Below are 72,089 nucleotides of genomic sequence, written 5' to 3'. Positions count from 1 at the left end.
GTTGCTTAGGATTTTCTAGGATCAAAACCAAAAGCAGAATAAAATATGATATGCATGATGATCTAATGTATAACATTCCAAATTGAAAATTTGGGATGTTACACCTCGATGCCCGTGTGAGTTTTGAGATAGCTGCAAGGTCCAAAGAGCTTGTTGCGAAGCTGTCTCCCATAGAGAATGAGAAGAAGAAGAAGAAGAAGAAGAAGAAGAAGAGGCTGCACCAGCAGGAGGGCATTATGGATGGATGAAATATTTCCTCTCTTGTAAAAAAAATTATTCCCTCTCGGTGTATATTGATATAGATGGACTATTTCGATGGTGTGCATGTCTTTGGAACAGAGTAGTAGCGTGGGTCTGCTTGACTATAAGGAACTATTTATCCGCATATATAGCTTTCTCTGCTACTCCTTCCAGTGATCGGTATGCAGTGCATGTGTCCGTAGACATGACAGCTTGTGTGCATGACATGTGGGCCACCTAAAATGCGGCGAGCATCAAGTTTCTACCACAGCCACCTAGCGATTCCCACGACGCCACTCGAACCCATGAAACCACACGTCTCCCGACCTGCGGCTCACCCCTCTTGGCCCCACTGCCCCTCTGCCTAAGGGAGCATTACATGTGGACCATTCACCTATCGGGTCCACATGTTATTGACTCAAAGGTAGGTGCAATGGATCCAAAGTAGTAGAATAATACTTGTTCACGTGCTGGAAATATAAACACTCTAGTTTTGATATACATGTGTCAGCAGACATGACAGCTTGTCCATGGAAGTTGAACCACGACGACCATCACGTTTCTTGTTTCTACCACTGCCACACCCACACGCGATTCCCACGATGCCGCTCCAGCCCACGACACGACGTCCCCCGACGTGGACATGGATCCTCTGACGTGGCTATCACTGCCTTGCCCTGCCTTTCCTTTGCTGACAGGTGGGACACACGCTTATGGGTCCCACATGTCAGTGACAGAATGGTAGGATTGTTCGCGTGAGGGGATCCTCATCCCCCCGACGTACCCCTCATCCCTCTCGGCCCCACCGCTCCTCTGCCTTTGTGTGCATGACATGCGGGCCAGCTGAACTGCGGCGAGCATCAACTTTCTACCACAGACACACCCGATTGGACGCGGTTTGCCAGCTCCGCTGCTGTGCTCCGATCCGTACTCCCGCACCATCGAATTTTCATCCAGCGGCTGTGACACATTTAGTACCCGCCGGTGTGGCCATCTACGCCTCGTAACGCCCCGACGCCCAGCTGTGGCACCCTCGCCACGGCCACGCCACCACCGGTCGGTTCATCTCGAATGAGTGAGTCGCGAACAACACCACCACCATGAGAATGACATGTGGGCCAGCCGCATTTAAGGACGCATGTCATTGACTCATAGGCCGGGCACTAAAGCCACTGAAGTTCGGTCCCGTGGGCCCCGAGAGGGAAATGTAACTCCTGCAGCAGGCCTTGTGGTGCTCCTGCAGTACGAGCTCGTGCCAAAACTGGAATTTGTTTCTTACTACTACCAACTAGTACTAGTAAGGTACACGTGCATTGCACGCATGAGATTCTGGTGGTTTGTGCATTATGCTTCTACGTGTGGAGCTTTTTGGATTCTAACATGTGGCAAAATCTGGTGGAATGTAAGGTTAGGCAAGTTTGATTAACTTAGGTGAGTGTTTGGTTCAAGCCACACCTTAGGCAAGCCACACTAAGGCCCCACATGACATACACACAAAAAATGTGGCAAGATTCCCTTAGGCTGGCCAACTTGTTTCTCTCGTTTTGAAGAACTAATAACTTTGCCTAAGCTTAGTTGTGCCGTGCACGTACCTACTAGTAGTTGTATAGTGGTAGTACTAGTAATATAGTATTAGGAGTACAAACTTGGTACTAGTATGAGTAGTACTAGTACGGAATGCTCCTACTCTATCAACGAGCCCTGTCTGATACCAAATTTCTTGGCTTCCATGCTACAACTAGATCTTCCCCTCGTTTCTGTTTTCCAACCCGGCAACGGGCGGGGTGTCGGTTTTCTCAACGGCGGTCCCACATGAAAGTGAAAATGCTAGGCAACACGCCTTCCCTAAGCTATGTGTCGTGCCAGACGGGCCGTGTTGTACTCCCGATTCCTGGGCGTGTGGGGGTGCGACGCGAACGCGGCAGGCCTTTTCCTTTTACCAGCAATGTGCCCGTGCGTTGCGACGGATCCAAAGTAGTAGAATAGTAGTATTTGTTCACAAACTTGAAAGAAATCACTATTGTTTTGATATACTCCTAATATATTACTCCCTCCGTACCTAAATATTTATCTTTTTTGAGATTTCAAATGGACTAACACATACAGATTATATAGACATATTCTAGTGTTTCTAGCAAGATGCCCGCGCGTTGCATGAAGTTGATGGAAAAGGTAAGCTCAACTTATGAATTGACAGATGGAGTACTAGTTACAGTGATGCATATAATTAAGCAAAGGGATCGCACATGTAGGTATTGACTGGAACGAGAATGCAACATCACAATAAGAATTAAGGCCACGATGATGCGATCGCAGTGGTGGTTACATAAGGCAAGAAGAAAGATGGATCCACGAACGTACGACCTCCTCCTCCTCCTCAAATTAGTGCGCCGGGCCACCGACCGGCGGCTAAGGAGCGGCGGCTTTTGTGGCGAGGTCGAGGTGCTTCTTAGCAAAGGCATCCAAGGCTTCTAGCCGGTTGAGGAAGGCCAACGTCGTAGCGTCCTCACTGTCCTTGTAGATACCTATGTACACGATTTCCTTGTACATGTGGATGTGTAGGTAGACGAATTCTTGCAGGGCGAGGTGCCTCGCGGCAAGCGCGACCTCCAGGTGGACATTCTTCGTGGCGTCGGCGGGCAGTCGCAGGGCCACCAGTTCTTGAAAGAGGTTCCGGCCATGGAGGCCGATTAGGGTGGCAGGCAATGAGGAGCCCGGGTGCGCGGGCTGGAGGAGTACGGCAATGTCGTCCGCGAGCTTCTTGAGGACGGTGAACTTGTTGCTAGTGGCAACGATCATCTGGTCCAACTGAGAGTCGTAGTTGGCGTCGAAGGCGGCCATCCACCAGCCGGTCTCCAACACCGTCTGGAGACGATCCTCGACGCCATGCTGCAGGCCGGCGTCGTGGACCATCTGGCGCAGCCGCTGGCCGCTCACGAGCATCGCCGCCATGGGTCTGGAGTGAGCTCTTTTGCGCTTAGTGTAGGTGCTTAGGCAAATGCTTAGGAGCGTACGATGTGGTAGATGCATTGGAATGGAGGGGCGCCTTTATATGAGGGCAATGAGGGCAAACTGCGTTGCATTCACATCGTGCAGCCTCTTTTCCCAAACCTCCTCCCATTACTTCCCTCATGCATTAATTGAAGGAGGATGCATTGGCCGTTCAACATATCGGGAACCGCTACTCCCTCCCTCGTCTGCATTAAAGCCATATCGGGAACTGCGTCGCCCGCTGTCAAATCAAATACTCCCTCCGTCTAGGTGAGTATTAAGTCATCTTACGAAAACCAAATAGTAGTAAACACATAGGCGTGGTGCATTAACTCTCACGTTGTTTCTTATTTTTTGACATAAATAGAGGAATCAACCAAGCAGAGATGTGGGGCTTGTATGCTTTTAATGACTTGAGATTATCAAACATGACATGCAGTGGTCAGTTCGTTGCACAAGAACAAATACAACCCACGTCAGCACACACGCATCTTATATAGCATCACATCCAATGGCTATAAAAGATGAATGAGACCAAATTATATCTCATCTAGATGAGTTCTAGCAAAATTGTATTAATAATACTTAGTACTCCTGCGCCATGTATCATATATTAGTATCATGTAGTACTTTATTTATTTATGAGGTATCCAGATGGCACTGCACCGCCAAGAAAAGAGGGTGACATCAAAATTATGGACTACTTTTTTGAGTATGTTGGTAAGGTCCGGTCATAGTCACTTGTTGAAATCTCTAAAAAATACAAATACTCCCTCCGTCCGGAAATACTTGTCATCAAAATGGATAAAAGGAAATGTACCTAGATGTATTTTAGTTTTAGATACATCTCTTTTTATCCATTTTGATCACAAGTATTTTCGGACGGAGGGAGTAGAAAACAGAGTTGGTGATGATGGTGTGCGTGCCATCCTGCAATATAGGCCGTCGGATTTATATCTAACGGATAGGAAAGAAACTATGGCAATTTTGCAAAAATATACCCACACGTCTCTCCACGTTCGCAAATAAGGCCTTCCCTCGTTCAACCTTTTCTCTCACAAGATAAACTACTCATACAAATGCATCTTGAGGTGTCCATAGAATCGAAGAGAGGGATGATGTGTGTGTGTGCGCGCGCGCGATCGATAAAGAGTGCCATCGAATTTGTGTGTGCCCACGTCAAAGATATAGAGTGGATGGCCTACTGGAACGTGAGATGGGACATGTGCAGTTTTTCGCTGTGGCATGGATACCTACCTGTAGCGCTCGACTATCGGTGTGTGGTGGGGGAAGAGGGAGGCCCAATTAACTATAGAGGTACAATGGCTAGTATATGTGTGGAGGAGGAGAGAGGCCTACCTCATGTATTAAGGAGATCGATCTGCCTCATGTATTAAGGGAGATCGATCGGCATCCATGCATATGTGCAGGAGAGGAATAAGGTTGGGAGAGAGACAGAGCTAGAGTGTTGGAGGGGTGGTAGTGGAGTTGCTTCTAACAAATGGTGGGATAGGCTTGCTAGACAAACGGAGGGCACTCCCGCAATATTAATAAGAGAGGAGATGGCTGCTTGTTGTCTGTGCACCTGCGTGTGAGAGACGGATCAGGAGGCATGCACGAATGATGAGGGGGGATGATGTGGCTGTGGTAAGCAGACATAACTACATAGGAAGATCAATCGCCCTTTGTTAGAGAAAGGAGAGACGTAACTTGTGAGGTGCGTCGATCGATGGGGGGGGTAGTTAAAGTCGATCTAGGTATATGTTGGGAGATCGACCGGTATACATGCATGTGTGTGTTAGAAGCAAATGAGGCACGAGGAGAAGGATAGAGAGAGAGGGATGCATGTAGGAGGTCGTACGAGAGGCATACTATATCGAGGGGGGAGGAGTGTGCGAGTACGAGAATGATGAAAAGAGTGGTGGGAGTGAGGCATGGACGGTGACAAGAGAAGAGGGGAAGCTTGTGTTTGTGCTAGGCACACCTGGCTAGAGAGGCATATCGATCGATGTGTGCCGTAAAGAAGGAGCTGGGGGGCCTACACACACCGTGGGTGAACGACCTAAAGTGAAAAGACGAATTTACGCGATGGAGCTAGATAATGCTTAGGGAGGGTGAGAGGGATGCGGGCGTGTGCATGCACAAGAGAAAGTTAGCGCTAGCTACAAAGATAAGAGGGTTGTGGGTGTAAAAGACGAATAGAGATCATATATACTTCATTATAAAAAGCAAATTCGGACATTTGAAGAATTTATCATAATGTTTCAAACCGACGCATGTGTGAATATATATAACGGTGATACACGTGGTGTGGTTATGAACATGTTATACTACATTTAATATATTTTATCTCTACTCTTATAAAAAAACGGAGTTGTTGATGATGGTGTGCCTGCCATCCTGCATTATAGGCCGTCCGATTTATATCTGGCGGATAGCAAGGAAACTATGATGGTTGAAGTTGGCAACAATCATGATTGTAGATTCTTATTGAAATAGAGAAACGAATTCAAATTTAGTTCAAATTGCAGCGGTAGTATAGACATTTGGAATGCACTAAAATGTTGGTATGAGTAGGTTACATGCATTATACAGCAAGCGAAAAAATTTAATCGGACATAACATGGATTCATACTCCCTCCTTCCATCTATATAGGGCGTAATGAGATTTTTAAGACCGCCTTTGACTATTGACAAGATTAATAGTACATGCCATGCACAATGTGAAAATTATATCATTGAAAGATCCTTTCACAGACGAATTTAACGGTGTGCTTTGTGTAAGTTGCATGTCATATATCATTGCTCTAATATTTGGTTAAAGTTAGCATCAAAAAACGCATTAGGCCCTATATAGATGGAAGGAGGGAGTAGCTTTGAATAGCATTTGTATAGTAAAACGGGGCAAGACTCTCTCTTTGTGTGGTGTGAATAGTTTTATTTTTTTCGTTTTCTTTTTGGTTGAGGGAAGTGCGAATTGATTTGGTACATATACAAGTACAATATTACTACACGTTAGACTTGTCCCTAAAATTCAACCCGCGTCTTGTTATATCCCAAAAATTCAGATATCGTGCTCCCAAAACTGGCGCCTTCACAACCCGCGCCTTGCTATCCCGAAATTACAACGCGCGCGAAAACTCCCTCCAGCTGCCAAATCCCGACACGCGAAATCCCCCTTCTAAACCTGAGCCGAAAGGGCCGCTAGTTCAAATCAGTGGGGGGTACTTTTGTAACACACCCTACATTTTGGAGAAGCGCGTCCCTAAGTCATGCTTCACCCCCTCCCATCACCCCCTTTTCGCCATTCAAAATCCCAGGCCGCCATAACCTCTCCGCTCCAGCCGCGAAACCCCACCCTCCTCCGTCCGCCATGTCACCGCTGCCCAGCCGGAGCCTCTTCCCCAACGACATTGTCCACCGCAACAGCTCGACGTCCCTCGTCCACCTCCCCGGATGAGGATCCGTCGTCCATCTCGCCGTCCCGCCGGTTTAGCCGCCCCATCCTCCACCTCCAAGGAGCTGCTTCGACGATCGCTTCGTGTATCGCGGCTGCTCCATCCCCACAGCGCCGCCTTAACCTGCTCCACCGAAACCGCAACATCCTCACCGACTCCTCGGACGAAGTCGAGGCCTACTCGGCGCCACCAAAGAGGTTGTACACTCATCGCATCGCACCATCTCCTTAACTCGACCTCCCGGCGCCGACGGTGCTCCATCCCGCACCCCCATGGAGCGGCTACCTTGAAGCCAGCGCCGCGGGCGACATCTCCACGGCGGCTCTCCCCCAGTGTGAGGCCCCTTCGGCGGCGGTGTCCATACCAGCCGGATCTGCTGCTGCTGCTGCTCTGGCTCTCGCTCGCTCGCGTTGCTGCTGCTGCTCTGGCTCTCACTCGATCGCTCGCTCGCCCAGCTGCTGCTGCTGCTCTCCCCCTCGCTTGTGTTGCTGCTCTGCTCCGATTAAGCCACACTTCAGTCGACTGAATCGACTTTTGGGTCAGTCGGTTTTCAGGGGTTGGGGGGCTCGCCGGAGTTAAGGAAGAACCACTCACAGCGGGGATGGGGGCTCGCCGGAGAGGTACCCCACTATCTATCTTAGGGTTCAGGGTGGGGGCGGGGGGCCTAGAGGGCTGGCTGGGGCGGTGGTGGCGAGTTGTTTTGGTGCGGCGAGGCGGCGCTGGGGCCGGCGGTTCGGCCGGTGGTGGCTGGCAGCTCAGGGGGGTGCAGGTTGAAAATGAACTGCAGGCCCTCCCTAAACTACATGTCAAGTGCCTCTCTGCTACCATTGCGTTCAGTTTTGACAGTAGCATTCAGATTCCACAGTAAATTTCAGTTTTGACAGTTAAGTTCAAAGTCAACAGTTTTTACCTCATCTGTTGTAGTCAGGTGGATTTTGGTGATGTTAATTTTACATCCATTTTACATCATCTATTGGAGATGCTATTAGAATCCCACTTGAGATTGACGATGTCTGTCTTGTGCTGCTTCAGCCTTGACGTCTTACGGCTCACCGGAGCTGCTCCAACGACAGAACGATCCATCACAACAGAGCAGTGCCCTGGACGCCGTCTACAGATTCCTCAGATCTTCCTCCACACCTCCGACAGCCATCTCTGCCTCAACTGCTTCAGCGACCAACCCAATGATGTTGAGGTCGACACGGCTACGGCAAAGAGGTTCTACACTTGTTGCATCACTTATTACTATACATTCACGTCGATCCATTAGGGCTATTTTAGTTCAATGGAAAAACGTCGATCCACTGGTTGTTACCATCACTCTAAATTTCTGCATGCTCTCCTTACATAATCTCACCATATTTTTTTCGTATGCATGTCAGATATTGTACACAGTCATGCTGAACATGTAGAGAAAAAGAGAAGAGTTTTGCGCGGCAATACTATGTCATGCAGACATCGCTCCATGGTGGGTTCAATGGCAAACCCTCCCCACCCCTCTCCAGATTGTAATCCAGAGGAAGATATCTGTTCTGAGGCAGATTCAGACGCCGCTGACCACTCCTATTTACCCCCCAAGGTGTTTGCTCTACCTTGGCATGATGATGTTAGTCATATCATGCATATGTTGCCTTGCAGTGCCTACTTTTGACATCATATATGTCATCTGCTTAGTTTAGACATGTTCTGTAATGCCACCTATTTAGTTTCTATATCATATATGGGAATTATGCAGTCTCATGTCTTTTAGCCAGCCATAATATATGTGAAATGTGCAATTCCATCCTGTTTAACCAGGCATCATATATTTGAATGATATCTTGCCCATCCTTTTATTCATTACATTTCCATTTGTCGACAATGTTTGTACATTAAACTACTTTTCCTGTGAATCAGCCATTTGGGTGGGAGATGGAAAAATCTGGAGTGAAAACAAGGCCTTCAGAGCAGACAGTGCTACCTGTCGAAGCAGATCTCTTATTGGGTCTCGATAGCTCCCCACAGATGGATTCAGAGACAGATGACCAGTCCTATTCCCCCACTGAGGTGTATGCTCTAACTTGGCCCGGTTATACTGCTCATATCATGCATACGGTGTCTTGCATTACATAGTTTAGACATCATATACACAATATTCAACACCATGTTCTTAGTTCAGACATCATATCGAATGCCCTCTTTTTAGCATATAAATCACATATGTGAATTAAATGATGCGATCCTGATTACTTAGATAACATGTAGGTGAATTATGTCATGTGATCCTGTTTAGTTATTCATCATATCTTTGAATTATGCTATGCTATGCTATCCAGTTTAGATAGTCATCATATATGTGAAATTATGTCATGCTATCCGTTTTAGTTAAACAATATACATGTCAACTATTTCATGCCCTATTTTTTCCACACTATCTATTGCATCTGTCTCTCATACAATGCCTGTACATTGAACTACGTTTCCTGTTTATCAGCCATTTGAATTGGAGCGGGTGATGCCAGTATCTAGCGGACTAAAAACACGGCCTTCAAATAAAACAGTGCTACCTCTTGGTGGAGATAGCACCCTGGTTGTACATGCACAAGAACCAGCCCTACCACACATAACCCAAACTCTCGCAGATTGTACCCCTACTACGATGGACAGAGAACCAGCTTCACCCAATCTAACCCCAACCCCAGCCGATAGTAACCCAGTTCCTATTGACACAACACCATCTCCACCATAGAGCTCCCAAACAAGAGCAGTTAGTAAGGCAGATCCAGTGCCCAAAGGGCCAGTACTATCACGGTGAACCCCAACTCCACCCGTTAGTACGCCTATTCCTGTGGAGGAAGCACAACCAGCTAGTCGTAGTTTAGCATCTATCGCATTTGATGTTGTTAAATCGTACGTGCATATCTTCCCATCTTGGAAATATTATACTGAAGATGAAGGAAAATGCAAGTTGCAGGTGTTTGTCCAAGAGTTATGTGTAAGTAATGTTATTCATGGCAATTACTTTGCTTCGTCCTATACATCCTACCTCAATGATGGTTATAATACAACAAATTTTCCCATTTTTCTCTATAGAGAAGGACCGATTTGGAAACTCGGGATGAGGTAACCTGTGCTAATACCTCTGCTATCTTCAAGAATGCTTGGTGGCAGTATCGGAATTACCTGAAGAAAATGTACTTCACCAGCAAACAAACTCATCAAATTCCCTTACATTCTCCTGAGACACATTTACTGGACGATGACTGGGAACACCTTGTTCTGTACTGGTCCCGAACCAAGAATGTGGTAAGGTCTATGAGCTCATTTTCTATTTTTAAGTATTATATTCTTGCGTCTTACTGTACTCTGTTCATGTAGAACAAGTGCCTAAACCTGAAGAACAACTATTCTAATTTAAGATTCCATTGCTATCATAGTTCAAAAAAGCGCTAGGCGTTAATTGTGCGTTTTGCCACGACCTTGCACTTTACTGACCAAAGCGCATGCTTATGCGCAGTTATGCACAAATTATGCGTAGTTATGCGCAATGCGTTTTGCCAACGCCTAGAGCCTAGGCGCGCTTAAGCGCTCGCTTAGGCGCGCCTTTTTTAACTATGATTGCTTTGCTCTTGTATCACTGTATTTACTCATACAAACTTATTTTTAAATTGAACGATCCAATCAAAACTCCAATGGCACAGCAGGTATGTTCACGCATGTTTCTTTAACATGTTTGCTCTTATCAATAGCTCTGTTGATTTCAATTTCAATTGTGTATATAGTTGACTTTCATACCATGCACATTACTAGCATCACAACATAGCCAATAGTGTTGTTGTACATGTAGACCCGTGGTACCCATCTGAAATCTTGTTGTGCCGTGTAGTTTCCCACACTTTGTATTCTTTCACTGCTGCTTTGTCTTGAACTAATATGATTTGAACCGTGTCTCTATTTTGATTTGGCAAGACAATGTAGTGACCATAGGACATAGATATATGTTTGTTTGATGCTTTTATTATGTACTAGTACTTGGCAATAGAAGACTTGGTAGTTTAATCCTGTCCACCTTACTAATGAATTGGTTCACCGAAATGAGTTTCATATACTAGTACATGCTAAACTTGTTATGTGTCTGCTTGTTTCTTCTTTTAGAATGCTGACAGAATATTGGGGAAGAGTGCCTTATTAAGCAATGGTAAAGGAAGTAATGCAGATAAGGTTCAGGATAGTGACACATCCTTGTTGGTCTCCAACAAAGCTGATAAAACAGCTAAGGAAGACTATCTTGAAGACAACGAGACAACCCAAAAGTCCTGTCTTGGTTTAGTGTTCGAGTTACTGGCCACTACCGCTTGCACAAGCTATTCAAACTCACTGTTTGAATCAGTTTGGTTTCTTGAGTCTCAACTACAAGCTGAAAGACATCGATCAGCTGTGCTGCGACAAGAAGCGGAAGGACTGTGGAAGTCCCTGGAGCATTCAGATGCATACTTTCTGGTGCAACAGCAAGCGTTGGAGGATTTTAGCCCCAAACAGGACAAAGCTAATCAGCTTGCTAAGCTTATTGCCAGCATGGTGGATACCCAGGATAACGTTTCTTGAGCTCTTCTGAAGTTGTTTCAGTTATGCTCTTGTTTTGCTGCCGCGTTTATTTGCACTGGTGGTCAATTTTGACAGCCAGTGTATGTAATGTGCTGCTTTGTTCCCTATATTTGCACTGGTGGCGAACTTTGATGCCCAGTGGATGTAATATGTGTAATAGGGGTAATAGGCTAGCGTTAATTGCTTGCTTATTTATTTCCTTATTGTCTTGTTTAGTTGTTTGCTTGTAGTCACTGCAGTTCTTTTTCGTTTTTTTCTAGTGGCCACAATAGCCTATTTTTGGTAACTAGGCCAAAATAATCATGGGCCTTCTACGGGCCGTATGATCCATGGGCCTTCGTCCGGCCGTAGGATCCATCGGCCTTATATACGGGCCTTAGGGTCCATGGGCCTTCTACGGGCCGTAGGGTCCATGGGCCTTCAACAGGCTGTACGATCCATGGGCCTTCTATGGGCCGTACTATCCATGGGCCTCATACGGGCCGTAGGATCCATGGGCCTTCTATGGGGCGTATCATCATTTCGCCAATCATGGGCCGTACTATTCGTGGACCATAACGGGCCATTAATAGGCCGTATTTGATAACTCTATGAAAACAGCCCAACGGTTTTTTACATGAAAACGGCCCAACGTATTAATGGTCCGCAAACGGGCCGACTGTAACGACGGGCTGAATTTGGCCCACAAGCAGAAAATGATAGTAACGGGCCGTATGTAACTGAATGCTGCAAATGAGCCCAAGAATCAATGGGCCCTGAGAAGGCTGAAAGATAACTTGGGTTGGAAAAGGCCCAATGGAATAACATGCCGTTAATGGGTATAAAGTGATACACTATTCATTACGGGCCAGTTTCACCACGGGCCGTTAATGGGCCAAGAGTTACAAAGGTCCTCATATGGGCCAAAAGAAGTCATGGGCCACACATGGGCCGGAAGTTAAAACAGGCTGAATCATATTGGACGGCCCAGATGATGCTACTGGGCCTAATTTGGAAAGGGTGTAACGGGCCCTGGGTTAGCGGGCTGTAAATGGGCTATATGCGAACATGCCGTTAACAGGCTTTTAGTGCGCCGGCCCGCCACCTTTTGACCAAGTCAAACAGACCGGCCTTTTCACAGGAATGGGCCTCTGTTGGGTCGTGCCACGTGTCACCGTATCATAGGCGCCTTCGGTCCAATGAGCGGATGACATCTGTCCCAACGGTGAGCCGACACGTGTTTCCTCCAGCCAATGATGATTTTACACGTGGAAAATCCCCATTGGTCGGGGCTGTTAACGGGTTATCGGATCCAAAACCCGACCCGATAGCTTAACGACCGTTACGGTGGATGCCACATGTCGGTCACCCTTGACGAAAGCACTTCTGTGACGCACGATTTATCGTCATGGAAGTGGACACTTCCGTGATGATAATTTTGGTAATGTCATGGAACACTTCTATGACAGCACATGTATGACTATCTTGATTCTGTCATAAATTTGTCATGGATGTACATGCATGACAAAAAACGCGACTTACTGTGACAAACACGTATCATCACGGAAGTGTATTTTTTTTGTAGTGGAGAGGTCGAATAAAATGGCAAGGGTGAAGTGGGGGAGAGGAAAACGAGAGGAAAATGGCAAATAATGTAATGTGGGAGATAAGGGTATGTGATGGGTACTTGGTATGTTGACTTTTGCGTAGACCTCCCTGGCAACGGCGCCAGAAATCCTTCTTGCTACCTCTTGAGCACTGTGTTAGTTTTCCCCGAAGAGGAAGGGATGATGCAGCAAAGTAGCGTAAGTATTTCCCTCAGTTTTTGAGAACCAAGGTATCAATCCAGTAGGAGGCTACGCGCCAGTCCCTCGCACCTCCACAAAACAAATAAATCCTCACAACCAACACGGTAAGGGGTTGTCAATCCCTACACGGCCACTTACGAGAGTGAGATCTGATAGATATGATAAGATAATATTATTGGTAATTTTGTGATAAAGATGCAAAGTAAAGTAAAAGCAAAGGAAATAACTAAGTAGTAGGAGATTAATATGATGAAGATAGACCCGGGGGCCATAGGTTTCACTAGTGGCTTCTCTCGAGAGCATAAGTATTCTACGGTGGGTGAACAAATTACTGTTGAGCAATTGACAGAATTGAGCATAGTTATGAGAATATCTAGGCATGATCATGTATATAGGCATCACGTTCGAGACAAGTAGACCGACTCCTGCCTGCATCTACTACTATTACTCCACTCATTGACCGCTATCCAGCATGCATCTAGAGTATTAAGTTAAAAACAGAGTAACACTTTAAGCAAGATGACATGATGTAGAGGGATAAACTCATGCAATATGATGAAAACCCCATCTTGTTATCCTCGATGGCAACAATACAATACGTGCCTTGCTGCCCCTACTGTCACTGGGAAAGGACACCGCAAGATTGAACCCAAAGCTAAGCACTTCTCCCATTGCAAGAAAGATCAATCTAGTAGGCCAAACCAAACTGATAATTCGAAGAGACTTGCAAAGATAACCAATCATACATAAAAGAATTCAGAGAAGATTCAAATATTGTTCATAGATAGACTTGATCATAAACCCACAATTCATCGCTCTCAACAAACACACCGCAAAAAGGAGATTACATCGAATAGTTCTCCACAAGAGAGGGGGAGAACATTGTATTGAGATCCAAAAATAGAGAAGAAGCCATCTAGCTACTAACTATGGACCCGTAGGTCTGAGGTGAACTACTCACACTTCATCGGAGGGGCTATGGTGTTGATGTAGAAGCCCTCCTTGATCGATGCCCCCTCCGGCGGAGCTCCGTAACAGGCCCCAAGATGGGATCTCGTGGATACAGAAAGTTGAGGTGGTGGAATTAGGGTTTTGGCTCCGTCTCTGATCGTTTGGGGGTACGTAGGTATATATAGGGGGAAGGAGTACGTCGATGGAGCAACGGGGGGGCCACGAGGGTGGAGGGCGCGCCTGGGGGGGTAGGCGCGCCCCCTACCTCATGGCCTCCTCTTTTGTGTCTTGATGTAGGGTCCAAGTCTCCTGGGTCTTGTTCGTTGAGAAAATCACATTCCCGAAGGTTTCATTCCGTTTGGACTCCATTTGATATTCCTTTTCTTTGAAACCCTAAAACAGGCAAAAAACAACAATTCTGGGCTGGGCCTCCGGTTAATAGGTTAGTCCCAAAAATAATATAAAAGTGGATAATGAAGCCCAATAATGTCCAAAACAGTAGATAATATAGCATGGAGCAATAAAAAATTATAGATACGTTGGAGACGTATCAAGCATACAGTGGGTAAACAAATTACCATTGGGCAATTGATAGAACTTCAAGTAATCATGACGATATCCAAGCAATGATCATTATATAGGCATCACGTCCAAGATTAGTAGAGCGACTCCTGCCTGCATCTACTACGATTACTCCACACATCGACCGCTATCCAACATGCATCTAGTGTATTAAGTTCATGGAGAAACGGAGTAATGCAATAAGAATGATGACATGATGTCGACAAGATCTATTTATGTAGAAATAGAACCCATCTTGTTATCCTTAATAGCAACGATACATACGTGTTGGTTCCCCTTCTGTCATTGGGATCAAACACCGTAAGATCAAACCCATCACAAAGCACCTCTTCCCATGGCAAGAAAAATCGATCTAGTTGGCCTAACTAAACCAAAGATTCGAAGAATAAATACAAGGCTATAAGTAATCATGCATATAAGAGATCAAAAGAATCAAATAACTTTCACGAATAAAAACATAGATCTGATCATAAACTCAAAGTTCATCGGATCCCAACAAACACACCGCAAAAAGAGTTACATCAAATAGATCTCCAAGAGACCAGTGTATTGAGTATCAAAAGAGAGAGAGGAATCCATCTAGCTACTAACTACGGACCCGCATGTCTACAATGAACTACTCACGCATCATCGGAGAGGCACCAATGAGGATGATGAACCCCTCCGTGATGGTGTCTAGATTGGATCTGGTTGTTCTAGAACTTGCGGCGACTGGAATTGATTTTTTCCGACTCCCCTAGGGCTTCTGGAATATTGGGGTACTTATAGAGCAAAGAGGCGGTGCGGGAGGGCACCGAGGTGGGCACAACCCACCTAGGCACGCATGGGCCTCCAGGCATGCCCTGGTGGGTTGTGCTCCCCTTGGAGCACCCCTCACGTACTTTCTTGGCCCATCTAGTGTCTTCTGGTCCAAAAAAATCCACAAAATTTTTTGCTGCATTTGGACTCTGTTTGATATTGATTTCATGCGATGTAAAAAACAAGCAAAAAACAACAACTGGTAATGGGCACTATGTCAGTAGGTTAGTCCCAAAAATTGATATAAAGTTGCTATAAAATGATTGTAAGACATCCAAGAATGATAATATAACAACATGGAACAATAAAAAATTATAGATACATTGGAGACGTATGAAAGAGGTGTTACACTCCTGCATTGAGGGGGGGAGAGTTGGTGTTGAGGTCAAAAGATTGTTGATGTAGATCGCCGTCACGATCCTTGCTCTGGCGGTGTTCTGACACCATCGGGGGAGAGGGGGAGAGAGCCCCCTCCTTCTTCTTCTTCCTTGGCCTCCCCCTAGATGGGAGGAGAGTTCCCCCTCTAGTCCATGGCCTCCATGGCGGCGGAGGGGCGGGATTGGATCTCCCTCTATTGTCTTTTGTTTCATGTTCCCCAGATCTCGCCCTTCACTATTTCTTAAATTCCGGGAGATCTGTAACTCTGATTGCGCTGAAATTTTTACATGATTTTTTCCACAAATTATCTTTCTTGCGCCATAAGAAGGGCCCCAACCGCCTTACGAGGAGGGCATAAGACACCTGGGCGCGCTTGGCACCCCCTGGCCGCCTTGGTGTATCTTGGGGCTTGTGGGCCCCCGTTTACGTTGATTCCACCTCCCAAAATTCACAAATATTCCAAAATAATTCTCCATAAATTTTTATTCCATTTGGACTTCGTTTGATATGGATTTTCCGCGAAACAAAAACATGCAACAAACAAGAACCGGCACGAGGCACTGGATCAATAGGTTAGTCCAAATAAATCATATAATATGTTGCCAAAAGTATGTGCAATTGATACGTCTTCTCGTATCTACTTTTCCTAACGCTTTTCCTCTTGTTTTGGACTCTAATTTGCATGATTTGAATGAAACTAACCCGACTGACATTGTTTTCAGCAGAACTACCATGGTGTTGTTTTTGTGCAGAAATAAAAGTTCTCGGAGTGGAATGAAACTTTGCGTGGAATTTTTGTATGAATAAAGAAAAATATTAGAGCCAAGAACCACCGGAGGGGGGGGGGTACCTGGGTGGGCACAACCCACCAGGGCACCCCCTCCAGGTGCGCCCAGGTGGGTTGTCCCCACCTGGTAGCCCCGCAGACCCTAAAACCAATGCTATAAAATCACACATTTCCGAAAAAAATAGGGACGAAGAATTACCTTGTTTCACAATACGGAGCCGCCGTCACCTCCTGTTCTTCATCGGTAGGCCAGATCCGGAGTACGTTTAGGGCTCCGGAGAGGGGGATCTTCCATCTTCGTCATCACCAACCCTCCTCCATCGCCAATTCCATGATTCTCTCCACCGGGAGTGAGTAATTCCTTTGTAGGATCACTGATCAGTGAGGAGTTGGATGAGATTCATCACGTAATTGATTTACTTTTGTTAGGGCTTGTTCCCTAGTATCCACTATGTTCTGAGATTGATGTTGCTATGACTTTGCCATGCTTAATGCTTGTCACTTTGGGCCCGGGTGCCATGATTTCACATCTGAACCATTTATGTTATCACCATTATATCCATGTTCTAGATCTGATCTTGCAAGTTATAGTCACCTACTACGTGTTATGATCCGGCAACCTCAGAGTGACAATAGTCGGGACACTTCCCGGTGATGATCGTAGTTTGAGTTCATGTATTCACCGTGTGTTAATGCTTTGTTCCGGTTCTCTATTAAAAGGAGGCCTTAATATCCCTTATTTTCCAATAGGACCCCGCTGCCACGGGAGGGTAGGACAAAAGATGTCATGCAAGTTCTTTCCATAAGCACGTATGACTATTTATGGAATACATGCCTACATTATATTTATGAACTGGAGCTAGTGCCGTATCCCCCTAGGTTATGACTGTTATATGATGAATATCATCCAACAAATTGCCGATCCAATGCCTACCATTTTCCTACATATTGATCTTGCTAAGTTACTACTGCTGCTGTTCCTGTCGTCACTGCTACAAAACTATTACTATCGCTGTTACCGTTATTGTTGCTGCTATCACTACTATCAGAGCTATCATATTACTGTGCTACTGATCATCTTGCTGCAGATAATTAATCTCCAGGTGTTGTTGAATTGACAACTCAACTGCTAATACTTGCAAATATTCTTTGGCTCCCCTTGTGGCGAATCTATAAATTTGTGTTGAATACTCTACCCTCAAAAACTGTTGCGATCCCCTATACTTGTGGGTTATCAAGAACTTTTTCTGGCGGCGTTGCTGGAGAGCATAGCTATATTTGCTTAGTCACTTGGGATTATTATCAAATTGTCACTATGAAGAATCTGAAGGATGCTAGGACTAAGATTTTTCCCTCTAAAACAAGGGGAGGTAAGGAACTGCCATCCAACTCCGCTTTAGATTCACCTTCTGTTATAAGTAAACTTGCAACACCACCACATGATATTAATTTTGATATGTCACAAGTTAGTGATGATGCTACTTCTGCTATGAATGCTACTCATGAGGATGCTAGTACCTTGCTTGATGATAATGTACCACTAGGTAAATTTCTTGTTGAACAACTTGCTAGAACTAAAGCTTTTGAGAATTCCGAAACTGATGAAATTATCAAAACTGGTGAAGAGCTTGAAACTGAAACACCTATTAGAACTAGCCCTCCTAGATATGAATTGCTAAACATACCATAAGGTTATGTTATGAATGAGGAGACAACTAGAGATATTCTTTCTTGTAAGATAGAGATGATCTAGAAAAATTATTATGCAAGTTTAAAGGAAGGACTTTGAATGCTAAAATGAAATGTGATCCTCAGTTTGCTACTTCACCTATCTTTGTTGATGATAAGGATTTTGAATTCTCTGTTGACCCAGAGTTGATTACTTTGGTTGAATCTGATCCTTTCCATGGTTTTGAAACTGAAATTGTTGTGGCACATCTTACTATGTTGAATGATATATCCACCCTTTTTGCTCATGATGAGAAAGTTTGCTATTATTATATTCTCAAATTATTTCCTTTCTCATTAAAGGGTGATGCTAAAGCTTGGTACAATACTCTTGCTCCTGGTTGTGTGCGTTGTCCCCAGGATATGATTTATTACTTCTCTGAAAAATATTTTCCTGCTCATAAGAAACAAGCTGCCTTACATGAAATATTTAATTTTGTGCAAATTGAAGAAGAGAGTCTCCCACAAGCTTGGGGAGGCTTCTCCAATTGCTGAATGCTTTGCCGGATCATCCTCTTAAGAAAAATTAAATACTTGATATATTCTATAATGGACTAACCGATGCTCTAGAGATTTCCTAGATAGTTGTGCTGGTTGTGTTTTCAGGGAACGGACTATTGGGCAAGCTGAAGAGTTATTGAATAACAAGTTGAGAAATTATGATGATTGGACTCTTCCTGAACCACCGCTTAAACCCACTCTGAAGAAGAGTGGTATCTTATATCTCAATCCCGAAGATATGCAAGAGGCAAAGAAATCTATGAAAGAAAAAGGTATTAAAGCTGAGGATGTCAAAAATTTACCTCCTATTGAAGAAATACATGGGCTTAATACACCACCACCACCTAAGGTGGTAAAGGTAAATTAACTAATGAAATTCAATGATAATGATAATCCTCACAATATGCACCCCAGCCAATGCCTTTATGAGTTCGAAAATTACATTAGAAAGCAAGATCACTTCAATGCAAATGTTATGAAACAATTGAAATACAATTCTGATATGATTGCTTGCTTGAGTGACTTGTTATTTAGAATTTCAAATGATGTTAGAGGTGTGGGAAAGCATGCTTTTATGGTTCAAACTCAGTTAGAACAATTTGCTAAATCTCAAAGAGAATTGTTAGATGAAATGAACAACAATACAAATGATCATGTTGTTAGAGTAACGACTAGAGGAGGTAGGATGACTTAGGAACCACTTTATCCCGAGGGACTCCCAAAGAGAATTGAACAAGATTCTCAAAGAATTAACACTGATGCACCCAGTCCTTCTAAAAAGAAAAAGAAGAAGAAAAATGATAGGACTTTGCATACCTCTAGTGAACCTAAAGTAGAAAAACCTCCTGATAATGATAATGAAGCTTCTATTTCTGATGCTGAAACTCAATTTAGCAATGAACACTCACCCTATGATAATGAAAAAGATAATGATGAGGTTCATGAAAATACTCAAACAAATAATAAAGAACCAGACAATGATGTTGAGATAGAACCAGCAGTTGATCTTGATAACCCACAACCCAAGAATAAAAGATATGATAAAATAGACTTTGTTTCTAGAAAACACGGTAAGGAAAGAGAACCATGGGTTCAAAAACCTATGCCCTTTCCACCTAAGTCAACTAAAAAGAAAGATGATGAAGAATTTGAACGCTTTGCTGAAATGCTGAGGCCAGTCTTTTTGCGTACTCGCTTGACTGACATCTTAAAAATGCCTCCTTATGCAAAGTACATGAAAGACATCATGACCAATAAGAGAAAATACCGGAAGCTGAAATCTCCACCATGCTTGCTAATTATACTTTTAAGGATGGAGTACCTAAAAAACTTGGAGATCCGGGAATACCAACTACACCTTGCTCCATCAAAAAAAATATGTGAAAACTGCTTTATGTGATCTGGGAGCTGGTGTTAGTGTTATGCCTTTCTCTTTATATAAAAGGCTTGATTTGAATAAACTCACACCTACTGAAATATCTTTGCAAATGGCTGACAAAACAACTACCATACCTATCGGTATTTGTGAGGATGTGCCCGTTGTTGTTGCCAATGTTACTATTTTGACCGACTTTGTTATACTTGAGATGCCCGAGAATGACAACATGTCGATTATCCTCAGGAGACCCTTTTTGAATACTGCAAGGGATATTATTGATTACAATAAAAGCAAGGTCACTTTTCATATCAATGGTAATGAGCATACCGTGCACTTCCCGAAGAAACAATTCCAAGTGAATGATATTAACGTTATTGAAAAATCTCCTACAATCACTATTGGAAGTTTTCAACTACCTCTACCTACTACTAAAAATAAATATGAAATGCTTATTGTTGGGGGCATTCATATCCCCGTTGAAGTAACTTAGTGATTTACGAAAGTTCTTCGGTTTCATGCTAATCGAGAGTGGTTGTTAATAAGACTTGATCAACCTTATTAATGGATCATTTTTGAGAGGTATGAAGTTGATGAATTTAGTGAGCACTACCTTCTGTTCCCACCTTTTTCCTTCTGTTTTTATTAGTTAAATAAAATAAAATGCCATGTTTTGTCTATTTTCTGAATATCCCGTGGAATAAAAAAATGACCCAAAATAAAAGTTCTCAGAATGCTCTAAAAATTTAATATGATTTTTTCTGAATATTTAAGATTTTTTGGTGGAAATAATATTAGAGGGAGGTGCACCAGGACCCCCAGGCGCGCCCTGGTGGGTTGTGGTCCCCACGTGGGTCCCCTCACTTATCTCTTCATCCACATCACCACCTACCTCCAGAAAAAAAATCACCATTGCTCTCTCTCTCTCTCTCTCTCATGTTCTTGCTCTCAAACCCGCGGATTTCGATCTCTTTGCTCGAAGCTCCATTTCTGAAACTGTTTCGGGGGATTGTTGCTTGGTATGTGTCTCCTCCGTTTGTCCAATTAGTTTTTGCTTTAGTGGTTTATACTTTGAATAATTAGCTACTCTTGGTCCTATTGTAGATGAGCTTGCATGTTGAATTATTAGAGTTCTAAGTAGTTTGAATGCTTGCTATAGCCTCTATGCATCCCTATGAGTAGTTGCTACCAACCTCGTGAAGTTTTGTTAACAAATTTTTGTGGCCAAATTTTTTCAGAAAATTGTACGTGAATATGATGAACCTCTTTGGAAGGAGTTCTTCGAGGAGGAGATCCTCGAAGGCATCTTCTAGTAGTAGCTCCGCTCATCGGTCTTATGTTGAACCAAGTGAAAGTTCCATACGAGATGCCGCCACCAAAACATGCTTATGGCCATGTGACGATTATATGGCAAGTGTGGGCATTAAGGAAGAATTTGAGAAATATGTTCACAATGCCGAGCTCGGTCCCTACATTTCAGATAAGTGCAACCAACACCTCACTCTCACTGAATCATTTGTCAAAGGATTTAAATTCCATCCCCGTGAGTCTAGGGTGTCATTTAAATTGTATGAAAAATCCATTCACCATATCTTTAGAGAGTTTTTCTCACCATTGCAAAATCCCATTCCGGGGTTCACTTGACGAACTGCCAAGGTCCGAGTTTGAGATATTCTTGACTAGTCTTTGCTATGGAGAGACTAGGGGAGTGACACAAGGTAGAATAAATAGCATTCATTTTCCCACAATCCACTACTTTTTTCTTTATTTAATGGAAAATGCATTGTAGGCAAACAAGATTGTAGTACACTATGTGCTCTAGACTTGAGCCTCATACGCATCGCTCTCACCGGTGACAAGAGTTATAACCTTGGAGCGATTGTTGCACGTAGGTTGCAACACAACACTGGTAGTGGACATTTTTATGGTGGAATTTATGCCACACACTTGGCAAGAGAGTTGGGTGTTTCACCTTGGCCTTATGACTCTATTTTACCCAAGCAGTACTTAGACTTTGATGCTATGAAACGTCATAAGATCCTTAGTGGTGAACCCCATAATTTCACTCATAAACTTTTGTTTAATAAAATCTCCGTTGTGCACACATATTTTCATACACCTGCTCTCTTTGATGTTCATAGTAGGGGAAGATATTTTGTTCTTGAGTGCGAGGCCCGAGACCATAACGCGGCGGTTGTGGCCGCACGGTAGGCTGAGGCATCTGCGCCGAGAGCCTCCGTGAGCTATCACTCCAATCATTATGCAGGCTACTGACTGATTACCAAGTTAGGCCAAAAGCCTAAGCTTGGGGGAGTACGTATTTCCACTGACATTACATTCATGTTCACACATTTCATTTTAGTTGTCGGTGTCCACACTCTTTCATTGTATTATCGATGCTAAATTTATTTCCTTGCTTTCTTCTCATGTGTTTGAAAAACTTTGAGAAAATATAAAAATATTCCCTGTTTCTTTTTTATTTTTTTTCTAGCATAGCTAGCTGTAGTATCTAAAAAGAAAACCCAAAAAGATTTACTTGTTCTTCTTTTACTTGTTTGGAGCTTTCCCGTGTAAATAGTTTTTCTCATTTTGCTTTTCCCTTTTGTTTGCTTGTTTAAGAAAAAACAAAAACTCTAAAAATATTTCAGTGTGTTTCCCTAAATTTCTTTTTCTTTCTTTTGATTCATACCGAGGAGAAGACCACGATGAATATGTTGAGTGGCTCGCATATGCATTATTGTTGATCTAACAAAGAGCCCATATTACCATGTCTTCTCCTTTTGAATAAAATGTTTGCAGATTCCAGCTTAGTCCACGACACTCTTGCACCATTATTATTTTCATATCGTTCGGATGTGCAAGTGAAAGGCAATAATGACGATATTTGATGAACTGGCAGTGGCAGAGAGAAACTGGTATGAACTTGACTTGTTCTGTTTTTGTAAATATGTTTAACCTAGTATCCATGATTCAGCCTATTCTGATCAAACATTTTTGCAATGACAATTAGAGATTATAGTTTCTCATGCCATGCATAAGTAGCTAGGAGTGGATAATGATTTATCTTGGATGTCAACATTGCGTTAAAATGATTGTGATGTAGTATGATGATATGGTATCCTCCTCCGAATGTTCGAGTGGCTTGACTTGTCACATGTTCATGCATGTAGTTGAAAACCAAAACCAACATAGCTTCTATGATATTTATGTTCATGGTGTTCATATCCTACTGATCTCTACTACACAACCATCTTCTTGTAGACATTGTTGGGCCTCCAAGTGCAGAGGTTTGTAGGACAGTAGCAAATTTCCCTCAAGTGGATGACCTAAGGTTTATCAATCCGTTGGAGGCATAGGATGAAGATGGTCTCTCTCAAGCAACCCTGCAACCAAATAACAAAGAGTCTCTTGTGTCCCCAACACACCCAATACAATGGTAAATTGTATAGGTGCACTAGTTCGGCGAAGAGATAGTGATACAAGTGGTATATGGATGGTAGATAAAGGTTTTTGTAATCTAAAAATATAAAAACAGCAAGGTAACTAATGATAAAAGTGAGCAGAAACAGTATTGCAATGTGTTGAAACAAGGCCTAGGGTTCATACTTTCACTAGTGCAAGTTCCCTCAACAATAATAACATAATTAGATCACATAACTATCCCTCAGCATGCAACAAAGAGTCACTCCAAAGTCACTAATAGCGGAGAACAAACGAAGAGATTATGGTAGGGTACGAAACCACCTCAAAGTTATTCTTTCCAATCAATCCGCTGGGCTATTCCTATATGTGTCACAAACAACCCTAGAGTTCATACTAGAATAAAACCTTAAGATACAAATAAACCAAAACCCTAATGTCACCTAGATACTCCAATGTCACCTCAAGTATCCGTGGGTATGATTATACGATATGCATCACACAATCTCAGATTCATCTATTCAACCAACACATAGAACCTCAAAGAGTGCCCCAATGTTTCTACCAGAGAGTCAAGACGAAAACGTGTGCCAACCCCTATGCATAGATTCCCAAGGTCACGGAACCCGCAAGTTGATCACCAAAACATACATCAAGTGGATCATAGAATACCCCATTGTCACCACAGGTATCCCACACAAGACATACATCAAGTGTTCTCAAATCCTTAAAGACTCAGTCTGATAAGATAACTTCAAAGGGAAAACTCAATCCATTACAAGAGAGTAGAGGGGGAGAAACATCATAAGATCCGACTATAATAGCAAAGCTCTTGATACATCAAGATCGTACCACCTCAAGAACACGAGAGAGAGAGTGAGATCAAACACATAGCTACTGGTACATACCCTCAGCCCCGAGGGAGAACTACTCCCTCCTCGACATGGAGAGCACCGGGATGATGAAGATGGCCACCGGAGAAGGATTCCCCCTCCGGCAGGGTGCCGGAGCGGGTCTAGATTGGTTTTCGATGGCTACGGAGGCTTCTGGCGGCGGCACTCCCAATCTATTGTGCTCCCCGAAGTTTTTAGGGTATATGGGTATATATGGGAGTAAGAAGTATGTCGGTGGACCTCCGGGCTGTCCACGAGGTAGGGGAGCGCGCCCAGGGGGGCGCCCCCACCCTCGTGGGCAGCCCGGGACTCTCCCGGTCCAACTCCGATATTCCATGGGCTTCTTCTATTCCAAAAATAAGTTCCGTGAAGTTTCAGGTCAATTGGATTCCGTTTGATTTTCCTTTTCTGCGATACTCTAAAACAAGGAAAAACAGAAACTGGCACTAGGCCCTGGGTTATTAGGTTAGTCCCAAAAATAATATAAAAGTGCATAATAAAGCCCATAAACATCCAAAACAGATAATATAATAGCATGAAACAATCAAAAATCATAGATATGTTGGAGACGTATCAGCATCCCCAGGCTTAATTCATGCTCGTCCTCGAGTAGGTAAATGATAAAAACAGAATTTTTGCTGTGGAATGATACCTAACATATTTCTCTAAGTAATTCTCTTCATTTTGGCATGAATGTTCAGATCCATAAGATTCAAGGCAAAAGTTTAATATTGACATAAAAATAATAATACTTCAAGCATACTAACTAAGCAATCATGTCTTCTCAAAATAACATGGCCAAAGAAAGTTCATCCCTACAAAATCATATAGTTTGGTCATGCTCCATTTTCGTCACACAAGAATGCTCTCATCATGCACAACCCCGATGACAAGCCAAGCAATTGTTTCATGCTTTAGTAATCTCAAACCTTTTTCAACTTTCACGCAATACATGAGCGTGAGCCATGGATATAGCACTATGGGTGGAATAGAATATAATGAGGGAGTTATGTGGAGAAGACAAAAAGGAGAAAGTCTCACATCGACGCGGCTAATCAATGGGCTAGGGAGATTCCCATCAATTGATGTCAATGTAAGGAGTAGGGATTGCCATGCAACGGATGCACTAGAGCTATAAATGTATGAAAGCTCAACAAAAGAAACTAAGTGGGTGTGCATCCAACTTGCTTGCTCACGAAGACCTAGGGCACTTGAGGAGGCCCATTGTTGGAATATACAAGCCAAGTTCTATAATGAAAATTTCCCACTAGTATATGAAAGTGACAAAACAAGAGACTCTCTATCATGAATATCATGGTGCTACTTTGAAGCACAAGTTTGGAAAAAAGGATAGTACCATTGTCCCTTTTATTTTTTTATTTGGCCTTTTTTTGGGCCTTCCCCTTTTTTTATTTGGCCTTTCTCTTTTTTGGGGGGACAATGCTTTGTTAATGATGATCATCACACTTCTATTCATTTACAACTCAAAGATTACAACTCGATACTAGAACAAGATATGACTCTATATGAATGCCTCCGGCGGTGTACCGGGATTGCGATGAATCAAGAGTGACATGTTTGAAAAATTATGAATGGTGGCTTGGCCACAAATACGATGTCAACGACATGATCATGCAAAGCAATATGACAATGATGATGCGTGTCATAATAAACGGAATGGTGGAAAGTTGCATGGCAATATATCTCGGAATGGCTATGGAAATGCCATAATAGGTAGGTATGGTGGCTGTTTTGAGGAAGATATAGGGAGGTTTATGTGTGATAGAGCGTATCATATCACGGGGTTTGGATGCACCGGCGAAGTTTGCACCAACTCTCAATGTGAGAAAGGGCAATGCACGATACCGAAGAGGCTAGCAATGATGGAAGGGTAAGAGTGCGTATAATCCATGGACTCAACATTAGTCATAAGGAACTCACATACTTATTGCAAAAATATACAAGTCATCAAAAACCAAGAATTACACGCATGCTCCTAGGGGGATATATTGGTAGGAAAAGACCATCGCTTGTCCCTGACCGCCACTCATAAGGAAGACAATCAAATAACACCTCATGTTTCAAATTTGTTGCACAACGTTTACCATATGTGCATGTTACGGGACTTGCAAACTTAAACACAAGTATTCCTCAAATTCACAACTACCCAACTAGCACAACTTTGATATCACTATTTCCATATCTCAAAACAATCATCAAGTATCAAACTTCTCTTAGTATTCAATGCACTTATATGAAAGTTTTTATTATATGCCTCTTGGATGCCCATCATATTAGGACTAGTTTCGTAACCAAAGAAAACTACCATGCTGTTCTAAAGACTCTCAAAATAATATAAGTGAAGCACGAGAGTTCATCTATTTCTTTAAAATGAAACCACCACTGTGCTCTAAAAGTATATAAGTGAAGCACTAGAGCAACAACAAACTACTCCGAAAGATATAAGTGAAGATCAATGAGTAGTCGAATAATTATGCAACTATATGAAGACTCTAACATTAAAGAATTTCAGATATTGGTATTTTATTCAAAAAGCAAGCAAATCCTAACAAAATAAATTGACGCTCCAAGCAAAACACATATCATGTGGTAAATAAAAATATAGCTCCAAGTAAAGTTACCGATGAACGAAGACGAAAGAGGGGATGCCTTCCGGGGAATCCCCAAGCTTAGGCTCTTGGTTGTCCTTTAATATTACCTTGGGGTGCCTTGGGCATCCCCAAGCTTAGGATCTTGCCACTCCTTATTCCATAGTCCATCGAATCTTTACCCAAAACTTGAAAACTTCACAACACAAAACTTAACAGAAAACTCGTAAGCTCCGTTAGTATAAGAAAATAAATCACCACTTAGGTACTGTTGTGAACTCATTCTAAATTCATATTTTTGTAATATCTATTGTATTCCAACTTATGTATGGTTCATACCCTCCGATACTACTCATAGATTCATCAAAATAAGCAAACAACACATCGAAAACAGAATCTGTCAAAAACGGAACAGTCTGTAGTAATCTGGATCAAACGTATACTTATGGTACTCATAAAATTCTAAAATAAATTTCTGGACGTGAGGAATTTATCTATTAATCATCTTCAAAAATAATTAACTAAATATCACTCTCCAATAAAAAATGGCAGCAATTCTCGTGAGTGCTAAAGTTTCTGTTTTTTACAGCATGATCAACAAGACTTTCCCCAAGTCTTCCCAACGGTTCTACTTGGCACAAACACTAATTTTAAACATAAAACTACATCTAAACAGAGGATGGATGAATTATTTATTACTAAACAGGAGCAAAAAGTAAGGAACAAAAATAAAGTTGGGTTGGCTCCCAACAAGCGCTATCGTTTAACGCCCCTAGCTAGGCATGATGATTTCAATGATGCTCACATCAAGAATAAGAATTGAAACATAGAGAGAGCATCAAGAAGAATATGACTAGCACATTTAAGTCTAAACCACTTCCTAGGCATAGCTATTTTTTGAGCAAACAACTTGTGTTAACAAGAATCAACTTGCATAAGAAAGCAACACAAGCATAACTTCAAGATTTTAAGCACATAGAGAGGAAACTTGATATTATTGCAATTCCTACAAGTATATATTCCTCCCTCATAATAATTTTCAGTAGCATCATGAATGAATTCAACAATATAACCAGCACCTACAGCATTTTTTTCATGATCTACAAGCATAGAAATTTTATTACTCTCCACACAAGCAAAATTCTTCTCATGAATAATAGTGGGAGCAAACTCAACAAAATAATTATCATGTGAGGCATAATCCAATTGAAAGATAAAATCATGATGAAAAGTTTCATGGATATCATTATTCTTTATAGCATACAAGTCATCACAATAATCATCATAGATAGCAACTTTGTTCTCATAATCAATTGGAACCTCTTTCAAAATAGTGGATTCATCTCTAAATAAAAGTCATGACCTCTCGAAATCCACTGTCATCAATATAATCATCATAAATAGGAGGCATGCTTTCATCATAATAAATTTGCTCATCAAAGCTTGGGGGACAAAAAATATCATCTTCATCAAACATAGCTTCCCCATGCTTGTGGCTTTGCATATCATTAGCATCATGGATATTCAAGGAATTCATACTAACAACATTGCAATCATGCTCATCATTCAAATATTTAGTGCCAAACATTTTAATGCCTTCTTATTCTAACACTTTGGCACAATTTTCCTTTCCATCATACTCACGAAAGATATTAAAAAGATGAAGCGTATGAGGCAAACTCAATTCCATATTTTTTTGTAGTTTTCTTTTATAAACTAAACTAGTGCTAAAACAAGAAACAAAAAGATTCGATTGCAAGATCTAAAGATATACCTTCAAGCGCTAACTTCCCCGGCAACGGCGCCAGAAAAGAGCTTGATGTCTAGTACACAACCTTCTTCTTGTAGATGTTGTTGGGCCTCCAAGTGCAGAGGTTTGTAGGACAGTAGAAAATTTCCCTCAAGTGGATGACCTAAGGTTTATCAATCCGTAGGAGGCGTAGGATGAAGATGGTCTCTCTCAAGCAACCCTGCAACCAAATAACAAAGAGCCTCTTGTGTCCCCAACACACCCAATACAATGGTAAATTGTATAGGTGCACTAGTTCGGCGAAGATATGGTGATACAAGTGGTATATGGATGGTAGATAAAGGTTTTTGTAATCTGAAAATATAAAAACAGCAAGGTAAATAATGATAAAAGTGAGCAGAAACGGTATTGCAATGTGTTGAAACAAGGCCTATGATTCATACTTTCACTAGTGCAAGTTCCTTCAACAATAATAACATAATTGGATCACATAACTATCCCTCAACATGCAACAAAGAGTCACTCCAAAGTCACTAATAGCGGAGAACAAACGAAGAGATTATGGTAGGGTACGAAACCAACACAAAGTTATTCTTTCCAATCAATCTGTTGGGCTATTCCTATAAGTGTCACAAACAGCCCTAGAGTTCGTACTAGAATAACAACTTAAGACACAAATCAACCAAAACCTAATGTCACCTAGATACTCCAATGTCACCTCAAGTATCAATGGGTATGATTATACGATATGCATCACACAATCTCAGATTCATCTATTCAACCAACACATAGAACCTCAAAGAGTGCCCCAAAGTTTCTACCGGAGAGTCAAGATGAAAACGTGTGCCAACCCCTATGCATAGATTCCCAAGGTCACGAAACCCGCAAGTTGATCACCAAAACATACATCAAGTGGATCATAGAATACCCCATTGTCACCACAGGTATCCCACGCAAGACATACATCAAGTGTTCTCAAATCCTTAAAGACTCAATCTGATAAGATAACTTCAAAGGGAAAACTAAATCCATTACAAGAGAGTAGAGGGGGAGAAACATCATAAGATCCAACTATAATAGCAAAGCTCGCGATACATCAAGATCGTACCACCTCAAGAACACGAGAGAGAGAGAGAGACCAAACACATAGCTACTGGTACATACCCTCTGCCCCGTGGGAGAACTACTCTATCCTCGTCATGGAGAGCACCGGGATGATGAAGATGGCCACTGGAGAAGGATCCCCCTCCGGCAGGGTGCCGGAACGGGTCTAGATTGGTTTTCGGTGGCTACGGAGGCTTCTGGCGGCGGAACTCCCGATCTATTGTGCTCCCCGAAGTTTTTAGGGTATATGGGTATATATGGGAGTAAGAAGTATGTCGGTGGACCTCCGGGCTGTCCACGAGGCAGGGGGTGCGCCTAGGGGGGTGGGCGCCCCCCCACCCTCGTGGGCAGCCCGGTACTCTCCTGGTCCAACTCCGATATTCCCTGGGCTTCTTCTGGTCCAAAAATAAGTTCCGTGAAGTTTCAGGTCAATTGGACTTCATTTGATTTTCTTTTTCCGCGATACTGTTAAACAAGGAAAAAATAGAAACTGGCACCGGGCTCTGGGTTAATAGGTTAGTCCCAAAAATAATATAAAAGTGCATAATAAAGCCCATAAACATCCAAAACAGATAATATAATAGCATGAAACAATCAAAAATTATAGATACGTTGGAGACGTATCACCTACTCATGCTAGTATCCAATGTTACTTATGCATAATGCATGTTCATGACCGTTGTTGCTCTCTAGCTGGCCGCTTCTCAACCTATTTGCTAGCCTTCTCCTGTACTAAGCGGGAATTCTGCTTGTGCTTCAAAAACTTTGAACCCAAGTTATTCCAGATGAGTCCACCATACCTACCTATATGCGGTATTACCCTACGGTCCTAAGTAAATTTGCATGTGCCACCTCTAAAAAACTTCAAATAAATATCCTTTTTATGTGCCTGGATCGTTCATAGAGCGACATGAGGTAGTTGGTATCTTCCATGCTAAGCGGGTTAATCTCATGATGAGTGTTTATTCACTTGTCATTGCACGAGAAGGGGCGGTAATAGGGATTCCCAGCCCCGAACTGCAAAAAGAAAAGAGCTAACAAATAATAAAAAAAACTCCTACGGAGTCATAACCTTTACCTTATCGCTTGGGAACCGCCCCTAATGTGTTTAGCATGGAAGATATTGATAACTAATGGTCGCGAAGTAAACAATAAGGGTGCACCCCTCAAAATTTCATTTACATCTATTTTAAAAACCTGAGTTCTAGCACCGCTGCAAATCACTGCTTCCCTCTGCGAAGGGACTATCTATTTACTTTTATGTTTTGTCATCACCTTCCCAAATAGCGCCAGAACCTGAGAGCACTATTGTCATGCTTATGCATTGTGTGTAGCTAATGTTGGGTGCATCATGACCGGATCATTTCTACCATGAATTACAATGTTTACTCATTGCTTGAACTTTGGAGGTGCTCTGCATTTATGTTTTGCAGTCTCAGAAAGGGCTAGAGAGATACCACTATTGTCATATTATATCATGGTTGTTTTGACAACGTGTTGTTGTTTGAGATATCTTATTATTGCTCGCTAGCTGATTATGTCATTGATAAGAGTTAATATAATTTTTTAGAGTTACTGTCGACATGGTTAGTTATAATCTCGGCTGAAAACCTGGGTGTTGTTTAAGCTTATTTATGCAAATAAGAGCAAAAGAGTTTGTAAAAGTTTTAATTTTTCACTTTCAGTTTATCAACTGAATTGCTCGAGAACAAGCAAAGGTTTAGGCTTGGGGGAGTTGATACGTCTCCATCGTATCTATTTTTTCTAACGCTTTTCCTATTGTTTTGGACTCTAATTTGCATGATTTGAATGAAACTAACCCCGGACTGACGCTATTTCAGCAGAACTACCATGGTGTTGTTTTTGTGCAGAAATAAAAGTTCTCGGATTGGAACAAAACTTTACGAGGATTTTTTGTATGAATAAAGAAAAATACTGGAGCCAAGTACCACCGAAGGGGGGCACCTAGGTGGGCACAACCCACCAGGGCGCCCCCCTCCAGGCGCACCCAGGTGGGTTGTCCCCACCTGGTGGCCCCGCAAACCCTGAAACCAACACTATAAAATCACATATTTCCAAAAAAATCAGGGAGGAAGAATTATCTTGTTTCATGATACGGAGCCACCATCACCTCCTGTCCTTCATCGGTAGGCCAGATCTGGAGTCCGTTTGGGGCTCCGGAGAGCGGGGGGGGGGGGGTCTTCCGTCTTCATCATCACCAACCCTCCTCCATTGCCAATTCCATGATGCTCTCCACCGGGAGTGAGTAATTCCTTCGTAGGCTCACTGGTCGGTGAGGAGTTGGATGAGATTCATCATGTAATCGAGTTAGTTTTGTTAGGGCTTGATCCCTAGTATCCACTATGTTCTAAGATTGATGTTGCTATGACTTTGCCATGCTTAATGCTTGTCACTTTGGGCCCAGGTGCCATGATTACAGATCTGAACCGTTTATGTTATCACCATTATATCCATGTTCTAGATCCGATCTTGCAAGTTATAGTCACCTACTATGTGATATGATTCAGCAACCCCGGAGTGAAAATAGTTGGGACACTTCCCGGTGATGACTGTAGTTTGAGGAGTTCATGTATTCACTGTGTGTTAATGCTTTGTTCCGATTCTCTATTAAAAGGAGGCTTTAATATCCCTTAGTTTCCAATAGGACCCCGCTGCCACGGGAGGGTAGGACAAAAGATGTCATGCAAGTTCTTTCCATAAGCACGTATGCCTATTTACGGAATACATGCCTACATTATATTTATGAACTAGAGATAGTGCCGCATCGCCCTAGGTTATGACTGTTATATGATGAATATCATCCAACAAATCACCGATCCAATGCCTATGATTTTCCTACATATTGATCTTGCTAAGTTACTACTGCTGCTGTTACTATCGTCACTGCTACAAAACTATTACTATCACTACTATCAAAGCTATCATATTACTGTGCTACCGATCATATTGTTGCAGATAATTAATCTCTAGGTGTAGTTGAATTGACAACTCAACTACTAATACTTGCAAATATTCTTTGGCTCCCCTTGTGTCGAATCTATAAATTTGAGTTGAATACTCTACCCTCGAGAATTGTTGTGATCCCCTATACTTGTGGGTTATCAACAATATTAGCATGAAACAATAAAAATTTATAGATACGACAGAGACGTATCATGGACTCTCATAACATGAAAGTGGGTTTAAGGTCTTTGGATGCACAAGTAGTATATCTACTTGGTGCGGACTTTTGGCTAGCAAAGATATTGCGCAAACACCACATGTTGGAGGATCTATATTACAATATAACTTCTATGTGAATATGAACAAATATAATTCATTACGTTGTCTTCCTTGTCCAACATCAACAATTTGACATAAAATACTTAATGGGGGCTCACAATGATAAAATATGTCCAAGATAGTGTATTTGCATGTGAATAATCTCTTAATTCTTTCATGAATTGCATCATTGATCAATGCTATGTTTGTCAACTTTCAATTAATTTTACCACCTTATACTTTTTCTTATGTAATGTCATTACTTTCCATAAGACTAGCATATGATATTTTTCATTATTTTCTTTATTTTGATTGAAGCATAAAATTAAAGAAGCAAAAACTCAAACTAAACTTTATTATATAATTCTCACTGAATTACATAGATAGATAGATCATGAAACTAGCACTAAAAAATAGATGATACTAAACTTTTATTCTACTAAATCACGAAATAACTAAGGATCGAACTAAAAACTAGTGAGGATAATAAAAGTGATGGTGATACAATACCAGGGCATCTCCCCCAAGCTTGGCGAAAGCGAAGAGGAATACCCATACCCGTTTACTCAAGTCTCCTTCTTTGGTGATGATGGTGTAGTGGTGGGTGTTGGGGATATTACTATTAAGTATAAACCGGCCATGAGGGGCCGGGTTATGTTCACAAGGAGTTAGTCATGCTTGAAGCCCATGAAGATAAAAGGGATGGCGCTTTACGGAGGAGATCTAACATGAAGGCCCAGGGCCCAAAGGCGATTAGGGCCCATAGATGTAAACCGCCATATGATATGTAACTTATGTTGTAAGGCAAGGAAAGGTAGAAACCGAGTCGGGCAAGTTTATGAACTGGCCTCGGGATTCTGTAAACCGCCGGGCGTCAACCTGTGTATATAAAGGGACGACCCGACGGCGGTTTAGGGACAACAGACAACAACTCGAGAGCCAGGCAAAGCGGATTCCCTCCCTGGTCATCGAAACCCTAGCAATTCCATCACAACTGGATTAGGCTTTTACCTTCACCGTAAGGGGCCAAACCAGTATAAACTCTTGCGTCCTTTGTCCGCTTTAACCCCTTTAAGCTAACCCGTAGTGATGGCTCCACGACTAAGTCCTTTCACGAGGACATCTGTTGTGACAAAACCACGACAGTTGGCGCCCACCATGGGGCTATCGCATGATGGTTTCGAGTTCTTGAAGGGAAGCTTCGAAGGACTCAAGGGATACGCTATGGGCCGGATGACTAAGAGTCGTCGCGGCAAGCTCTACATCGACGATGCAGGATGGAGCCCCGCGGCCGGCTCAATTGAGTACGGGTACCGGGTCCCCTTTGGCGGAATTCACGTCTTCATCGGCAAGATCGGCGAACCGGGCCCTGAGTCGGACATCTGCACCGACATCATCGAGACGGCTCAGCGTGCAAGATCTGCCCAGGTTCAGCCCGCCGTAAAGCGCGCCTTCGTAGGTGTCATCCATGGAGCAGAATATGAGGATAAATCAGCATCTGGTGGAGAAACCATTGTCTACTCTGATGATGAGTCTTCAACCGGAGAGACCGAGTCACTGTATCAGCTGCAGGATGGCCGGATTAGTGGTGGTTCCGATGGCGACAGTATTCCGGTCCCCCTTGATCTATCGAGTCGGGTCGCGGTCTTCATAGCTGGTACACAATCAACGCATCACTCTTCTACCGCAGCAGCAATTATTTCCGATTCAGCAACAGCAACACCAGCAGGAGCAGGGGGCTCTATGCCGCCTCCGGGTCAGCTTTTGTCCGATTTGTTCGACGCTTTGGCAACGTTGCTGGCAGCGGAGGTTGACGCGGCAAACCGGGATCAACACAGCGCGGAGATTGCAAAGATGAAGGATCAGATAACTCAGGCTAAAGCGGACATGGCGGCAGAGAACACCAGGATGGCTACAGAGTGGGCCGAGTTAGAGGCTCAGGCTTACTGGCTTATGCTGGATCAGAGTGCGTCAGATGATGTCATGAGGAGAAGATACCGGTCGCACCTTCCGCTAGTTTTTGAGGCAAGAAATCTCTTTAACACGCCAGGAGCAGGCACCAGCAACCAGCCAGTGGTAAACCGGGCGGAGGCGCCTGGGACCGAGGCACCAGTTCAGCCGCGCGCGATGGATCCACCCCCTCAGCCTCGTCAGAACGATGTCCCATCACGACACGTCTCAATGCCTCCGGGTCATTACTCTAACCCGTTGGATAACATCGTTGCCACCGCTTCACGATTGGCGGCTCTCCCGATTGATGGCGAGTCCCCAGTAGCAGTTGAAACACGACAGGCTAGGGAGCTCCTTCAGACAGCCTTGACTCAGCAGCATGCTTATTCTTATAGCCGCGAAAGGATTCATTCTACTCCCCGCCCGAGCCGAAGCTACAGCAGGCATATCGATGAACCGGCCGTATCAAGCAGTGAGTGGAACCGTAATCTGCCCCGTGGCCATAACCCAGTGGGTGGCGGTGGCAATGCTCAGGATGTAGTGGATCGCGCTAGGGCACGTCGAGAGGCCGAGTTAGCGGCGCAACATGAGGCCCGCCAACTCACTCCGGTTCGTCCAACAACGTCGGTGGAACTAGGGGTTACCTCCAGTTCTTTGGGGGTACCATGTCTCGTCCCAGCACCGCGCAATGTACGGTTACCCAAGGATTTCAAAGGCCCGTGCAAGGTGCCAAATTACACTGCCGATTTATGCCCCGAGTCATGGGTGGAAAGCTATGAGATGGCAATGGAGATGTTGGATGTAGACGAGGCGGCATGTGCCAAATACTTTACCATGATGTTGGAGGGAACAACTTGCATATGGTTGAAAAACCTGCCGACCAACTCCATTGGGTCGCAGGCCGAGCTGAGGGCCCGGTTCATCCAGAATTTCAAGGATACGTGCAAGCAGCCCATGTCAATCGTGGATTTAGCTGCCTATGTCCAGGAGGAAGGAGAATCAACAACCCGCTGGGTGCGCCGGGTTTCAGAGATTTTGCATTCATCAGACCGCATCAACGCTGACATAGCAGTTTTAACATTGAAAGGCAATTGCCGGTTTGCACCTTTGAAGCTGAAGTTGGGACGGCTCAAACGCAATTGCAATGACATGGGAACACTTATGGCGGCTCTGGTGAAGTATGCCGACCCTGATAGTACCAAGGACCCTGAGTCTGATAACGACAAGACAGGGAGGGGAAAGAAGAGCGGCAATACCAAAGGGCAGCAACATAGCCCGGCAGGTCATGGGAAAGCCTTGTAAACGCAAGGCGGATAATAGCTTGGACTTTGTGGCTAACACCAACACCCAGGATAACGGTCAGCGATGTAAGGGTAAACCGCCCCAGCGGGGCAGAGGGTTAGGCCCCAATCTTGAGCGCCTGTTAAATCAGCCTTGCCCAAAGCACGGATCGAAGGAGAGGCCAGCTACGCATCTTTGGAAGGATTGCTTCATTATGCGGGAGTTCAAAAATTCCAATCTCTTTCAATACGACAATGGACCGCCCGGCGGTTCAGGAGGCGGTTTCCATGGGCCGGGTTATGGTGGTGGCAGCTCCGGTTCAGGATTCCAAGGCAACCAAACCGGACATGGTAGTCAAGGCGGTCAGGCCAATCAGGGCGGTTATAACCAACAGGGGAATCAATAGCAGGAACAATCAGGTTATCAGAGCAATCCGAAGCAGTTGAATAGTGGGCAGTATCATGTCTTCACCACTAGCCTATGTAAGCGTGATCAGAAGCTTCATAAAAGGGTCGTGAACTCCATTGAACTAGAGGTACCTCGTTATCTATGCTGGTCTGAACAACCCATTTTGTGGAGTCGAGAGGATCATCCACCCCGGGTTGATAATCCGGGTCATCTAGCCTTAGTGGTGGCACCTCAGGTTGGGGGGTATAAGTTCACCAAGGTGCTTATGGATGGAGGAAGCAGTATCAATATCCTTTACTATGAAATCTTCCGTCGCATGGGGTTGATAGATAAGAATCTTAAACCGTCGAACATCATTTTTCATGGTGTGGTGCCTGGTAAATCGGCATACCCAGTTGGCAAGATAGCTCTAGAGGTTGCTTTTGGAGATGATCATGATTCAAGATCAGAGATGTTGACTTTTGAAGTGGTGAAAATCAAGAGTCCATATCATGCTCTGTTCGGACGGCCGGCTGATGAGGACATCAATACCATTGTTACACCCACAGCCCCTACTGTTACATATACTGGACCAATTACTAGAGCTCGTGCACGCCAATTAAATTACCAGGTACTTTCGTTTCTTGGTAATGATTCTAATGTTCATGAGATTATGATGCTGCCTAAATTGGATACATTTGTTTTGCTTACAAATGAAGGGCCTAGCTTGGAGAAGGATGAACATTGGAGCAAGAACACGCATGGAGTTGATGGCATGCGCAAGGGGATCAAGAACGGAGTTACAAGTGATTATTTCAGGACTTTGAAGCCGCCATAAGGAGTGCATGAAGCCTTGGACAAAATATACAAGATGCCACTTCATAATATTTGTCCATAGGCTATTCTAGGTGCTGCGTCACCTTATTAATGGGCCAGGCCCATGTAATTTCAAAATACTTAAGTATAGGCTATTTTTAGAGTCCGTATGTGTGGGGAAACAAGAGTTGGGGTTGGTTTCGGACCCCACCCTCAAGGGCCACGAAATTCCCCCCTCTTCCTCCATATATACAGCCCTTAGGGCGTCGTTTAGACTTTGGGTTTTGTTTAGATTAAAAGTTCGCCATAGCTGCAACTTCTCGTACTTCGTTTTTGTCCAACGACCAGACCAAGACGTCACAGAACCCCACCTTGATCAATAAAGCTTTCATCTTATATTCGCAATATCCAGATTGCAATCTCAGTTTCTTGCTTGTTCTTTGTTTTCTCGCAGGAAACAGACCCTCGTGGTCAGGTTGATCGTGCTCCGGCGTGGTCAATAACCCCTCGGAAGTTGGTTTAGCGATTGCTAAGGCGCGACGTCTCACATGTTCGTAGTCGGATCGTCAAGGTCGACTCCCACAGAAAACGATAGCCACCATCTCATTGAAACATCGGGACACCTTTGCCTCTATCAAGTGGTATCAGAGCCAGGTTGCTCGGTGAGATTTTACAGTTTTTCATAGATTAGATCGAGTCTGTTCTTCATACCTACAGTCCACGAAAAAGCCACAAAAAAAATTTAGGGTTAGTTCATCGTATCCGAACCAATCTGAGCCTTTGCATAATCTTTTTAGGGTTTTTGCTTTGTTGAATTTGCGGTTGCATCATCGTGTCAAGTTGCTGGTCTTAGAGTCTAGTCTTTTAGAGTTTTGAGTTCTGGTCATAAGTTGTCACGCCGCCGCCGCACCATCATCATCGCCCATCTACCACTTTTGCTTATCCGCCACCGCTCTGAATCCATATCCATATACCACCACCAATCCGTATCCATACACCACCACCAATCTGTATCCATATACCACCACCGCTATCATATACCACCACCGCTGCCATATACCACAACCATATATCCACCACCAATCCGAGTTCTTCTCATATTAGGTTTGTTCTTGAGATCAATCTAAATTCCGATTCGTGTTTCCTTGCCTGCATAGGTCTCGAAAAAAAAGAGTCTAGAGACCCCCGGGCAGTTTTTAGGCCAAAATTTTCATGGGCAAATTTTTTCCCTATCCTATTTTTAGGCTTTTCTGAGTCTTTTGAGCCACGTGCCATCATAGTGATTTTTTGTCGCACTTTTTCGTCGTTGCTGCCCTGATTTCCGAAAAAAGTGAAAAAAAAATTTCGTGCCCATCCTATCAGTTTGACGAGGGAAGAGTTTTGAGACACTCGCCATTATAGTGATTTTTCGCAAAAAAAAGAGGAGCGCAAAAAAAAGGAGCGCAAAAAAAGAGCAAAAAAAGAGAGTTCCAGAGTGTGCTTTTCCCTTATTTACGTGCAACGCCGTGATTTTGTTAGTGTTCTAAGCTCGCGTCTCTAGCACGGTCTAGCCTAGGACCAGCACAGTACCGTCGTTGAGCGTTTATTCAACTTTGCATCTCTGAATTGATTATTGCTGACCCTTTTTGCTACCATACTATAAGCCTTCCCAGCTCCACATACATCTACGTCGTGTGTTTGACTCTCCCTGGCAATCGCTCTATCCAAGCTTTTGAGAGTTTTGACTACAACGGTTGCCGATCACCACCTGCTGCTGGGTAAGAACTGGTAAGAATTTGAGATTTGCTTGACGGATTTGTGACACCCGCCACCACCACCACTTGTTAGTAGTCTGTAGGATCATATTCTTGTGTGTTTCTATTGCTGCTAACCATGCCAGGATCACAAGCCGACGAGACTGACTGGGAGAACTTGACGAACAAGGAGCTTCATGATACGTTTCAGCAAATGATGAGTGGACAGGTGCAAGATGTGCTAAACAGATTTGAAGTGGCCATGGAGAAGATAGATGGCATGGAGAAGACGTTTGAAACAAAGCTCGATAACAAGTTTGCTGAATTGCTTTCGCGTTTTTCACCACCACCACCGGCTGCTCCTGTCGCACCTCTGCAACAACAGCAACAACACTGACTACCTCCACGTCGGGAAACAGCCCTCCGCCGAGCGAGCCGTGTCCCTCTTCAGTCGGGCCAAACTACTGGTGCTGCTATTGATACTTCTGTGGCTCCTACTTCTGATGTGGAGGAGGATGATTATGTGGGAGATTATGAGGATGAGGTTGATCAAAATCAGAACTACGTGCCACCACCAGCACAGCAACCACCAGGTCGTCCACATGAAAATAATGGCAATGGTAGGGCTCACCCTCAGGTACGAGATCATGACCATCTCCCTAAACTAAAATTGAATATTCCACCATTTGAGGGTAGATATGTTCCTGATATATATCTTACTTGGGAGTTAGAAACTGAACAACGATTTACATGTTTACAATATCCCGAGGAGAGACGTGTTCCTGCTGCTGTTTATGCATTCACTAGTTTTGCATGTGTTTGGTGGTCTGAGCATTGTAGATTATATCCTATTCCGGCTACTTGGGCTGCTTTGAAAACTGCTATGCGTACTCGTTGGGTTCCACCATATTATCAACGTGAATTACTTCAAAAATTGCAGCGCTTAAGATAGGGAAAAAATTCTGTAGAGGAATATTATCAGGAATTACAAACTGGCATGATTAGATGTGGTATTGTTGAGGAGAATGAAGCTATGCTTGCATGTTTTATGGGTGGATTAAATAGAGAGATTCAGATGATTCTAGAGTATAAGGAGTATACTAATATCACTCGTTTATTCCATCTTGCTTGTAAAGCTGAACGTGAAGTGCAGGATCGACAGGCATTGGCGCGGACTAACTTTTCTGCAGGTCGACCTTCATCATGGACACCACGTGCATCATCTACTTCCACACATTCTGCTACACACGCGCCTCCGTCGGCTGCCACCTCCAACCGTGATACAATAAAGCAGGCACAATCACCACTATCTGCCAAGAGCACACCTTCTGGGCCTGCAAAGAGCTCTTCTTCATCCATGGCATCAACAGGGCAAACACATGATATTATTTGTCGATGTTGCAAGGGTGGAGGTCATTATACGAGAGAATGCCCATCTAAGCGTGTGATGATTGTTACTAAGGATGGTGGGTATGAGTCCGCTAGTGACTATGATGAGGAGACTTTGGCTCTTATTATACGTGACGAACACGGTGGAGACGATTCTGATCATGAGACGCAATACATGGCTCCTGAAGATGCTGACAGGTATGAATGTTTAGTTGCTCAACGTGTTTTGAGTGTGCATGTTACACAAGCTGAGCAAAATCAGAGGCATAATTTGTTCCATACAAAGGGAGTTGTGAAGGAACGTTCTGTTCATGTGATCATAGATGGAGGGAGTTGCAACAACTTGGCTAGCATGGAGATGGTGGAGAAGCTATCTCTCACCACAAGACCACATCCACATCCTTACTACATCCAATGGTTCAACAATAGCGGCAAGGTTAAGGTAACACGTACTATTCGTGTGCATTTTAGTATCTCTACATATGCTGATTATGTTGATTGTGATGTGGTACCTATGCAAACATGTTCCTTATTACTTGGTAGACCATGGCAATTTGATAAAAATTCTATACACCATGGTAGAAACAATCAGTATACTCTTGTTCATAATGATAAAAATATTACTTTGCTTCCTATGACTCCTGATTCCATTTTGAAAGATGATATTAATAGAGCTAATAAAGCAAAACAGGAGACAAATAAGAGTGAAAATCAGATTGTGGCAAAAGAATTTGAGCACCAAATGAAGCCTAATAATAAACCATCTACTGTTGTTTCTGAAATTAAATTGAAAAGTGCATGTTTACTTGCCACCAAATCTGATATTGATGAGCTAGATTTTAGCAAATCTGTTTGCTATGCTTTTGTGTGCAAAGAGGCATTATTTTCATTCGAGGACGTGCCTTCCTCTTTGCCCCCTGCTGTCACTAACATTTTGCAGGAGTTCGCTGATGTCTTTCCACAAGACGTGCCATCGGGATTACCACCTATTCGAGGGATTGAGCATCAAATTAACTTAATTCCCGGTCCTTCGCTACCCAACCGTGCACCATACCGTACCAATCCAGAGGAGACGAAGGAGATTATGCGTCAAGTACAGGAGCTGCTCGACAAAGGTTATATACACGAATCTCTTAGTCCTTGTGCTGTTCCTATTATACTAGTGCCTAAAAAGGATGGTACGTCGCGTATGTGTGTTGATTGTAGAGGCATTAATAATATTACTATTCGTTATCGTCATCCTATTCCTAGGCTTGATGATATGCTTGATGAATTGAGTGGCTCTACAATATTCTCCAAAGTTGATTTGCATAGTGGATACCATCAAATTCGTATGAAATTGGGAGATGAATGGAAAACAGCATTTAAAACTAAGTTTGGTTTATATGAGTGGTTAGTCATGCCTTTTGGGTTAACTAATGCGCCTAGTACTTTTATGAGATTAATGAACAAAGTTTTACGTGCTTTCATTGGACGATTTGTGGTAGTCTATTTTGATGATATACTGATTTATAGCAAATCTTTGGAAGCACATTTGGAACATTTACGTGCTGTTTTTAGCGCTCTACGTGATGCATGTTTGTTTGGTAACCTTGGGAAGTGCACCTTTTGCACTGACCGAGTATCTTTTCTTGGCTATGTTGTTACTCCATAGGGAATTGAAGTTGATAAAGCCAAGATTGAAGCTATTGAGAGTTGGCCGGATTCCAAAACGGTCACACAAGTGAGGAGTTTCCTTGGCCTCGCTGGTTTCTATAGGCGTTTTGTGAGAGATTTTAGCACCATTGCTGCACCTCTCAACGAGCTTACAAAGAAGGATGTGCCTTTTGTTTGGGGTACCGCACAAGAAGACGCCTTCACGGTATTGAAAGATAAGTTGACACATGCTCCTTTACTCCAACTTCCTGATTTTAATAAGACTTTTGAGCTTGAATGTGATGCTAGTGGAATTGGATTAGGAGGTGTGTTATTACAAGATGGCAAACCTATTGCATACTTTTCTAAAAAATTGAGTGGGCCTAGTCTGAACTATTCTACTTATGATAAAGAATTATAAGCTCTTGTTCGGACTTTAGAAACATGGCAACATTATTTGTGGCCCAAAGAATTTGTTGTACATTCTGATCATGAATCATTGAAACACATTAAAAGTCAAGCAAAACTGAACCGTAGACATGCTAAATGGGTTGAATTCATTTAGACTTTCCCTTATGTCATTAAACACAATAAGGGTAAAGAAAATGTTATTGCTGATGCATTGTCTCGTCGTTATACTATGCTTTCACAACTTGACTTTAAAATATTTGGTTTGGAGACCATCAAAGATCAATATGTGCATGATGTTGAATTTAAAGATATATTGCAGAATTGTAAAGAAGGTAGAACATGGAACAAGTTCGTCGTTAATGATGGATTTGTGTTTCGTTCTAACAAGCTATGCATTCCAGCTAGCTCCGTTCGTCTTTTGTTGTTGCAGGAGGCGCATGGAGGAGGACTAATGGGACACTTTGGTGTGAAGAAGACGGAGGATATACTTGCTACACATTTCTTTTGGCCAAAGATGAGACGAGATGTTGAGCGTTTTGTTGCTCGCTGCACTACATGTCAAAAAGCTAAGTCACGACTCAATCCTCATGGTTTATATATGCCTTTGCCTTTGCCTGTACCTAGTTCCTTGTTTTAGGTTTACCTCGAACAAAGAAGGGGAGGGATAGCATATTTGTTTTCGTGGATAGATTCTCGAAAATGGCACACTTTATACCATGTCATAAAAGCGATGATGCTGTTAATGTTGCTGATTTGTTCTTTCATGAAATTATTCGCTTGCATGGTGTGCCAAATACTATTGTTTCAGATCGTGATACTAAATTTCTTAGCCACTTTTGGAGATGTTTATGGGCTAAGTTGGGGACTAAACTGCTTTTTAGTACTAGTTGTCACCCCAAACTGATGGACAAACTGAAGTAGTCAATAGAACATTGTCTACTCTGCTTAGGGCTGTTTTGAAGAATAATAAGAAAATGTGGGAAGAATGCTTGCCTCATATTGAATTTGCTTATAATCGTTCATTGCATTCTACTACTAAGATGTGCCCTTTTGAAATTGTGTATGGTTTCCTACCTCGTGCACCTATTGATTTGTTGCCTCTTCCATCTTCAGAGAAGGTTAATTTTGATGCTAAAGAACGTTCTGAATTGATTTTAAAAATGCATGAGTTAACTCAGGAAAACATTGAGCGTATGAATGCTAAATATAAACTTGCTGGAGATAAGGGTAGAAAACATGTTGTGTTTGCGCCTGGAGATCTTGTTTGGTTACATTTGCGTAAAGACAGATTTCCTAATCTGTGCAAATCAAAGCTAGTGCCACGTGTTGATGGTCCTTTTAAGGTGTTAGAGAAAATAAATGATAATGCATATAAACTTGAGCTACCTGCAGATTTTGGGGTTAGTCCCACTTTTAACATTGCAGATTTGAAGCCTTATTTGGGTGAGGAAGATGAGCTTCCGTCGAGGACGACTTCATTTCAAGAAGGGGAGGATGATGAGGACATCAATACCATTGTTACACCCACAGCCCCTACTGTTACATATACTGGACCAATTACTAGAGCTCGCGCACGCCAATTAAATTACCAGGTACTTTCGTTTCTTGGTAATGATTCTAATGTTCATGAGATTATGATGCTGCCTAAATTGGATACATTTGTTTTGCTTACAAATGAAGGGCCTAGCTTGGAGAAGGATGAACATTGGAGCAAGAACACGCATGGAGTTGATGGCATGCGCAAGGGGATCAAGAACGGAGTTACAAGTGATGATTTCAGGACTTTGAAGCCGCCATAAGGAGTGCATGAAGCCTTGGACGTAATATACAAGATGCCACTTCATAATATTCGTCCATAGGCTATTCTAGGTGCTGCGTCACCTTATTAATGGGCTAGGCCCATGTAATTTCGAAATACTTAAGTATAGGCTATTTTTAGAGTCCGTATGTGTGGGGAAACAAGAGTTAGGGTTGGTTTCGGACCCCACCCTCAAGGGCCACGAAATTCCCCCCTCTTCCTCCATATATACAGCCCTTAGGGCATCGTTTAGACTTTGGGTTTTGTTTAGATTAAAAGTTCGCCATAGCTGCAACTTCTCGTACTTCGTTTGTGTCCAACGACCAGACCAAGACGTCACAGAACCCCACCTTGATCAATAAAGCTTTCATCTTATATTCGCAATATCCAGATTGCAATCTCAGTTTCTTGCTTATTCTTCGTTTGCTCGCAGGAAACAGACCCTCGTGGCCAGGTTGATCGTGCTCCGGCGTGGTCAATAACCCCTCGGAAGATGGTTTAGCGATTGCTAAGGCGCGACGTCTCGCACATTCATAGTCGGATCGTCAAGGTCGACTCCCACAGAAAACGATAGCCACCATCTCATCGAAACATCGGGACACCTTTGCCTCTATCACCGGCTTATGCCAAGTTCATGGCAAGACCTTGTTATGTTTATCTGCAGCTTAAGATGCCGGGTCATAAGGGGACCATCACGGTGCATGGGAGCCGGGAGATTGCTTTGGAATGTGAAGAAGGTGATGCGGCTTATGCTGAGTCGGTTTGTGCTCCAGAGGAGCTGAATTTTTATAAGGACAATGTTGATCCGGCAGATATGACTTCTCTGAAAAATCCAACTACAGAGCATGATCCAGTGCTAAAATTTAAATCAGCTGAGGAGACTAAGCTGGTTGACTTTGTTCCTGGCGATTCATCCAAGTAGTTCAGCATCTGCGCTAACCTGGATTCGAAATAGGAAAGCGCGCTCATTGAGTTCATTTGTGAGAACCAGGACATCTTTGCATGGAAACCTTCTGACATGCCAGGTGTACCGAGGGAACTCACTGAGCACACTCTTAATATAGATCCTAAGTTTAAACCGGTCAGGCAGTTTCTCCGCTGCTTCAACAAGGAGAGGCGTAAGGCTATTGGTGAAGAGGTAGCCCGGCTTTTGGCAGCAGGGTTTATTGTGGAGGTCTTTCACCCTGAGTGGCTAGCTAATCTGGTGCTAGTACTTAAGAAAAACGGCACTTGGCGTATGTGTGTGGATTACACAGACTTAAACAAGGCCTGTCCAACTGATCCATTTGCTCTCCCTCGTATCGATCAAATTATTGATGCTACGGCAGGTTGTGACCATTTGTGTTTTCTGGATGCTTATTCTGGTTATCATCAGATCAAAATGGCAGTTAAGGACTAGGAGAAGACAGCTTTCATAACTCCCTTTGGAGCCTTCTGCTATGTATCTATGCCTTTTGGGCTCAAGAGTGCCCGGGCGACTTATCAGCGCTGTGGCCAGAATTGTCTTCATAAACAGATTGGGCGCAATGTTCATGCTTATGTGGATGATATTGTGGTGAAATCCAGAAAAGAGGAAACATTGATAGGTGACTTGAAGGAAACTTTTGATAACCTCCGGGTTTATAAGATGATGCTTAATCCGGCCAAATGTGTCTTTGGTGTACCGGCAGGCAAGCTCTTGGGTTTTCTGGTGTCTAACAGGGGCATTGAAGCTAATCCAGAGAAGATCACATCTATCACATCTTTGGCTAAACCGGCGTGTATGAACAATGTTCAGCGTTTGGCGGGCCGAATTGCAGCCTTTAGCCGGTTTATCAGTCGCCTTGGGGAGAAGGCTATCCCTTTGTATCAGATGCTAAAGAAGACGGATCACTTCGTCTGGAGTGATGCTGCTGGTAAAGCGTTTGAGGACTTGAAGAGACAGTTAGCCAAGCCACCTGTCCTTGCGGCTCCGGTCGATAAAGAGCCCTTATTGCTATATGTGGCTCCTAATGCCCGGGCTGTTAGTGTGGCTATTGTTGTGGAGCGCAAGGAGGCCAGAAAAGAGTATCCGGTTCAACTGCCGGTTTATTATATCAGCGAGGTGCTTATTGAGTCCAAACAGAGATACCCACATTGGCAGAAGCTGGTGTATGGGGTTTTCATGGCAAGCCGGAAGCTCAAGAATTATTTCAAGGTCTTCCTATCACAGTCGTCAGTTCAGCCCCCTTGGGAGATATCATCCACAACAGAGAAGCAACTAGCCGGATTGCCAAATGGGCTATTGAGCTTCGACCTCACGAGTTAAAATATATTCCTCGCACAGCAATCAAATCCCAAGCACTTGTTGACTTCATCAATGATTGGACAGAGTTGCAGGCACCGGAGGAAAAGCAAGACAACACTTATTGGACTATTCATTTTGATGGGTCCAGGCAATTGGAGGGCTCGGGGGCTGGAGTCATATTATCTTCCCCACGAGGTGATAAGTTTTGTTATGTTCTCCGTTTAATGTTCCCTTGCACTAACAATGCAGCTGAGTATGAGGCCTTGCTCCATGGTCTTCGGATGGCTAAGGAGATGAGTTTGAGCCGGGTTAAGTGCTTTGGTGACTCGGACCTGGTGGCTCAACAGGTGTCTGGCACTTGGGATTCCAAGGATCCACTCATGGCGGCGTATAGACGAGAGGTGGATACAATGGCTGGTCATTTCAAGGGTTACCAGGTTGACCATATAGACCGGCGAAAGAATGAAGCGACAGATGCTTTAAGTCGCTTAGGCTCTTAACATAAACTGGTGCCACCCAATACCTTTCTAGATGTGCTGCATAATCCGTCAGTCAAGATACCTACGGAGGAGGATTTGGTTGTGCCTGACCCAAAGGCTCAATTGGTGGCGGCTCTTCACGTTATTCCGGATTGGACGGTCCCATACCTGGCATATATGAATTGGGGCGAGTTACCAGACGATGAAACTTTGGCCCGACAGATAATCCGGCGATCCAAGTCAATGACCATTGTCAATGGGGAGCTACATCATTGCAGCGTAATAGGGGCGTTTCAGCGTTGTGTGTCTCCTCAAGAAGGTTGTGAGATTTTGCGTGAGATCCACGAAGGAGATTATGGTCACCACGCTGGTTCAAAATCCTTTGTGGCTAAGGCTTTTCATCACGGCTTCTATTGGTTGGCGGATCATTCTGATGCTGAGGGTTTGGTAAAGAGGTGTGACGGTTGTCAGAAGTTTGCACGCCGTGCTCATGTTCCGGCCCAAGAATTAAGGATGATTCCAATCACTTGGCCATTTGCAACTTGGGGGCTGGATATGGTTGGACCCTTTAAGAGGTCCAAGGACAAGAGGACCCACTTATTGGTGGCGGTTGATACGTTCACCAAGTGGGTAGAGGCAGAGCCAGTCAGCAAGTGTGATGCGGCAATGGCGGTTCAATTCATCAAAAAGGTGATCTTCCGGTTTGGTTTCCCACACAACATTATAACTAATAATGGTACTAACCTGTCCAAGGGTGCTATGGAAGAATTTTGTCAACGTGAGCACATCCGGCTTGACGTATCATCAGTGGCTCACCCCCAATCTAATGGTCAAGCAGAGAGGGCCAATCAAGAAATTTTGAGAGGTATCAAACCCCGGCTTATGGTTCCTTTAAAGCGGACGCTGGGTTGTTGGGTGGAGGAGTTACCTTTCATGTTATGGAGTATCAACACCCCACCGAACAGATCTACGGGTTACACGCCTTTCTTCATGGTTTACGGAGCAGAGGCGGTTCTCCCTAGTGACATCCATCACGACTCACCCCGTGTGGCGGCTTATGTTGAAGCTGATAATGAGAAAGCACGCCAGGACTCACTGGACCTGTTAGATGAGGAGCGTGATCTTGCAGCGACACGTTCGGCAATTTATCAACAAGATCTGCGACATTATCACAGCCGCCGGGTTAAAACCATAACTTTTCAAGAAGGCGATCTGGTGCTCCGGCTCATCCAGGATCAGACCGATATGCACAAGTTATCCCCACCTTGGGAAGGGCCTTTTGTGGTCAGCAAAAATTTGCACAATGGATCATACTACCTTATCGATGTTCGAGAGCACAAAGACTCACATAAATCGGAGGAGGAGACCCAGCGGCCGTGGAATATAGCTCATCTTCGGCCTTACTATACTTGAGCCACAGGCTCTTCTTGTGTACATAATTATGACAATGTATATATTATGATCAATATAATAAACCGGAGCCTCAGCTAAAGCGGGGTCTCTGTTGTTTTTACATCATGTGTGTTTACATGGGGGCTTCTATTTATAAAGCGGAGTTCTACTAATCCGGCTTATAAAGCCATGCATATAAAAGGAAATCACTAGGGGGCTTGGTCGCGAACCAAAGCTACGCCTCTTGATCGGCTTAAGGCCAAAGGGAAATCACTAGGGGGCTTGGTTGTATTTGCACCGTAGCTACACCTCTTGATAGGCTTAAGGCCAAAAGGAAATTATGTGGGGCCAAAGAGAGTGTTGCACCAGCACAACTCAAACATAGGTACCCACCGAGCACAGCTCAAATGTTGCTTGGGGGCTCTTTGCTTCTCAAAGAACAAAGAGTTTGCACCCTTGCAATAGGCTATCAAGCCAGGCTTGGAAGCCAGGTGTATTCACCTAAAACCCCGGGTTATCCTGCCTTTTTAAGTAAGCCACTCTGTCCAGGTAAACCTGGTATGACCCGTCGAATGTTTGACAGGTCAATCTCATAGACCCTGAACTTGTCAAAGTTAAAACGATTATTGGTTAAAGATTGAGGTCCATCTTAAAAGGATTTGAAAAATGGTTTAACTCAGTGGCCTGGCAGCCCATGAAAAGCCTCGATTTAGGGCCTGGCAGCCCATGAAAAGCCTTGTGTTTTTTGCAAAGTTTTCTTTCCTTTGATAAGATCCATAAATATTTTCTGATAAACTGGCGTTTATTAAAACCCGGCGTGGCTTTCAGCGCTAGGTTGTCAGTACATGATCAGTTCTAATCCGGCACTTATTGATTCGGTCTGGTTTTGACTACAAGTCACCAGTATTATATGGATAAACCGATGTTCATCATAACCCGATACGGTTTCATCGTAAACCGGCAAACATGGAAGGAGTCATCAATACTCCAGATTGGTGTTATTACCCTTACTATAAGAACAGATTGGTCAACCAACGAGGTGATTCAATGTAACACGTATCATCTATTTTATATCTAGTTGTTTTTAAATACAACCTTGGCTCTACACCTAGGCTATATATTTGGGCATCATGACCCGTCCAGCGGTAAACCGCCAGGACACTTTCAATCTCTTGTATGCAGGAACAAGTTAAAATACAGCCACTGCGGATTATGCATATAATAGATCCCAAAAGCATGGCGAGTTATCAATATCAAGAAAAATAAGTATGCTTGACGGCATAACAGACAAGTGTTTGAACTAGCCTATTACAAGGCGCTTTAATGCCCACACAGAATAATTGTTTCGGCAAGAGTGTTAGGCTACGACAGGTTAAACCGGCCTTCGGTTTAGGATTCATTACCAGGACGAATTGAAGATTGGGGATCATCTTGCGTCGATGCATCTTCCTCCTCCCTACCCAGTGGCTGGAAATCAATGGTTGCCCAATCAATTCCAGTTAAGGCTTGGAACACGGCTTCTTCACCTATAAGGTTGGAAGGATCAATGTCAGGGGCATAAGTGTGCTTACGAATTGGCAGAACAAGATCTTCTACATCATGTGTTGGCGCATGATATCTTTTCTGATCAGCATCATAAACCGGCTGATAATGAGAGAGATCCGTTTCTTCCACCAATTTGCTCGCTAAAGATCGCATTTCCCTTGTCAGCCTTCGGAGATTGTCATTGTTAAATTCTGAACCATCTTCCTTCACGCCAGGATAGCCTTTGCCAATATCTGACGGTTCAAGATCTGGAATCCATGCCTTGGCCCGGATTAGTGCAGTCAATGCGCCTGACCTTGCCGCTGATCTTTTTAATTCATCCAACCGGGCAGGCAACATTGACAACTTCTCAATGGTTTCTTTTATCAAGGTTGGAGGAGGCTTGTTATGAGCAGAGGTGCAAATAGCCCGTTGGGCTCCGGAATATAACTGCTCTATCAAAGTATAGGCAGCCTTCAGCTTCATCCGCATGTCAGAGCCCAGATGAGTAATGCGGGTCCCTGTGACATTACAAGCATCAGTAAACCGGTAACAGATGAGATAAAATGAATTAAAAAAATCAGATGAGGATACTTACCAAATACAATAGAGGTCATAGCGTTTATCTGCTGCTTTAAACCGGTCAGCTCTTCGACCACTGGTTTTAGGGCTGCTTCTGCGTCCTCGGCTCTTTTTGCTAAAGCGGCTTTCTCTGTGTCCCAATCTGCTCGTTCCTTCTTAAAGGTCTCCTTCAGCTTTTCCATAGCTGCTAAGGCATTGATTAGGTCCTCCTTGGCTTTAGAAGCCTCCGCTTGCTGAGATTTAATGTTCTCTTGAAGATCAGTGGTTTGGGTGTCCTTTTTGCTCAGCTCAGCCTATAAAGGAAAGACATAACATCAGTGGGCCGTATATATTTGAAGTACCAAGCACATAACAAGTTATGAACTTTGCACTTGGGGGCTAATGCCTATTTGCTTCATTATCAGAATTTTTTTCAAGTCCCAAGTGTAATACAAGCATTATTCTTGGCACTTGGGGGCTAATGTACGTCTGCTCAAAGTAACAGTGGTTAAAGTCCCGGTTCACCTTGGAAAGATAAACCGGCCCTTGGGGACTACACAGGTGCAAAGTTGTTCTAAATAAGTATGCAGAGTTGTGATATCGCAAAGTCCCGGTTTTTGATAGCCATCATAAATCGGCCCTTGGGGGCTACTAGAGTTGGTACTTACAATTGGACTTAAGAGAGAAAAGGTTATGTAATTACCTCATAACGCTCCTTCATTAGATTCACTAAACCGGCTTCATAGTCATGGTTTGTGTACAGACGGTTTAAAAAACCAGAATGGAGTTCCTGGGGAGGTGGGCATAGCTTGATAAATCGGTGCTCCATTTGCCTTTTACCATAGCAGAACGTTCCTCCTTGTCTCTATGCTTTGATAATACAATAGGGTTGCCAGGGGAGGTGTGGCGAACGCCAGTAATGATAACATTATCTTCCTTGTCACCGACAGCCTTCACTGGAGTTGACGGGATATCAACAGCTTTAACCGGACTAGACGGTCCATCATCAGTACGGACCGGGCTCGTCAGTTTATCAGCATGGTCTGCTGCTTCAACTTCTACTTGTTCATCAAAATCATGATCTTGAGGGGGCGGATCATCCAAAATGGCGTCAGCATTTGGACCTTCCAGTTCTGGAGTTTTCTCCGGTTCAACAACCACATGGTCGTCAGACGGTTTATTCGCCCGAGCCTTCTTGCTGGGTCTAGCCTTGGCTCTGAAAGGAAAAATATGCAAGGGTTAATATAGCATGCAAGTATAAAGCGTCAAAAGATTCAGTTAAAATACTTAACCAACAACTGTCTTAAGAGGAGGGAGTTGTGTGGCCGTTGACTCGCCAGATGATGAATGAGGCGTTCCCTGATAATTTGAATCGGACGGATTAAGAGGTTGTCGGAAATAACCTGCCTTGGTATAAGAAGTATCAGAAGTGGGTGAGACCTCAGGTCGATGTTTCCGAACCAGAGTGTTCGGTAAACCGACCGAAGTGACTACTTGGCCGCTGTGCCGGGTTGTGCGGCGAGCTTCGTGTTGCTGCTTCTTCAAAAGAAATTTTGGGTCCAAGTGAGCAAGGGGTGAGAAAATTTTATTTTCCGGATTGTTTGACGGATTTTCTATGTTGATGGAGTGTCTGAACCAGAGGGAAGAGTAATTACCTCTGCGTGGTCAGCCTGGCTGCCTTCAGCGTCATCCTGATAATAATCATTGTTAATGAGGTGTATGAAAAGCAAACCAAGAGAGTCAAGTTCTACCTCTAAGTCTGGATTATCGACGTCTTCGTCGAGGTTCAGCCCGGTGGATTCAACCGCCTTCTTCTTGGCAGGCCTCTTGACCGCCTTCATCTTAAGTTGAGGGGGTTTCACCGTTTATTCTTAAGGTTTCTTCTTCCAAAATGGGTCATCGCCCTGTTAAAAGAATTGAGAAAAGTTATAGGAGATTACACAGATTAAGTACAAGCAGGAGTGAGGCAATGCTTACAGCTGGCGGTTTATTCAAAGTGTAGTAGGGACTTAATCGGGTCCTGCTACAGACAGTCTCTGATTCATTCAGTATCTTCTTCACAGATTCAGTAACTTCAGCTTCTGTCAGCTCAATATCAATATGATGTTGACGGTCTTTTGAGTCACCAGTATACTCGCACATTAAACCGGGGCGACGGCTTAAAGGCAATATACTCCATGAAATCCAGAAGTGAACAAAACCAACTCCTGTTAGACCATTGGCCATAAAGGCTCTAAGCTTGGAGAGCTATGGAGCATATGTAGCCCGTTCTTTGGTAGTCAACCGTTGCGGAAATGGATGTGTGTTGGTAAGCCGGTGAGGACGATAACCCGCAGAGGATTCTCATCATTAGGGGAGGTATCTTTACAATAAAACCAAGTCTGGTTCCATTCTTTAGGATGGCTACGGAGTTTGGCATGAGGGAATCTGGCATCTTTTCTCTTCTGAATTTAAACACTGCCTAGTTCGGTATTGGGCCCGTCTACAAACTCAGTACGGCGGTTCAAATAGAAAAAGTCCTGGAATAGCTCAACAGTTGGCTCCTCTTGCAGGTATGCTTCACAAAATACTTGAAAGTCGCAAACATTGGACACAGAGTTTGGTCCAATGTCTTGAGGATGGATCTGGAAATTGGCAAGCACATCATGGAAAAACTTGGACCCGGGCGGTTTAAAGCCACGGCTCATGTGATCAACAAACACTACTACTTCGCCATCTCTGGGGGTAGGAGGGTTTTCTGGACCGGGAACTCGCCACTGGATTTCACTTCGCTTTGGTAAAACGCCAGTTCTGACGCATCCATCCAGTTGCTCTTCAGTAACCCAGGAAGGGACCCAGTTACAGGCATAAAATTGTTTGGCCATTGCAAGTGAAGAGCTGGAAAAGATTAATGCCGGTTTATGATTCATAATTGACAAAGCATAAAGCACAACAGGTTAAGAAAAAGGCATTCAAGCATGCAAAATTATTAAACCGGAGGCTGATGCTGTTATAAATGGTAAAGCGACGGGCGGTTTACAAGGGGACTAATGGCATATGACGGATTGTTTTCTAAAAGGATAAACCACCTACGTAGATGAGGAAGGTACAATTCTGAGGCAAAAAACGACTAAGTGAGGGAAAACAGGTTTCACAAGTTCACATTGGCATTTGGGATCTACCATAGGTCAGGAAAATAAAAAGATTTAGACCTAAAAAGTTGGTTCTGGAGCAGTTCGCAAAACTCCAGATCGGTTTATACATAGAAGGCATGGTTTGATAGCCAAGATAAAAGACTGCTATAGCTACCGCACGGAACGCATCAAAGTTGAGGTCTGCTGTGTATGAACTAACGAAGAACAAGAGAAGAACACCATGAACCCGTGTGAACCCTAAGTGGATCTACAGAGGAACGAGGGAAATACTTACCGAAGTTGTTGAACCAGCGGAGGTGCGCCACGTTTTTCTGGTGCGACCAGGTTGATGCAGCGGCCGACGGTGACGTAGAGGTGAAAGCTCGACGGCGGCGGCGATGCTTGGGTGCAGAGGCATCGCGAGGTGGAAGAAGAGATGAAGAGGCAACAGGAGGAAAAAGAAAGGGATCCTCAGCCCTATTTATAAGGCAAAGAGATAAGCGACAGGTGCGGGAATCGAGGAGCCCAAAAAATGGATATATAACAAAGGTTGTCACCTCGATTGTTGGATGCTCATCAATAAAGGATATCTTCGGCTTTAATGAACATGTGACGTCACGGCGGTTTACTACAAATCTGGGGGATGATGTCACGACGGTTTACAAGATCTATGCAAAGGTGCAAATGGAGGAATTTTTCTAAGTGTTGAAGATTGACATGAACAAGTTCAAATCAATCTAGGGCCTAATGTTGGGGATATTACTATTAAGTATAAACCGGCCACAAGGGGCCGGGTTATGTTCACAAGGAGTTAGTCGTGCTTGAAGCCCATGAAGATAAAAGGGATGGCGTTTTACGGAGGAGATCTAACATGAAGGCCCAGGGCCCAAAGGCGATTAGGGCCCGTAGATGTAAACCGCCATATGATATGTAACTTATGTTGTAAGGCAAGGAAAGGTAGAAACCGAGCCGAGCACGTTTATGAACCGGCCTCGGGATTCTGTAAACCGCCGGGCGTCAACCTGTGTATATAAAGGGACGACCCGGTGATTTAGGGACAATAGACAACAACTCGAGAGCCAGGCAAAGCGGATTCGCTCCCTAGTCATCGAAACCCTAACAATTCCATCACAACTGGATTAGGCTTTTACCTTCACCGTAAGGGGTCGAACCAGTATAAACTCTTGCGTCCTTTGTCCGCTTTAACCCCTTTAAGCTAACCCATAGCGATGGCTCCACGACTAAGTCCTTTCACGAGGACATCTGCCATGACAAAACCACGATAGTGGGCTTGTCCTCCGGTTTCCATGGCATAGGTTCACCATCACAATAAGATGAACGAGTCTCCGGAGCCCTGAAACTTGTAGCTAAACTCATACCTTTGAATCTTGCCTCGTACTCAAAATTTTGGTTTTGAAGATGGCCTTGGAGATAATCAGTGTGTTCGTTGAGTTGGAAGACGATATCCTTCATTGGCTGGCCATCCACCTTGTTGTCTAATACGTCTCCAACATATCTATAATTTATGAAGTATTCATGCTGTTGTATTATCATTCTTGGATGTTTTACAATCATTTTATAGCAACTATATATCATTTTTTGGGACTAACCTATTGACATAGTGCCCAGTGCCAGTTGTTGTTTTTTGCTTATCTTTTACATCGTAGAAAATCAATACCAAATGGAGTCCAAACGCAGCGAAACTTTCTGGAGATTTTTTTGGACCAGAAGACACCCGGTGGACCAAAGAAGTAATAGAGGGGAGCTCCAAGGGGAGCACAACCCACCAGGGCGCGCCCAGGTGGGTTGTGCCCACCTCGGTGGCCTCCCACACTGCCTCTTCGCCCTATAAATTCCCAAATATTCCAAAAACCCTCGAGGTAACCCTAGATTACAAGTTCCGCCGCCGCAAGCCTCTGTAGCCATGAAAAACTAATATAGACCCCATTCTGACACCCTGCCAGAGGGGGAAATAATCACCGGTGGCCATCTTCATCATCCCGGCGGCCACCATGATGAGGAGGGAGTAGTCCACCCTCAGGGCTGAGGGTTTCTACCAGTAGCTATGTGTTCAATCTCTCTCTCTCTTTCATGTTCTTGAGATGTCACAATCTTGATGTATCGCGGGCTTTGTTAATATAGTCGAATCATATGGTGTTTTCCCCTCTCTATCTTGTTGTGAACCGAGTTTTCCCTTTGAGATCTCGTTTTATCAGATTGAATACTTTTATGGATTGAGAGCACTTGATGTATGTCTTGCTATGAATACCCGTGGTGACAATGGGGTATCATACTGATTCACTTGATATGTGTTTTGGCACTCAACTTGCGGATTCCCGAGGTGACATTGGGGTAATCTATGCATAGGGGTTGATGCATGTTCTCGTCTTTTGTTTCTCCGGTAGAAATCTTGGGGCACTCTTTGAGGTTCTTTGTGTGGATTGAGTATTATGAATCTGAATTTGCTTTGGTGTTATTTTAGTACGAACTCTTAATAGATCGATCGAAAGAATAACTTAGTGTTATTTTAGTACAAACTCTTGATAGATCGATCGGAAAGAATAACTTGGTGTTATTTTAGTACGAACACTTGGATAGATCGATCGGAAAGAATAGCTACAAACAATTTCTTCTTATGTTCTCCGCTAGATAGGAACTTTGAAGTGATTCTTCATCACATGTCGAGGGATGGTTATAGGATCCAATTATATTAGTATTGTTGAGAGATTGCACTAGCGGAAGTACGGACCCTAGGCCTCATTTTCAAGCATTGCAATACCGTTTGTGCTCACTTTTATTACTTGCTACCTTGCTGTTTTTTATTGTTACTATTACAAAACCAATATCTACTATCATTACTACACTTTTATTACCATCTCTTCGCCGAACTAGTGCACCTATACAAATTACCATTGTATTTGGTGTGTTGGGGACACAAGAGACTCTATGTTATTTGGTTGCAGGGTTGTTTGAGAGAGACTATCTTCATCCTACGCCGCCCACAGATTGATAAACCTTAGGTCATCCACTTGAGGGAAAATTGCTACTGTCCTACAGAACTCTGCGCTTGGAGGCCCAACACGTGTCTACAAGAATAAAGTTGCACAGTAGACATCAAGCTCTTTTCTGGCGCTGTTGCCGGGGAGGTGAGTGCTTAAAGGTATATCTTTAGATCTTGCAATCGAATCTTTTAGTTTCTTGTTTATCACTAGTTTGGTTTATTAAAGAAAACTACAAAAAATGGAATTGAGGTTGCGTCATATTATTCATCTTACTAGCATAGAAGAATTCAATAGAATGTGTGGTATAAATGATGAGCATGATTGCAATGTTATTAGTATGAATTCTTTGAATATTCATGATGCTAATAATATGCAAAGCCATAGGCTTGGGGATGTTATGTTTGATGAAGATGATATTTTTAGTCCCCCCAAGATTTGATGTCGAAATTTTTTATAATGATTGTGTGCCTCCTATTTATGATGATTATATTGATGAAAGTAGATTTGGAGAGGTCATGACTTTATTTAGTGATGAATCCACTATTTTGGAAGAGGTTTCAATTGATTATGAAAACAAAGTTGCTATCTATGATGATTATGGTGATGACATGTATGATATAGAGAATAATGATAACCATGAAACTTGTCATCATGATTTCAATTTTCAATTGGATTATCCCAATCAAGTATCACATGATAGTTATTTTGTTGAGTTTGCTCCCACTACTATTCATGAGAATAAATTTTCTTATGTGGGGAGTAATAAAATTTCTATGCTTATGGATCATGAAAATAATGCTTTATGTGATAGCTATATTTTTGAATTCATTCATGATGCTACTGAAAATTATTATGAGAGAGTAACATATGCTTGTAGGTATTGCAATAATATCAAGGTTCCTCTCTATGTGTTGAAAGTTTTGAAGTTATGCTTGTTTTGCCTTCCTATGCTAGTTGATTCTTGCTCCCATAATTTGTTTGCTCACAAAATCCCTATGCATAGAAGCATGTTAGGATTAAATGTGATTGTCATGTGATTCATGATGCTCCCGTTATGTCTCAATCTTTTACTTTTATGTGAGCATCATTGAAATCATCATGCCTAGCTAAAAGGCATTAAAGAAAAGTGCCTGTTGGGAGACAACCCAACATTTACCCCTACTATTTTTATGTGTTCACATTAGGCTACTATAGTAATCATGTTTTATAGCTTTCGTTTCAATAAAGTGCCATGGAAGACCTTTGGGATGGCCTATGGTGATAGTTGATTTGATCTTGCTGAAAAACAGAAACTTTCGCACCCAGTAAATAATTTTAATTTTTTACAAAGCGTGATAAAATCCTGATTATTTCTGAAAAAATATTTATATACAAATTTCACAAGTTTTACTAATTTTTCAGAATTTTTGGAGTAGCAAAAGTATGGTTGTTATTCAGATCATTACAGACTGTTCTGTTTTTGACAGATTCTGTTTTCAATGCATAGTTTGCTTGTTTTCTAGTTTCTATGGCTTATATTGCTCAATATAAATTGTAGAAATGATAGGGTACAGTAGGAATTGTGTGATAAAAATTATGAATCTTGTCTTTGACAGTACCATAGTGAATGATTTGTCTTTATCATACTAACCTATCTCACGAAGTTCCGTTAAGTTTTGTGTGATTGGAGTTTTGAAGTTTTGGGTGAGATATCGAAATGAGGAGAATAAGGAGTGACAAGACCCTAATCTTGGGGATTACCAAGGCACCCCAAGGTAATATTCAAAGAATATCCAGGCAACTAAGCTTGGGGATGCCCCGGAAGGCATCCCCTCTTTCGTCTCCAACATTATCGGTAACGTCACTTGGAGCTATGTTTTCATTCGTCATATGATATGAGTTTTGCTTGGAGCGTCATTTTATTTTACTAGGATTTGCTTGATGTTATTTAGAGTAATGTTTTGCATCTTTTATTTCAATAAAAGTGGCAATGATAGCCTTTACTATACTTATTTTGCAAGTCTACATGTTGCAGTTTGAAAACAGAAAGTTTATTGCTGTTGCGAAAATTCTCTAGAAAAGTTAGAATGTGATAAAATGTTGAATTTTTTTCACAATAAGGTATGATAATTTTCTACAGTGTGGTCAATTTTTATAATTTTTGGATTTACATAAGTATGAATGTTCTTGCATTCTTTACAGACTGTACTGTTTTTGGCAGATTGCTGTTATGGTTGCATTGTTTGCATATGTTTGCTTGTTTAATGATTCTATTGGAGGAGAGGAGTATTAAATATGCAGATGCATTTAGTATGCAATGATAAATTTTAATTTTACTGATTTTCTACTGTAGAGAATGATAAGGTTTTTGCATTGGTTTATACTAACTTATCTCACGAGCTCTTGTTGAGTTTTATGTGGATGAAGTTTTTAAGATTTAGGGAAACCGTGATATAGAAAGAATTAAGGAGACACAAAAGCTCAAGCTTGGGGATGCCCAAGGCATCCCAAGATAATATTTCAAGAAGTCTCAAGCATCTAAGCTTGGGGATGCCCCGGTAGGCATCCCACCTTTCTTCATCAAGAATTATCGGTTAGTATCAGTTGATCCTAGGTTTTTGCTTCTTTGTGCTATTGTTGGAATGTCATTTTATTTTGTTTTGCTTGATGTTTTAATAAAATAGTTAGATCTGAAGCTTTTAAATATGAGAGAGTCCTCAAATAGCTACCCATTTACATAACTACTCGCTTGATCTTCACTTGTATCTTTTTGGAGTAGCTTGTTATTTACTCTTGTGCTTCACTTATATCCTATGAGTAAATTGTTGAATGAATTGAATATCATGAAGTTGAAACTATATGTTCATATCATGCCTAGTGGTAGCTTCATACTGGGTTCATAAAGTGAAATCTTTTGAAGCTTGACAATCACAATATTGGTCATACAAGCAATTCATGAATGATTAGTATAAGGAAGAGAACTTTAACACGCAAATATATTATCTTGGACATCTTCTATGATTGTGAATACCCATTAATTATTTTCAAACTTGAGAAAATTAGTTGAAGTTAGACGAGGAAGACAGCGTAATGAGTTATGGTTGTGTATATTTGCATAGAAGTTATATTGTCATAGATCCTCCAACATGTGATGTTTGCCTAAGATTTTTGTTAGCCAAAAAATCGTACTAAGTAGAGATACTACTTGTGTGTACAAAACCCCTTAAATCCAGTTTCTTGCCATGAGTGTCCACCATACCTACATATGGATTGAATAAGATCCATCAAGTAAGTTGTCATCGGTGCATAAAGAAATAAAAATTGCTCCTAAATATGTTTGACCTTTTACTATAAAGGAAAATTGAGCGTTGTAGGAACTTGTGACGGCAAAGTAATAAAAGCGACGGACTGCATAATAATGGTTGCTATCATAAGGGGCAATATAACGTGACTTTCCTTTGCATTAAGAGCTTGGGCATCCAAATAAAAAGCGCATGACAACCTCTTTTTCCCTCTGCGAAGGGCCTATCTTTTAAGTATTTACTTTTATGCAAAGATTCAATAGTATGCATTCTCATTTCAACCTCAGTTATTCTCTAGTTGGCAAGCATCATGTGGTGGGGAAATATCTAGGCACATATGACCAGTCAAATATATTTGATCATGATTTATTATTGTTGATAATTATCTCTATGATAAATGAGTTGGGAGGCGAAATATTAAGCCCCTATCTTTCTCTGTGTTCGATGGATGCCATTTGTCCTAAGAATATGCTTTGAGTAGTAGCAATCATGGAAAACTATATGATGATTGAGTATGTGGAGCTCTTACTTAGACTCTGTCGAATAAGTTGAATTGCAATTGTTTGGTGACTAAAAATATAGGTTGTTGAGTTTCAAGAGAATTCATTGTTTGAACCTTAACATGTGAATTGGTTGCTACTTTAACATGAAAAGTTTTATGAGAAAGAATTGCCGTTATGATGCTAGGAAAAGTGATTGAAATTATCATTGATCAAACTTTGCACTTTGCTAGCATTCACACTTCATAAATTATTTCTTTTATCATTTACCTACTCAAGGACGAGTAGGAATGAAGCTTGGGGATGCTGATACGTCTCCAACGTATCTATAATTTATGAAGTATTCATGCTGCTATATTATCATTCTTGGATGTTTTACAATCATTTTATAGCAACTTTATATCATTTTTTGGGACTAACCTATTGACATAGTGCCTAGTGCCAGTTGCTGTTTTTTGCTTGTTTTTCACATCACAGAAAATCAATACCAAACGGAGTCCTAACACAGCGAAACTTTTTGGAGATTTTTTCTGGACTAGAAGACACCCGGTGGGCCAAATAAGTACCATAGGGGAGCTCCGAGGGGAGCACAACCCACCAGGGCGCGCCTGGGGGCCCAGGCGCGCCCATGTGGGTTGTGCCCACCTTGGTGGCCTCCCGCACCGCCTCTTCGCCCTATAAATTCCCAAATGTTCCAAAAAACCCTCGAGGTAACCCTAGATTAGAAGTTCCGCCGCCGCAAGACTCTATAGTCATGAAAAACCAATATAGACCCCGTTTCGGCACCCTGCTAGAGGGGGAAATCATCACCGGTTGCCATCTTCATCATCCCGGCGGCCACCATGATGAGGAGTAGTCCACCCTTGGGGTTGAAGGTTTGTACTAGTAGATATGTGTTTAATCTCTCTCTCTCTCTCTCGTGTTCTTGAGATGTCACGATCTTGATGTATCGTGTCGGTGCAACAAACCCTGGGTCTGTTGCCCAGACTGTGCACAGGCACAGAACAAGATTGGAGCACCAGCCTAGATCAGAGTGCAAGAGACCAAGAGATTCGAAGGACCAACATGCAGATCAGAAGGACCAAGATCAAACCAGAGAAGCAGGATATCGTCAAGAGAAAAGCCTCCCTTGTTGGGCAGGCGAGCCCGGCAAGGGGCAAGGCCACCCCCAGAAACAGACAACCAAAGCACCCCGGCAGGGCCTGCTGGGGCTCACGGAAGCAAAACCACCTCACCAACCACTCTACCACGACCCACGTTGTCAATCAGTGTGGTGTTAAGACGCAAATTGATTAAGTGGCAGCCATTCGCCACATGGGAGCCATTTTCTACAGGAGAAGCCCATAGACGACACCCGTCCTGCGACGTGTCAAGTGAGCAGGCACAAAGCTGGCAAGCCTTGCCGGGCAACCAACAATGTGACATTGAGAGGTGAATTTAATACACCCTATCAACCCGCAGAGTTAGGTGTGATAACACTTTTTTCTATCTTATCAGTGCATAATGAGTACTTTGCCACTGTGGTAACCCCTTTATCTATAAAATGAGGCCCATGGCAACCATAGAAGGGGTTAGAAGGTTGGATAACTCACCCACTCATACACGCGTAGTCGCTGCTGCCTTGAGGCAACCCCTACCGGGCAAGTGTACTACGCTCCGCCACCACCTTTCCACCATCAATCCACAAAAGCAGGAGTAGGGTTTTACGCCTCACAGCGGCCCGAACCTAGGTAAAATTGCCTGTGTGATCTCTGACGTGCTGCCCCATGCTCGTCTGCTCTTTGTGCAACGCGTCGCCCCCTGCCAAACCAGGAAGGGGCCTCTTGGTCCCATAGGTGGTCATGGTTTACCGCGACATCTTTGGCATGCCAGGTAGGGGGCTCGCTGGCGCGAACCCGAAGGCGTGTGCAGCGCGTCGATTTCCTCACCATCTTCATCTTCGACGACGCCATCGACCATGGCGCCCAAGAAGAAACCCGGTCCTTCGGCTCATCCATCCACCTCGAAGGCTCCGCCGCCCGCTGATGACCCACAAGTATAGGGGATCTATCGTATCCTTTGAATAAGTAAGAGTGTCAAACCCAACGAGGAGCAGAAAGAAATGATAAGCGGTTTTCAGTAAGGTATTCTCTGCAAGCACTGAAATTAGCGGTAACAGATAGTTTTGTGATAAGGTAATTTGTAACGGGTAACAAGTAATAAAATTAAATAACAATGACAATGTACCATACTCTTGAGATGATGTCGCGCTCACAATCCGAGGTGGGGCTGCTCTAGTAGGTGCAACGATGGAGGAATCAACCGGCGGTGGTGAGCATGAACTGGAATAGTAGTAGTTGTTGTCACCCAATGCATCCTCATGTATATGTCTCTCAAAGGTACAAGCACGAACATACATACCAGTAATGCAATGAGGAATATACTGAAATCTTGCACGGATATCATGGTTCAAACCACCAAAAAAATCTATTCATTGTATCATCCTCAGATTCTTCCATGTCACAATGATGCATATAAGATTTGAACTCTTGGTAGTAAGCATGAACAGTTTTATTGCCTTGTTTTAATTGTTCCAATTTGTGAAGCAATTCACGACGATAGCAAGGAGGAAAAAATTGTTGTCTCATTACAGCTTTCAAAACTTTCAAGTTGTGGGTTGGTTATCAATGTTTTTCTTACAATGTACACTCCACCAAACATAAGCAAAACCAGTAAATGCTCTAGTGGTAGCTCGTACTCTCTCAAGTTCAGAAAAATCATGGTGAGTAAAAACTTGTTCTACTTCAAGCTCCCAAGCTAGATAAATGGCAGGATTAAATCGACCCTCAAATGACAGTAAAGAGATAACCTGACCATGTGCATGTGTGTGTTGTCCCAACTCTCGTGATGGTGAAGATGTGTCCGTCATCCAAGAACTTCTATCTCCAGAACCTGTTATGATTAGTAGAAACAAGAAACAAAATTCGAGAATAATGTTCCTATGAACTACTAGAATGTGGTTGTAAAGTGCTCACAGTAAAGCAAATATCAATATCTTACAAGTTCTTACCATGAGGCAGGTGGTGACAGGCAACCAACGGTGTCAAATAACTCCAAAGATTGTGTAAAGCGATTGCCAGGGGAACATACGTATACACGTGTAGAAATATGTGGAGCTGGGTTGGCTATATTTGGTAGCAAAAAATTAGCAATAATCAATTCAGAGATGCAATGTTGAATAAACGCTCAATGACGGTACTATGCTGGTCCTAGGCTAGACCGGACTAGATACGCGAGCCTAGAACACTAATGAGGTCACGCCGTAGCACAACTAGCATCAATAAAGGATATGAAGTAGCTCTGGACAGCAAATAACAAGTGAAGATCACAATAGCCGTAAAGATAATGATGTGAAACAACAGCCAAGCAGGATATATCAACAACTTCCTCTCCAACTTTCCTCCGGAAAAGTTTGTGCCAATTTTTTTCAAGAATGGTGTTGACTCAAGCTTTCAAACGCAAAAAGAATCACTCAATTCCGAGTTGCTATGAGGAGTCAAAAAATTCTAAAACTGGTCTGAAAAACTGGAATAAGCTATGTTCGTGAACTTCGGAGGGAAAAAAGACCTATTTAGAAGCCGATTTTGAGGTGCCAAATTTTGAGGTGCCAAATATTTAGATGCGGCTCGTCGCGAGCTTTCATTTGAGTACTCGCGGAGCCAAAACGGACTTCGTATGAGGAAGTTATGCCTGTTTTACTGAACAATGCACAAAACAGATTCCAATCCGAATTCAACTACGAGATTGAGTCTAGATAGACCGGAATTTTGTTTTTTTCTTCTCTCTTATTTTTCCTCACAATTTTTTTCTTTTTCTTTCTCTCTTTTTTTCTCTGACTTTTTTTTTACTTTTTTCTCTCTCATTTTTTTCTCTGTCTTTTTTTCTCTCTCCCTCTTTCCAAAACAAACTAGATAAGATGCAGATTGGATCAAGCGAATATGTGAACGATCTCAACTATGATTATGATAATGAATGATGGGTAGCATGTGGTGGAAATTGATGGATGGGTGATGGAAAGCGGAAGGGATAACGATGCAGCGGCGGCGTGATTAATGTGAACAGAACTCGAAACTCTAAACGAACTAGACACTAAGACTAGCAACTCGACACGATGATGCAACCGATAATTCAACTATGCAAGCAATGAAAAGAAAATTGCAAAGGCTCAGACTGGCTTGGACAAAGGGTGAATAGATCTAACTTTTTTGTGGCTTTTTCTTGGACAATAGGTAAGAAAATAAATCTAATCTAGGAAAAACTGGAAATTCTCACCGAGCAACCCGAAAACTGATACCACTTGATAAAGGCGGGGTGTCCCGATCTTTCGATGAGATGATAACTATCGATTTGGTGGAGACGACTTTGACGATCCGACTACAAACATGCACGCCGTTGTGCCTTAGCAATTGCTAAACCAATCTCTTGAGGTTACCGACAATGCCGGAAGCACGGTCAGCCTGACCATGAAGGTCTATTCCTGCAAGCAATCGAAAAATGAGCAAGAATATGATAAAGCAATCTGAATATTCCTGTAAGCGGTCTTGGTCTGGTCATTGGACACAAACGAAGTACACGAAGTTGCAATGGCTACCTTTTAACTAAACAAATCCCAAGGAAAAAGCTACTAGATGGATCTACTTATATAGGAGCAAGGGGTGGCGGCCAAGGAGGTGGAAGGACGTCCCAAGGCAGCCTAAAACTAACCCTAGGTCATACAAGGCTCATGGGCCCAAGTGGAGGTGGTGCAACACCTTTGGACTTGTTGTTTGACTCGGATTTTGCTGCAACGTCAGATTTTTTCATCGATATCTCAACGCCCCAGACGAATTTGAAGGTGATTCCAAATGGGTTGGAAAGAGCACGAAATATACTTTCCAGCAAAAAAAGAATCACCCAATTCGGTGTCCGTTTGAAAAAGTTGTTGACATTTTGAGTCAGGTATGTATGTGCTGTCCGAATCTGAATCCAGAACGTGAGAGACTTGGACTCTATCTTCTCTTGGCCCAAAAGTGACGCGAGAGGACTTTTTGAACAGAACCTAAACTTCTCATTTTCCCTTATCTTCATATGTGGATTGTACAAATGTCCCATACACGTGGAATTAGACAAAACACAAAAGTGTGTGAAGTATTTTTGTTCTGGATAACATAAATAGATTATTGAATAGTTTGCACTAGAAATCACCTGACAAATATGCATGTATACAATATTTTTGGTCTTATCCAAGGTAGTCATGTCCTCATCAGAAACCTACAACCTCCTGGTCTCTTTCTCATATATTTGCCTTTGCGATCTACTTTTCCTTTGCATTTATTTTCAGATCTATTAAACCAAAAATTCAAAAATACCTTGCTGCAATTTATTTTATTCCGCGTTCGATCTATCAATCTACTACAAATTTACCTCACGCCCGTTTGCCTATCTTGAGGCGCGTACCCCGGAAGGGATTGACAACCCCTTTAACATGTCGCGTTGCGAGTAGTTGTTATTTGTGTGCAAGTGCTGTTTACGTTGTGTTGCTTGGTTCTCCTACTGGTTCGATAACCTTGGTTTCATATCTGAGGGAAATACCTACTGCCACTGTGTTGTGTCATCCCTTCCTCTTTGGGGAAATGCCAACGTAGCTTCAAGCGACATCAAAAGGAATTTCTCGCGCCGTTGTCGGGGAGGATCTTCAACATATACCAGGTTCCTAATCACAAATCTCATCTCCTTGCAATTTACATTATTTTCCATTTGCCTCTCGTTTTCCTCTCCCCCACTTCACAAAATTTGCCGTTTTATTCGCCCCTCCTTTTCCGTTCACCGTTTTCTTGCCTGATCTGTTTTTTTGTGCAATCTTGTTTGCCGTTATTATCGTTATGGGTAGTTCTTCCTCTATTGCTTGCACTCCCGAGAAAGAGGTTCTCAATTTTAAACAAAGGGGAGGAGAACATTTACAGGATGCTTGGTATAGGATTTGCAATGCTCATAATAGATCTATCCGTAAGCAATCTACCGTTGTTCTTCTTTGTTGTTTTTATGTTGGCATCACCACTTGGTATAGATTCGTCCTTGATATGATTACCGGTGGAAATTTCTTGATGTGTCCTTATCTTGGTGCTTTTAATGCTATGGGAAATTTAGTGGGCTCACCACCTCTCCTGATTAATGAAACAACATTGACTCTTGAGCATGTTATGGAAAGACTAGATGCTATTGAAAAGAAAATTCTCACCGAAGATCATATGGAAATTATAGATAAAAAGATGCATAATTTAGCCGCCAATATTGGGTCAAAAGTGGGGGATATTTTTCAGTTGTTAAAAGCAAAGGGTACCGTAATCCATGAAAGAATAGAAGAAAGCCTGTCTCGGATCGATAAATTAGAAGAAATTTTTAGTTATCTTAGCACGGCTTTCGCTTTCGCTAAAACTATCGAAAAAACTCCCGCAAAGATTGGCAAAGTTACTCACGTTACCAAGAACAAGGGTGCAACTTCTTGTAATAGTAATAAAGAAGATCTTAAGATGATTAGTGTTCACCCGGATTTTGTTGAAGTGATAAGAGATCCTTTTTGCAAGAATGAAATCTTTAAATTTATTCCTAGGAGTATTGTTATTGAAGATCTTTATGCTAAATCTTTGAAGGATTCTAAGTGTTTACTTGAAGAGTTGGACAAGGATGACAAAACTTAGATCCTTGCTTTATGCCTAGCTAAGGGCGTAAAACTATAGCGCTTGTTGGGAGGCAACCCAATGAATAAAATTTATTTTTTCTTTTTTGCTTCCTATTTTTGAGTGTTAGCACAATTATTCTACTGTTATGATTGTGTTTTTTCTGTTTTAATTGGTGTTTGTGCCAAGTAAAGCCTTTAGGATCTTCTTGGGTGATAGTTGTTTGATCTTGCTGAAAAAACAGAAAATTTTGCGCTCGTGAAAATAATTATCATTTTTTACTAGAGAGCGATAAAATACCCATTCCACTTGCAGGAGATCAATATACAAATTGCTCAGGTTTGCCTAATTTTTCAGAATGTTTGGAGTTACATAAGTATTAGAAATAGTCAGATTGCTACAGACTGTTCTGTTTTGACAGATTCTGTTTTCTTTGCGTTGTGTGCTTATTTTGATGGCTCTATGGTTTCTTTTGATGAGTTTTTGCCATAGAAAAGTTGGAATACAGTAGATATAATGCTAAAACAAAATATGAATTGGTTTGGTACAATACTTATAGTAGTGATTTATTATTCTTATACTAACGGATCTCACGAAGGTTTTGTTGAGTTTTGTGTGATTGAAGTTTTCAAGTTTTGGGTTATCTTACGATGGATGAAGGAATAAGGAGTAGAAGATCCTAAGCTTGGGGATGCCCCGGCATCCCAAGATGTTATCCAAAGATGAGCAACCAACTAAGCTTGGGGATGCCCCTGAGTGGCATCCCTTCTTTCTTCTAACTACCATCGGTATTTTACTCGAAGCTATATTTTTATTTCGTCACATACTATCTTTTTTGCTTGGAGCATCTTGTATGATATGAGTCTTTGCTTGTTTTATTTTGTGTTTTAAATCTTGATTCCTTGCTGGACACACCTATTTGAGAGAGCCAAAATTATGTCATGACTTGTTAGAATTGCTCTCTATGCTTCACTTAAATTTTTATGAGCTATGGACTTGCTCTAGTGCTTCACTTATATCTTTTTGAGCATAGTGTGCTTAGTATTTTTTTGAAGAAATGCTCTCTTGCTTCACTTAGATTTATTTGAGAGTTACTTCCTCTGTTCACTTTTATAAGACCTTGAAGACATTTCAGACAATGTACAAAACAACCCATTTTGAGTTGTCTGAAATGGCTTACAAAAGTGAACGGAGGGAGTAGTAAAATTTTCAAGAAATTCTCTCTTGCTTCACTTAAATTAATTTTAGAGAAAGAAAGAAATATTATGCTCATGATATTCACTTATATTTGTTTGAGCTTATGAAAAGCAACACATAAAAATTACTCCCAAAGTGATAGATATCCAAGAAGGATATAATAAAAACATTCATGAAGATCATTGGACAAAATAAACTTGATTCTTAGTAATAGTTTCGAGATATGACGATGTGATATGTGAGTCATCTTGGTGAGTAATTATGCTTTAGTAAGAATATTGGTGTTAAGGTCTGTGATTCCCTATGCAAGCACGAAAGTCAATAGTCATGCAATGAAATTATATCCTACTTGTGGTGCATTATTCAGTGTTAATTATGCTTAATGCTTGCTTATGAGATTATTTGTTTCTTGGTTGGTCGCTTCTCAATCTTTTGCTAGCCTTCATTTTGCACTAAGTATGATCTCTACTTGTGCACCCAAAAACCTTTAACCCAGCTTTGCCACATGAGTCCACTATATCTACCTATATGTAGTATTCTTTTGTCGTTCTAAGCAAATTTGCATGTGCCATCTCTAATTTTCAAAAAAATAAACTTCTCTTTTGTGTGTTCGTTTCGCTCGCGGAGCGGTGAGGGGTGGCTAATATTTTCCATGCTAGATGTGTTATTCTCAAGATGAGTGTTTATTCACTTGTCATTGCACGAGAGTAAGGCAAAGGTATTAGGGATGCCCAGTCCCGAAATGAAAAATGAATTTACTTTATGTTGTCAAATAATAAATTACTTGGAAAGTGTTGGTATGGAGGGCAACCGTGGATACGGCTAGCCATGGAAAGTGAAAGTATGGTGGAAAAAGGAATAAACTTTATTTTTTGTTTGGGAACCGCATATGATATATCTAAGCATGGAAAATATTGGGGACTCTAAGTCGTTTTCGTTGGTGGGATGGATACACCTCCCAAAATGTTTTTATCTCTAAGTTTTTCGCTTTGAGCTCTGGCACCTCTACAGATCCCTAATTCCCTCTACGAAGGGCCTTTCTTTTACTTTATGCAATTTTTATTTTTGAATTTGAGTCTCCATCTTCTCTTACAAATGCACCAACTAGGAGGAAATGTGATCGTACTTAAGTATTGTGTGTAGCTAATATGCGAGTGTGTTTCATGAATGGATCAATGATTGAGCATGATGGGCTAGGGATAGCTTATTTTAGCGTTGATATTTTGAAAGACATGGATGGTTATTGATATGCTTGAGTATCTAAATTATCATGTCAAAACTAGACTATTGATTTGAACAATATAAAAGTCCAAATGTCCATGCTATAAAGAAAAGAATATGATATGACATGTTAGGCAACATTCCACATAAAAAAAAATCTCCTTTTATCACTTCCCTACTCGAGGACGAGTAGGAGTTAAGCTTGGGGATGCTGGTACGTCTGCAATGTATCTATAATTTTTGATTGTTCCATGTTGTTATATTATCAATCTTGGATGTTTTATAATAATTTTATATCATTTTTTGGTACTAACCAATTGACACAGTGCCAAGTGCCAGTTGTTGTTTTTTCCATGGTTTTTTACATCGCAAAAAATCAATATCAAACGGAGTCCAAATGCTGTGAAACTTTACGGAGATTTTATATGGGACAGAAGGAACACAATGCGCCTTGGCTGCGCCTGGGGGTGTCCCGAGGGGAGCACACCCACCAGGGCACGCTAGGAGGCCCAAGCGCACCCTAATGGGTTGTGTCCACCTCGGGTGTCCCCCGGACCGTCTCTTTGCACTATAAATACCCCAACATTCCCAAAACCCTAGGGGAGTTCACGAAATATTCATCCAGCTGTCGTAGAGTCCAGAACCACCAGATCCAATTTAGACACCATCTCAGATGGGGTTCACCACCTCCATTGGTGCCTCTCCGATGATGCATGAGTAGTTCTTTGTAGACCGTCGGGTCCGTAGTTAGTAGCTAGATGGCTTCCTCTCTCTCTCTCTTGATTCTCAATACAATGGTCTCTTGGAGATCCATATGATGTAACTCTTTTGCAGTGTGTTTGTTGGGATCGATGAACTTTAAGTTTATGATCAGATCTATCTTTTTATATCCATGAAAGTATTTGAGTTTCTTTGATCTCTTTTATGCATGATTGCTTATAGCCTTGTATTTCTTCTCCGATATTTTGGTTTTGTTTGGCCAACTTGATCTATTTATCTTGCAATGGGAAGAGGTGCTTTGTAGTGGGTTCGATCTTACGATGCTTGATCCTAGTGACAGAAGGGGAACCGATGCTACCTCTTGAGCACCGCGTTGGTTTTCCCTTGAAGAGGAAAGGGTGATGCAACAAAGTAGCGTAAGTATTTCCCTCAGTTTTTGAGAACCAAGGTATCGATCCAGTAGGAGGCCACACGCAAGTCCCTCGTACCTACACAAACAAATAAGAACCTCGCAACCAACACGATAAAGGGGTTGTCAATACCTTCACGGTCTCTTACGAGAGTGAGATCTGATAGAGATAATAATGATAAGATAAATATTTTTGGTATTTTTATGATATAGATTGAAAGTAAAGATTGCAAAATAAAATAGATTGGAAACTTACATGATGGAGAATAGTCCCCGGGGCCATAGGTTTCACTAGTGGCTTCTGTCAAGATAGCATAACTATTACGGTGGGTGAATGAATTACTGTCGAGCAATTAATTGAAAAGCAAATAATTATGAGAATATCTAGGCATGATCATGTATATAGGCATCACGTCCGTGACAAGTAGACCAACTACTGCCTGCATCTACTACTATTACTCCACACATCGACCGCTATCCAGCATGCATCTAGAGTATTAAGTTCATAAGAACAGAGTAACGCCTTAGGTAAGATGACATGATGTAGAGGGATAAGCTCAAGCAATATGATATAAACCCCATCTTTTTATCCTCGATGGCAACAATACAATACGTGTCGTTTCCCTTTCTGTCACTGGGATCGAGCACCGCAAGATTGAACCCAAAGCTAAGCACTTCTCCCATTGCAAGAACGATCAATCTAGTAGGCCAAACCAAAATGATAATTCGAAGAGACTTGCAAAGATAACCAATCATGCATAAAAGATTTCAGAGAAGAATCAAATATTGTTCATAGATAGACTTGATCATAAACCCACAATTCATCGGATCTCGACAAACACACTGCAAAAAGAGTTACATCGAATAGATCTCCAAGAAGATTGAGGAGAACTTTGTATTGAGATCCAAAGAGAGATAAGAAGCCATCTAGCTAATAACTATGGACCCAAAGGTCTGAAGTAAAATACTCACACATCATCGGAGGGGCCATGGAGTTGATGTAGAGGCCCTCCATGATCAATGCCCCTCCGGCTGAGCTCCGGAAAAGGCCCCAAGATGGGATCTCTTGGGTACAGAAGGTTGCGGTGGTGGAAATAGGGTTTCGTGGTGC

At 42.6% G+C, this 72,089-nt stretch overlaps 1 protein-coding gene across 1 annotated transcript; it reads right to left on the bottom strand.

Annotated features, from left to right (window-relative positions):
• Window positions 1–50,144: 50,144 nt before the first annotated feature.
• On the bottom strand, window positions 50,145–51,043 carry LOC147970885 (uncharacterized). Its single transcript, XM_087523702.1, has 2 exons — window positions 50,878–51,043; window positions 50,145–50,800 (listed from the first exon to the last, which is right to left on the bottom strand). The coding sequence occupies exons 1-2, from the start codon at window positions 51,041–51,043 to the stop codon at window positions 50,145–50,147; spliced, it is 822 nt and encodes a 273-aa protein (XP_087379828.1).
• Window positions 51,044–72,089: the final 21,046 nt, after the last annotated feature.

The sequence above is a fragment of the Triticum urartu genome, chromosome 5A (assembly GCF_056163025.1).
Source record: "Triticum urartu cultivar PI428250 chromosome 5A, HENAU_Tu73, whole genome shotgun sequence".
Classification (NCBI taxonomy): domain Eukaryota; kingdom Viridiplantae; phylum Streptophyta; class Magnoliopsida; order Poales; family Poaceae; genus Triticum; species Triticum urartu.
The sequence above is the reverse complement of the archived record's forward strand: the minus strand, read 5'-3'. Positions and strand labels throughout refer to the sequence as shown.

Coding starts and splice junctions, on each gene's coding strand:
- LOC147970885 (XM_087523702.1), bottom strand. CDS start 51,043: ATGGAAAAGCTGAAGGAGACCTTTAAGAAGGAACGAGCAGATTGGGAC. Junction 50,801..50,877: donor TATGACCTCTATTGTATTTG/GTAAGTATCCTC, acceptor GTAATGTCACAG/GGACCCGCATTACTCATCTG.